The 72,089-nt window shown below is 41.4% G+C and overlaps 2 protein-coding genes across 3 annotated transcripts; one reads left to right on the plus strand and one right to left on the minus strand.

Annotated features, from left to right (window-relative positions):
* Positions 1–4,964: 4,964 nt before the first annotated feature.
* On the minus strand, positions 4,965–26,253 carry LOC124276619 (ubiquitin-conjugating enzyme E2 L3-like). The gene is made up of 4 exons (XM_046712269.1): positions 26,168–26,253; positions 15,102–15,197; positions 11,226–11,412; positions 4,965–7,013 (listed from the first exon to the last, which is right to left on the minus strand). The coding sequence occupies exons 1-4, from the start codon at positions 26,219–26,221 to the stop codon at positions 6,859–6,861; spliced, it is 492 nt and encodes a 163-aa protein (XP_046568225.1). The 5' UTR covers positions 26,222–26,253; the 3' UTR covers positions 4,965–6,858.
* A 3,869-nt stretch (positions 26,254–30,122) lies between these two features.
* On the plus strand, positions 30,123–43,744 carry LOC124276585 (sulfotransferase 1A1-like). Of its 2 annotated transcripts, none has more exons than XM_046712232.1 (6): positions 30,123–30,178; positions 33,146–33,305; positions 39,275–39,592; positions 40,295–40,398; positions 41,969–42,116; positions 43,030–43,744. In XM_046712232.1, exons 2-6 carry the CDS (start codon positions 33,146–33,148, stop codon positions 43,152–43,154), a joined length of 855 nt encoding a protein of 284 aa, XP_046568188.1. In that variant the 5' UTR covers positions 30,123–30,178; the 3' UTR covers positions 43,155–43,744. The 2 variants fall into 2 exon arrangements, with proteins under 2 accessions (XP_046568188.1, XP_046568189.1); XM_046712233.1 differs by having other exon boundaries at positions 30,155–30,185.
* Positions 43,745–72,089: the final 28,345 nt, after the last annotated feature.

Raw genomic sequence — 72,089 nt, forward strand, 5'->3', positions numbered from 1 at the left:
CTGTTTGTATGATCAGACGTCATATCATCACGGTGATCTGTTTGTATCATCAGACGTCATATCATCACGGTGATCTGTTTGTATGATCAGACGCCATATCATCACGGTGATCTGTTTGTATCATCAGACGCCATATCATCACGGTGATCTGTTTGTATGATCAGACGTCATATCATCACGGTGATCTGTTTGTATGATCAGACGCCATATCATCACGGTGATCTGTTTGTATCATCAGACGTCATATCATCATGGTGATCTGTTTGTATCATCAGACGTCATATCATCACGGTGATCTGTTTGTATGATCAGACGTCATATCATCATGTGATCTGTTTGTATCATCAGATGCCATATCATCACGGTGATCTGTTTGTATCATCAGACGCCATATCATCACGGTGATCTGTTTGTATGATCAGACGCCATATCATCACGGTGATCTGTTTGTATCATCAGACGTCATATCATCATGGTGATCTGTTTGTATCATCAGACGTCATCATGATCTGTTTGTATCATCAGTTAGGTATCATCAGATATCAGACGCATCATCACGGTGATCTGTTTGTATCATCAGACGTCATATCATCACGGTGATCTGTTTGTATGATCAGACGTCATATCATCATCACGGTGATCTGTTTGTATCATCAGACGCCATATCATCACGGTGATCTGTTTGTATCATCAGATCATCATCATCACGATCTGTTTGTATCATCAGACGCCATATCATCACGGTGATCTGTTTGTATGATCAGACGTCATATCATCATGGTGATCTGTTTGTATCATCAGATGCCATATCATCATGGTGATCTGTTTGTATCATCAGACGCCATATCATCACGGTGATCTGTTTGTATGATCAGATGCCATATCATCACGTGATCTGTTTGTATCATCAGACGTCATATCATCATGGTGATCTGTTTGTATGATCAGACGTCATATCATCACGGTGATCTGTTTGTATGATCAGACGTCATATCATCACGGTGATCTGTTTGTATGATCAGACGTCATATCATCACGGTGATCTGTTTGTATGATCAGACGTCATATCATCACGGTGATCTGTTTGTATCATCAGATGATCGTCATATCATCACGGTGATCTGTTTGTATGATCAGACGCCATATCATCACGGTGATCTGTTTGTTTCAGATATCACGGTGATCTGTTTGTATCATCAGACGCCATATCATCATGTGATCTGTTTGTATGATCAGACGCCATATCATCATCAGGTGATCTGTTTGTATCATCAGATGCCATATCATCACGGTGATCTGTTTGTATCATCAGACGTCATATCATCACGGTGATCTGTTTGTATGATCAGACGTCATATCATCACGGTGATCTGTTTGTATGATCAGATGCCATATCATCACGGTGATCTGTTTGTATGATCAGACGTCATATCATCACTGTGATCTGTTTGTATGATCAGACGTCATATCATCACGGTGATCTGTTTGTATCATCAGATGCCATATCATCACGGTGATCTGTTTGTATGATCAGACGTCATATCATCACGGTGATCTGTTTGTATCATCAGACGCCATATCATCACGGTGATCTGTTTGTATGATCAGACGTCATATCATCACGGTGATCTGTTTGTATGATCAGACGCCATATCATCACGGTGATCTGTTTGTATCATCAGACGTCATATCATCATGGTGATCTGTTTGTATCATCAGACGCCATATCATCATGGTGATCTGTTTGTATCATCAGACGCCATATCATCACGGTGATCTGTTTGTATCATCAGACGTCATATCATCATGGTGATCTGTTTGTATGATCAGACGCCATATCATCACGGTGATCTGTTTGTATCATCAGACGTCATATCATCATGGTGATCTGTTTGTATCATCAGACGCCATATCATCACGGTGATCTGTTTGTATCATCAGATCATCCGCATATCATCACGGTGATCTGTTTTTGTATGATCAGACGTCATATCATCATGGTGATCTGTTTGTATCATCAGATGCCATATCATCACGGTGATCTGTTTGTATCATCAGATGCCATATCATCACGGTGATCTGTTTGTATGATCAGACGCCATATCATCACGGTGATCTGTTTGTATCATCAGATGCCATATCATCACGGTGATCTGTTTGTATGATCAGACGTCATATCATCACTGTGATCTGTTTGTATGATCAGACGTCATATCATCACGGTGATCTGTTTGTATCATCAGATGCCATATCATCACGGTGATCTGTTTGTATGATCAGACGTCATATCATCACGGTGATCTGTTTGTATCATCAGATGCCATATCATCACGGTGATCTGTTTGTATGATCAGATGCCATATCATCACGGTGATCTGTTTGTATGATCAGATGCCATATCATCATCACGGTGATCTGTTTGTATGATCAGATCGTCATGCCATATCATCACGGTGATCTGTTTGTATCATCAGATGCCATATCATCACGGTGATCTGTTTGTATCATCAGATGCCATATCATCACGGTGATCTGTTTGTATGATCAGACGTCATATCATCACGGTGATCTGTTTGTATGATCAGACGCCATATCATCACGGTGATCTGTTTGTATCATCAGACGCCATATCATCATGGTGATCTGTTTGTATCATCAGGCGCCATCATCATCATCACGGTGATCTGTTTGTATCATCAGATGCCATATCATCACGGTGATCTGTTTGTATGATCAGACGCCATATCATCACGGTGATCTGTTTGTATCATCAGACGCCATATCATCATCTGGTGATCTGGCGTTTGTATCATCCGATCTGTTTGTATGATCAGATGCCATATCATCATGGTGATCTGTTTGTATGATCAGATGCCATATCATCACTGTGATCTGTTTGTATCATCAGACGCCATATCATCATGGTGATCTGTTTGTATCATCAGACGTCATATCATCATGGTGATCTGTTTGTATCATCAGACGCCATATCATCATGGTGATCTGTTTGTATCATCAGACGCCATATCATCATGGTGATCTGTTTGTATGATCAGACGTCATATCATCATGGTGATCTGTTTGTATGATCAGACGTCATATCATCATGTGGTCTGTTTGTATCATCAGACGCCATATCATCATGTGGTCTACTCTGTCACCAGGTCTGACATACCACGTCATATTTTATTAGCATCAGGAAACATAAAATTACCATCTACAACTTTACTTGATAAATATTTATTGCAGAAATGAACAAAACGATGACATAAGATTTGATAAGTGCATCCATTCTTGACAATCTCAATATTTATCACTTAAATATTTGATCTCTCTCTCCAAAGCAGAAATCCTAAATGAATTCAAAGGATCAACATTTTGAAATAGACAAGCTTAGCACTTGTTTTACAAACGCCATGGTACATTTATTACACAGTATGAAGGGAAAACACAACTTTAAATACCTCTATCTTTTTCATCTCAGAGCTGAAGATTTAACCTGTGACATTAATAATTGAGAGAAAATGTCAATAATTGTCAGATGATAGTTCTCATTTAAACTATTACCATAGGAGTCATGCCATGTACCAACTAATACATTACTGATTCATTAAGTGAAAAGTAGGTGTGAAGAAAATGTAACTATTTCCTTGCATCCTTTATTCAACATCAGGACTAAAATAAAGTGAATAGTGACTGATCACCTGTGTATGCATTAACTGATCGGCAAATTTTGTCTATGACGACTGTTACATTTTCAATTAGGTGAAAATTTCCAAGAAAAATTCCCAAAAATATTTTGCAGTAAAATGCCAAGATAAAGATGACCATGAATATCCATCCCATTACCATTTAATCCCTGAAACTGCAGTGAGATCATTAATCCCGCCCTTCTCCCCAACAAACGTTTAAGAAATCCTACTTGGAAATTTTCAAAAGAAGATGACAATACAAAGCTTCAAGAAATATGAAAACAATGTACAAAATATTATACAGAGGACATCCCGTCTTGATATTGTATCGTTCCAATTTTGCAGGATGAGACTGTAGCTGGTCTAATGCGCAAATGCTATGCTCTTGGAGATTCATTCCACCATTGCAAAAAACTGGTCATTCATCAACAAAAGCTTAGAAGAGAAAGAGTTTTATAAGTGAAATATTTCTCATGGACAGTAATGCTCAGGTTCAAGCTCTGGTCATTCATCAACAAAAGCTTAGAAGAGAAATAGTTTTATAAGTGAAATATTTCTCACGGACAGTAATGCTCAGGTTCAAGCTCTGGTCATTCATCAACAAAAGCTTAGAAGAGAAATAGTTTTATAAGTGAAATATTTCTCACGTACAGTAATGCTCAGGTTCAAGCTCTGGTCATTCATCAACAAAAGCTTAGAAGAGAAATAGTTTTATAAGTGAAATATTTCTCATGGACAGTAATGCTCAGGTTCAAACCATGTTGTGGATGTCCAACAGTGTAGGCAAGGCTGCTGCAGATTAAACAGTTATCTATTGATACTGTAGTTTGTATCCAATGCTTATCTTGTCACACACCACCATAATCAGATATCCATTAACACGGATCAACGGTGCCATTTGGTCTTGTTTATGTTGAATTTTTGAATACAGAAAATGAAAATATGTGGAAATTCAGTTAAAGGCAAATTGCAAAAAAATATTGTACAACTTATATTACGGACCATTCAATTCTTTCATATTACTATACAAATCTGTCATGCCATTTCTGAATAATCTAATAACATAAAAGAACATGATGGTCCTTAGCCTTTTAAATAGTATACACTGCCAGTCATGTTTACATGTAGAAAGATCCAAAACACTAACAATCAAGACAAAGTGTCTGATCAGCGATTGTGTGGACTTTGGTGTTTGGAAACCATCAAAAACAATTTTGGATTTCTGTTCTGATACTTAAGACACAAAGCCTTCCTACAACAAATGCATGATAATGTCACTGGTTTCATCTTTATTTGCCATGACCTTTAAATACACAATCCTTTTGATTGGTATCTGTACAGTGCAGTGTAATCCCCTGGCTGCTGGGTACCACTGTCACTGCTCACGGATGTACAATGCACTGAGGAGACTGGGACTAATGGCTACTGTGGTCAATTTCAAACTTGGTAGTGCTAGTGTGTGTACATACATGCATGTGTGTGTGTGTGTGTGTGTGTGTGTGTGAGTGTGTTATCGTGTGTGTGTGAGTTTAGGGTGTACTGCACTGATGTAATGTTTCTGGGAGCTGGTTCGTAAAGAGGGATGGTGTTTGCAAAGAATGGGTAGGCCATATATACAAATCAAAAGAAGTCAAAAGATATCTTGTTCTTTCAGGCTACTATAGTTAAACTGTCATTCCATTCGAGAATATCCATAACAAAATGAAAGAACAAGGTGCTCTTTAATGTCTTTTGAGCATAATTTTCAGCTCGGAATATACCATTAGCGCTGGGCAATGGTTTTATACCACTTTCGACAATATTCCAGCAACATCATAGTAGTGGACACCAGGAATTGGCTTCAAATATTGTATTATTATTATTATTATTATACGATATTTATATAGCGCACATATCCAGGCAACTAGTGCTTGCTCAAGGCGCTGGTATTTTTTCCCCTCGATCATTGGATGTCAATCTGAACGGCACATCGTGTTATCAATATCAACTCCCGGGGGAGTAGCCATGTGCTGGATTGAACCTGGACCTTGATGTGATGAGCAAACACCAATAGGTTACACCACCATCCCAATAAACCTTGGAATAAATGTCTGTGATTTTGTGACAGTGTTGAAAGAGTAATGCTGCTACTCTCTGCATGGTCATGTCTGTCAAGGAGTTTGGACAGAATGCAAGTTGTGGTAACATTAAGGTAAACTGAAGAGCCCCAGACGAGCAATAAGCAAAACCAAGCAGTAAATGAACGGCGCATGTGAATGATGTCTTTTCACAAAAGGGACGCGTGAAGCTATCATTGGTCACCCCATCAGCAGGATCTCTTTCTAAACTGGACATATTGCTCACAGATTATTGATCGACTATTGAGATATGTTGCACTGATGTAATTCAGCTGGTATGAACAAACATTTGTCACCTAAAAAGGAAAGCCATGTACATATTTCACCCCACAGAACACAAAGCCATTCCTAAAATCAAGACATTAACAGTGAGACGAGGGACTATTATGAACTGGAAATATTACCATTATCCATTTACCAAAAGGGAATAAATCTGCAATTGTTTTCATGGGAACAGGAAACAGACAAAAGCAAGATATCAAGCATGGATGTAATCAAAGCGTTAAAACTTATACAGGTGATATATAAGAAGCAAGTTTTTAATATACAATACACAACTCTGAAAAGTGTTCCTTTATATATGCAACAGTGGAAAAGGGAATGACCAAAGCATTTATTGCATATTGCTGTAGTTCATTTGCCATGTAATGACAGATAATCTCAAAACAAATATGAAAGAAATGAATGGTCCTTAATGCAATTGAGTAGTATATCATCCTTATTTCAAAATAAATCGAGGCCTGTCTCACATTTCTAATCTTATATCCTCCATGCACTCAAGCATACACAAATGTTCTTCGAAATTAAAGCCATAAGTATCATCTTAAAACTCCACACCTTGGCATTAAGCTCAATCTGATAACTCAAGTGACAATGTCACAAAGAAATTCTTATTTTCTTAACAAGAGCACAATTAACAAACAAAGGAATATTAACAAGGCATTTTGCAATGATTGTCTCCTAAGGCCGAATTAACACAGTCAAGAGCATAACATCAGCACATGAGCAGCCTCAATGATGATATTAAACATGTCTTAGGAGCACTACGTTTAATCTGATGGCCGTTTTTCTGCGTATTTCTTGGTGAAGTCTTCTGCATTCTTTTGAAAGACTTTCTTGTTGAGCGTAAACTCCTCTGCTATATCAGCCCTCAGTGGGTGCTCTGGTTCTGGTTCCTGGACCATCTTCACCAAGGATTTTAACACTGGAACAATGAACACTGTTTAGTTAGAACATTAAAAACATATATGGATATTTCTTCCCGCTTCAACAGTTTGGCTGAGCAACAGTGATAAAAAGTGTTTTTCAAAAACATGAGAGAATTCAATACTCTCAATAAACAACATTTGGATTCCATCATTGGTAGGAATTGTCCAGTGAAAAGCACTGATTGAGTAGCTTATGAATAACATATTTACAGCATGCAACGGACATATTAGATATATTCCAATATGGCTGCTGCTAATTCTTTAAGCTCATATATGTTTCAGAGAAGATTTAGAAAAATAATATTATGACAGCCTGGCTACCAGTTTCAAATTGCAATTTTGATGCCTTATAGAGTTAGTTAATATTTAAGATATATAGTATGACCAGAAATTATTGAGAATTTTAAGAATATGTTTAATTGGATTTCTAGTACAAACTACCTTGACCAGCTATCAAGTGCTTGGGTTCATTCAAGACAGACAACTCCGTTAAACCTTTTTCATTAGTTTGTGAAGAGTTATCCCCTTTGTTTACTTGCTAGCAGACGACATTTTCAGTGATCCTCAGTATGGATGATTTAGAGAAGAGGAAGTTGATTTTAGAGTATTATAACAAGGACATCAGATCAGCTAAAGTGATTTCAAGTAGAACAGGCACCCATTTGTCCACTGTTTATCATGTTTTGAAAAATATTGCAAATGGATATGGCATTGAGCGCAGGTAAGCTCAGAAACCTGACTGTCGGTGACAGGAGGCGGCTTGGTATTCTTGTTTTCTTAAAACAAACGAAGGAGTTTAGAAAACTTAAGGCTGGATATGATTGATAGAGGAGTGAGTGAGTTAATATTTAACGTCACATCGGCAATATTTCAGCCATATAGTGACGATTGATAGAGGAACTGTGGCTGTCTGTAAGGAGACAATTAGAACTGAGCTGCATGCAATGGGTTGGCAGAAAAGTCGAGGAATTCCATCACCGATCATGATATCTGAACAAAAGGAGTGAAGGTTGAACTGGTGCTTACAGCATAGAAATTTTAACTGGGACAATGTGATTTTCTCAGATGAAAGTTCTGTGTGTCTGTTTCCTAATACACTGAAATTCTGGACCAAACAAACTGAAAAACCTTCGTATCAGCGCCCAAAGTACAGTCCGAAAATTTAACGTGTGGGGTGGCATATCTGTGTTAGGGGCAACGCCCCTCTGTGTATTTGAAGGGAAGATGAACAGTGAGCGGTACACAGATATTCTTGAGGGACATTTACTTCCATCTGCTCACGTGTTCTATGGAAATTGTTTGATTTTCCAGCAGGACAACGACCCAAAACATCGTTCAAAGCATTCACAGGCCTGGTTTCGGACCCATGACATTATTAGATTGGCCAAGCTATAGCCCTGACCTAAATCCAATAGAAAATGTGTGGGGACTTATGAAGGAAAGTGTCAATAAGAAAAATCTGACAAATATTGCTGAAATGAAAGAAGAGGTGGTCGATATTGGGACAGCATGGACCACGACTTTTTAACTTCTTTGATCAGTAGTATGCCCCGCCGCATTGAAGCCTGCATTGCTGCCCATGGTGACTTGACAAAATACTAACTGTTCACCTGTCTTTGAATCTGGAGTTATGTTCTGCTAATATTCACATTTAATACGTGAGTAATGAGTGAAAAAACATATAAAAAATTACAATCTTTAAATTCTCAATAATTTCTGGTTGTACTGTATATTTCAGTTATATAATAACAAGGATGCCTTATAGAAACAAACATCCTCAAAATTTCAGCTGAATTTTCCAAGCCATTTTCAGAGAATTGTATGATGTCTATAGATCATGACAGATGACTTTTCTGAGAAACTATATCTTTCCAAGCCTTTAAAGAATCTACTGGACCATCAAATTCTAAGCCCTAAGATAATCCCAACCATTAAATGATCCATGGGACAATCACGCTCTAACCTCAGTGATCTACCAGAACACCATGTTCAAACCCCAATGATGTTGGACTACCCTTAAATGCGTCACTGGACCTCCACATTCTAAACCTTGAAATGAGTAGCTAGACCACCACATTCTAAACCTTTAGATGATTTGCTGGAGCACCACCAAACCTTTATTAGTGGAGCTGGAACCACATTCTAAACCTTAGATGAGTTGCTGGAGCACCACATTCTAAACCTTTAGATGAGTTGCTGGAGCACCACATTCTAAACCTTTAGATGAGTTGCTGGAGCACCACATTCTAAACCTTTAGATGAGTTGCTGGAGCACCACATTCTAAACCTTTAGATGAGTTGCTGGAGCACCACATTCTAAACCTTTAGATGAGTTGCTGGAGCACCACATTCTAAACCTTTAGATGAGTTGCTGGAGCACCACATTCTAAACCTTTAGATGAGTTGCTGGAGCACCACATTCTAAACCTTTAGATGAGTTGCTGGAGCACCACATTCTAAACCTTTAGATGAGTCGCTGGAGCACCACATTCTAAACCTTTAGATGAGTCACTGGAGTACCACATTCTAAACCTTTAGATGAGTCACTGGAGTACCACATTCTAAACCTTTAGATGAGTCACTGGAGCACCACATTCTAAACCTTTAGATGAGTCACTGGAGCACCACATTCTAAACCTTTAGATGAGTTGCTGGAGCACCACATTCTAAACCTTTAGATGAGTTGCTGGAGCACCACATTCTAAACCTTTAGATGAGTTGCTGGAGCACCACATTCTAAACCTTTAGATGAGTTGCTGGAGCACCACATTCTAAACCTTTAGATGAGTCACTGGAGCACCACATTCTAAACCTTTAGATGAGTCTGGAGCTGGAGCACCACATTCTAAACCTTTAGATGAGTCACTGCTGGAGCACCACATTCTAAACCTTTAGATGAGTCACTGGAGCACCACATTCTAAACCTTTAGATGAGTTGCTGGAGCACCACATTTCCTTTAAACCTTTAGATGAGTCGCTGGAGCTTCTAAACCTTTAGATGAGTTGCTGGAGCACCACATTCTAAACCTTTAGATGAGTCACTGGAGCACCACATTCTAAACCTTTAGATGAGTCACATTCTAAACCTTTAGATGAGTTGGAGCACCACATTCTAAACCTTTAGATGAGTCACTGGAGCACCACATTCTAAACCTTTAGATGAGTTGCTGGTACCACATTCACAGATTCTAAAACCTTTAGATGAGTCACTGGAGCACCACATTCTAAACCTTTAGATGAGTTACTGGAGCACCACATTCTAAACCTTTAGATGAGTTGCTGGAGTACCACATTCTAAACCTTTAGATGAGTCACTGGAGCACCACATTCTAAACCTTTAGATGAGTCACTGGAGCACCACATTCTAAACCTTTAGATGAGTTGCTGGAGCACCACATTCTAAACCTTTAGATGAGTTGCTTTAGATGAGCACACCACATTCTAAACCTTTAGATGAGTTGCTGGAGCACCACATTCTAAACCTTTAGATGAGTTGCTGGAGCACCACATTCTAAACCTTTAGATGAGTTGCTGGAGCACCACATTCTAAACCTTTAGATGAGTCACTGGAGCACCACATTCTAAACCTTTAGATGAGTCACTGGAGCACCACATTCTAAACCTTTAGATGAGTTGCTGGAGTACCACATTCTAAACCTTTAGATGAGTCGCTGGAGCACCACATTCTAAACCTTTAGATGAGTTGTTGATGTACCACATTCTAAACCTTTAGATGAGTTGCTGGAGCACTACATTCTAAACCTTTAGATGAGTCACTGGAGCACCACATTCTAAACCTTTACTGGAGCACCACATTCTAAACCTTTAGATGAGTTGTTGATGAGTCACCACATTCTAAACCTTTAGATGAGTTGCTGGAGCACCACATTCTAAACCTTTAGATGAGTCACTGGAGCACCACATTCGAAACCTTTAGATGAGTTGCTGGAGTACCACATTCTAAACCTTTAGATGAGTTGCTGGAGCACCACATTCTAAACCTTTAGATGAGTCTGGAGCACCACATTCTAAACCTTTAGATGAGTTGCTGGAGCACCACATTCTAAACCTTTAGATGAGTCACTGGAGCACCACATTCTAAACCTTTAGATGAGTCGCTGGAGTACCAAGTTCTAATCCTTTGGATGAGTCACTGGACTACCAAGTTCTTTAGATTTTAAATCTTCCACTAAAGCATGACTACTCACCTTGTTCAGTCTTTGTAGCTGGCTTCCAGTTCTCTGGGCTGATTATAGGTAAACACACCTGACCCTTTTCATCTACATTGGGATGGTAGATTTTGGTTTTAAAAGTCAACTTGGGTGGCTTGAATGGGTACTCTGCAGGGAAATTGATGACGATCTTGAAGGCTCCCTTGCTATATGGAGGTTCATCCTGAAACACAGCCAACACCATGATCATGACACAGTTACAGTAGGCAAGAGTGGTAATTCCTCAAAGGACAGTCAAACACTGCTGTGTCAAACTTTCATGAGTGCAACTTACAGCTGAGTATAGGCTTTGACACCGCCTTTAGAAATTATCCAGCAATATCATGGCTCGGGATAACAGAAATTAGCTTTCCACAATGAAATCATAGGGAGGAATCGAACCTGGGTCTTTGGTGTGCCAAGCAAACACTTTAACCACTAGGCTACCCAACTGTCCCAAAACTTACTGCTGTCCTAAGAAAAAGCTTGGTCCCTTCATATTCTTTAATAACTTTTTCCTGTTGTGTCAAAACCAGGATAAGCATTTATATTGGTCCCTTCATCTTTAACACAACAGTTTGACTATCCTTGCTTGAGTTGTGCTTTCGTAAGGCAACACAAACAAATGAAATGTTTCTCTTGCACGTTTTTCAAAGTTAGATGTCTGTTTCCACTATAATGAGACATGCGACATTTGGTGATCAAATGACAAAGGACATGCTATAGGACAAAGTCACTATTGTCAAACCAATCATCAAGTATACTACTGTGACTTCTCCACAAATTTACAAAGTTTACTTCAACCCACAACCAGCTACAGTGCACTCTGTCTAATTTGGACCAGCTTGGGACCAACTAAAAAGTCCTAATTAGACAGCAGTCCGAGGTACACAGATTTTAATGGAGGATACGCCTCTTTCTTTTCCTCATCTGTCTGTTGACTTGATCTAGCCAATCACTGAATATGTGTGAGGTCATCCACGCCTTCTGATTGGCTCGCCATATTCACATTCTTGAAACAGCGTGGTCTCTCAGCTTTACCGATGGCTTACAAGAGGCTTTACAAGAGGCTTGAGTTTCTCACCTATTGCACTGCAACATAATAGCACGGTCAGTCTTTCTTTGGACACTTTCCCACATTTAGCAGCTGTATTTTTCCCGACAGTGCTTTGTCTGGTAATGCTCGAAAAAACACGCCTGTTTCATCGCAGCTGAAGACATCTTCTAAATTGTAGCCATCAATGATTGACGGGAGGCGGGCTTTGAAATCGTCGACAATGACACTGTTGACGTCAGCACTCTCGCCACCAACTTTGAGCAGCTTGATGTTGTAACGAGACTTCCATGAACTTAGCCAACCATCTGAAGCTTTGAAATCTTCCAAGTTCCGCTGAAAACTGAAGTGCCGTTTCTTTCTACATTGGACCCGACAGTGGTATGAAGACATCTTCTAAATTGTAGCCATCAATGATTGACGGGAGGCGGGCATTGAAATCGTCGACAATGACACTGTTGACGTCAGCACTCTCGCCACCAACTGCTTGATGTTATAATGAGACTTCCATGAACCATCTGAAGCTTTGAAATCTTCCAAGTTCCGCTGAAAACTGAAGTGCCGTTTCTTTCTACATTGGACCCGACAGTGGTATGTTGTTTGTCCATGCACGTATAAGCCAGTCATGCAGAGCTTCATACTTTCCCTTGTGCATTCAGAATCTCAACCAATTACATTTTCTTCAAACTGTGATCTGTAGTCTTCCTTTTACTTCAACATGTCAGATACAGTTTGTTTACTTATCTGGTATTTGTCGGCCAAGTCTTTCTGTAAAATCTTTGGAATAGTTTCAGAATCATAGATTAGATTTATCTTGGTTACAAGTGACAATTCAGTACGTGGGCGTTCAAACATTTTGACCTGCTCAGTCCGGATAATAAAGCAACGTAACTACCTTTTCGGGCCAACACTTTGGTCCGAAATCCGAAATAATGAGAGTCCGAGATACAGAGCTTTTTCATTATGACAACAAAGAAGGATTACGTCGGGAAAGTCCTCAATCCTGTTATACAGCAATCCGAGAAAGACAGAGCCCGAGTTTGACAGAGTGCACTGTAGTTACTGACAACTGACAAAGAATGGGAGTCAGGTAGATTGTCACGTCTCTCTTGCCAGGTCTTCTTCTGTCAGAATGGAGACCATTTTATAAAGATAGTAAGTATGTCCTGTGTCAAATGATTGGCAGCTTTTACAATCGTGAGACCTTGTGAATAGAATTTACTAACCGCCCCAACAAATGTACTCCCAAAATCCGAGAAGATTCAGGTTAGAATTCTTCAGCAACCCAATCATGAGACGTGACAAGCAGGATTGGGTAGTCACATACTGACTTGGTTGATGCATCTTATCGAACCCCAATTGTGCAGACAAAAGTTCCTGTAGTTAATCTCTGGCTTGTTTGGACCATAAACAATTATTTACATTAAAACATATAGTTGCAAGCAACGATGTGGGCTCCTGGGCTTTAGTTCTATCCAGTGTTCACGAATAGCGTCTGACCCTCTGAAAAATCCGGCAGATTCGCCAACGGTCTGATAGAAGTCTACATCCCACCGGCCCCAGTGTCTGGCTGTATATTTCACAGTGACTTTGACTGAAGATGTTATATGTGACATATGACACTTGTTTGCTGTTTATAAATCTTATGTTTGTTAATAATTTCAATGCCAATTATGAGAAATGTTAAATCTGAAATGTTTATTTAGTTTTATTCTATGGGTCCTGTGAATTTTCAGTGGGTCAGACAGACATCTGAAACTTACTGGACCCAATGTCTTGTTACTTTGAAACACCATTCGTGAACACTGTCTATCCATTGTATTTGAGGGCAAGAAATCATCGTCCAAAACGGAGCCAGAACACGTTTTTGACAGGCGTGCGGATCTTCCAAATACAGCCGGGGGAACTTTTAAGAAGTTCTGGAGAAGAAATAGTTCCCTCTTTAAAAGGCTGTGTCTCAGTTGTTCTTGGGTCTACGGTCAAAACAATTAGTGTTCTGGAATCACCAAGACTTCATCTACCATACTGGCACTATTTGTGCAGAATTTGCACAATGGTTACTGGACATCAGTTATGGGAAGTTTGGAATGTCTAGAGCTGATGGTTTGAGCTCAGCACATTTTGGGAGCAAACTACTCAGAAAACTGCTGAAAAACATAACCAAAAACTGAAAACAAAAATAACTGCCAAACGGTACATTTTAGCGACTTGACCCGTCCAGGCAAAATTGTTGGGAATTTGATTGTGCATCTGTACAAGAGATTTGGAAGTGTTGAATTAATTAGTTCTTGAGATATTTGCTGTCAAACTTTGAAATTTTGAATTATCTCCCCTTTGCTATTGAGCCTAGAGATTTTTAAGGGGAATATCTTCACCTCGGTGGGCATCTTCGTGATTTTTTGTAAGCGATTCGGAGTATTGGTTTAGGAGGTATGTTTGGTACAAAAATCAGTGGAATAATAAAAAATAATAATAATCCGAACGATTACAATAGGTCTCCTGCCTAGAGGCAAGGAGCCCTAAAAATGTCAAAGTGCTGTAATGTTGCTAATGTTGGGCGTTAAACAACAAACATGCAAAAAGCGAAAACTACTGACCAAAATACATAACAGGGTATCATGTAGAACTGGAACCAAAACCACTGACACTCAACACAGCCCACATGCAGTGGTACACATTCTCACCTGGACCAACAAGCCACACCATTCATTAACACTCTGCTCATTAAAAACAACAGTAATTTCTTCTCTGGAAATCTGCAATCTCCTGTAAATGGAACGACCAATATGAAGATGGTCGGATACTACAGTGATTCTTACCGGACACAACAGGGCAAACCACTCATTAATGTTCTGTTCATTAACTGTCACTTGTCTAACACAGTCAGGGAATTTCTTCTGCAGATCGTCCATCTCCTGAAAAATATCAAATGTAGCTTTATAGTTTTACAAATTTATGAAAATAATAAACAAATTTTATGATATTTCCATTTAGTAGCTAAAAATGTTCAAGAATGACCATTATCCATTGATATATGTTCCATTCAAAATTATATTTTATACCTTGTAACTAGGGCTGTAACGATGCATCGAACTATCGATGGATTGCAATTGTTGAGTCTCCGATAGCAATTAATCGATGAGTAGAAACAAAAAGCTATTGATGCATCGATAGTATGTGGGACTATTGATTGTTTAATAACTGACTTCCGTTGATAGATGTTCAGCGCAAAATACAGGATGTACCAGATTTGTTCACTTTGATTTATTGTTTTCCGCCCTGTTACCTCTTAAATAAACTTGATCTGGGTAGCAAGTTTCTTGTCAGTTATTTAATAGAGACTGAAACTACTTCAGCTTGTTTTTATTTCATATTTCATATTAACTATACATTCATTCAGGAAATGACTTCAAATGAGACAATACAAGGAAAGAAAAAACTATTGCAATAGCTGGTCGCAATAGTTGAGTCACAATAGACTATCGCTATCGCAATAGTATGTTTCAATAGACTATCGCTATCGCAATAGTTGTTTCCCCCCCAATAGTCACCCCTACTAGTGACTGACTGTTGGGTTTAAGTTACGCTGATCTGAACAGTATTCCAGTTAAACAATATGTCAGCCTGACTTGGGAGAAGAGCATAACGTGATGCAGGTGTCAAACGTTTAGTACTACTGCAATGAAACCCATGAGCACAGGTAACTCCTGTCATATCTTCCTACGTAACCTCTGTTCTAATCGTGCCCTTTCATGGTGTGAGCGTTCAAGACTCGTGATTGGAGGCAATCAGATTTAGTTGTGCAATCAGCGACGTTGTTTCAAAAGTGATCATTCGCAAGGCCTCGGTAATTTCCGTATGCTTCGAGAAAGCTAAACTTCTTCCCCTGCGCGATGCGCAAAAGTTTCTTCTAGACAGAACTCAGTCATGTTATGGCGCATCAGTGGCATCTCCATCGCCCTCGTTGACAACGGACAAGCTAGCCATTAAACGTCTTGTGTGTAACATCAACACAAGTCCCCGGCAGATGGGGGATATTTGTGGCCCCACATTTGCTTGTGTTAGTCAAGTTGAATCTAAGTCGATGTAACACGTGTTCTGATTGGATAGAAAGAAGGGAGATAATTCGTGTTGCGATCTTTTGCCGCTAGGGGATTTTACGAGAGCCGGGAAATATAGCCGTATTAGAACAGAGGTTCGTAGGAAGATATGACAAGTAACCTTTGTGGGAAGAGAATGAGGTATGGCAGGGCTCGATTTAGTTCTTTGCAACTTGCACTGGTGCATCCCAGTATTACAAAATGCAACCTAGTTATTAGTCTAACTTGCACCAGGTGCAGGTCAGTTTTAGAGAAATAAATCAACAATAAATCAAACATTGTGAGCACAATTATGTCAGCTCATTTTTCATCTAAACTTTGAATAGCTATGGCACCGAAACATTGCTATTTATAGACTCCTCTCGGCTGTGACAGCTCTTGTAAACAGGGATCAGCTGTGTAGCGGTGTTGCTATGGTTTCAAGGGTACTTCGTCACAGAAATATGTTTATGTGCACTGATACCTCTGACGTATTAACACACTACGTCATCATTTTAAGTGATAGTTAACAGATTTATCGCACATGGCTGTGTGAAACACTAAGCCTCCTGTCAACTTTACTTATCCAAACCGTGAATGAATATAACCATGACGGATAGCAAAAGTAAACAGACAAGCATTAACGCATTTTTCCTGAAGAAATCAAGTAAAGATGCTGACAAAAGTCGTACCGGTAAACAAAACTTGGAAACTGAGAAACGTGCCGATACTAACATGAGTGATTCCATTAACATTGCCTATGCGTGTGGCAGTTCAGGGTCGGGTGTTAAAACTACAGATGATGAATTGAAACGTAAGTCCAACCACAAGCAATGCAACAAAAATTAAGACTTACAAATTTAAAGAGGAATGGAAAAAAACAGGGACTGGTTACATTATGATGAGAATGAAAATAACATGTCTTGTGCCACATGTCAAAAGTATGATAAAAGTGGAAGAAGTAATTCTTTTAGGAGTGGGTGCAAGTCAATAAGACTAAGTGTGATAGAAATCCACCAAACTAGTGAGGTTCACCTCCGATCTGAGGCCCATGAACTAGCACAAGTGTGCAAAAATAAATCAGTTTTGCCTTTGGAAAAGACAGTTCTTAAAATGCAGGAAAATCAAGTTGACACCATGAAGATTTTATTCATAGTAGCATACTGGATAGCAAAAAATGAAAAACCATTTACAGATTTCTCCAAAATGCTTGAACTTTTAGAAATACTTGGAATTAAATCAGGCCAGACATACCAAATGATAAGAAAGCAAGAGAATTTATTGGCCTACTCAGTGAATCTTTTAGTCAGGAAATTCGGACAGCTGAATTTTTTTCAGTATTATGCAGACTGCAGTGTTTTGGAACAAGAAATCATGTATGTGAGATACATTAAATTTGGACAACCCAAAACTGTGTTTGTGTGTGCATCAAATGTGGAAAGAGGTGATGCTCTTCACATCAAGGAGGCAATCTTGAAAATGTTAGATGAGAAACTTGATTTATCAGAGGATGAATGGAAAAGTGGTCTAGTTGGTTTGTGTTTTGATGGAGCAGCTGTGATGATGGGGTGTAAGTCAGGTGTGGCAAAGAGAATACAAACATTAGCCCCTCATGTAGTTGCAATCCACTGCTGTGTCCACCGACTGGAACTTGCAGTTAAAAATGTCACAAAGCAAATATCCTATTTGGAAGACTTTGACGAAACTCTTGTGAACTTGTACAAGTTCTACAAGTATTCGCCACTGAGGTGGCAAGGACTAAAAGCAGCTGCTGAGGCACTGAATGTAAACCTTCTCAGGCCAGTTAGAATACTTGGTGTGAGGTGACTCCCTCATCACGAGCATGCTGTGAAAGCTGTCTCTCAGTCGTATGAAGCACTGGCTGTTCATCTTCAGAATGAAGCAAGAACTGGCAATAAAGACAATCGAGAAAAATCAAGATGCATACTTCTTTTGCTCCAGTCTCTGAAGTTTGTCATGATTCTTAATTTTCTCACAAGTCTTCTGGGAGTGATGTCAAAACTGAGCAAATCTTTTCAATGTGACAAATCTGGCTTGCACTCTGTACATGAGAATGTAGAAAAGGCAGTTGGACATATTGAAAAGCTGACAGACAGAGAGAGACTTTCTGAAGTCATGATGAAAGGAATTGAAGTGGCTGAAGGTGACAACCCAGAGTACAGGTTTCATGGGATGACACTTAGTGTACCTGAGAGGGGACTACCAAAGAAAAGAGGAAAGCAACCTGTGAAAAAATCTGAAAAAGAAAATGCGATTGAATCGGCAGAAATGATCATACAGAAAATGAAGTCAAATTTGGCATCAAGATATGATGTCACAGATGATGTGTGTGGAGCATCCTACGTGCTCAACCCCAACAACTGGCCCAAGGATCCAGCTGCACTGAACTCTTATGGGGACACAGAGATCCAGCTGTTGGCTCAGCACTTTGACATGCCCTTGACTGCTAAAGGGTATGTTCCCGAAGCAGCAGTAGTGGAATGGCTTACTGTGAAGAAACAGATTGTGAGGATGCTCAGATTTGAAGAAAATCTTGTACAGGTATGGGAAAGGGTTTCGACAACTGAAAGGTGAAAACAAGGACATCTTAGCCCTGGTTCGAATAATCCTTTCACTGCCAGTGAACTCGGCAATATGTGAAAGAGGGGTTTCCCTCATGAAGAGAGTGAAATCTGACTGGAGAGGTTCATTGAAGAGTGAGACTCTGACAGATCTGCTTTCTGTATCAGTGAATGGTCCAGCCACACATGATTACAACCCAGATGCTGCCATTGCACTATGGCTCACGAAGAAGAACAGGAGGATTGCTGCAGCTGGAAAGAGAACACAGACAGAGCAGGCATGGAGCAGTGATGAATCTGAGTAATGACAAGTGGGTAAACTTCGTAATAAAACATCTAAATGATTCAATAGCTTATTTCTTTCATTACATGTTGCAATAAAAGCAGTGCAACTGGAATTTGGCTGGTGCAACTAGGTTTTTATCTTAGGGTGCACCTGGTGCAAGTAGGTTAACATCTCTTAAATCGAGCCCTGTATGGTGCTGATGGTGCAGAAAACCTAGAAACATTGTGAGTGAGTTGAGTTTTACACTGTTTTTAGCTAGGGGTGAAACGGTATACCGCGGTATTAGTAGAACCGCGGTATTTTGCCTTCGGTTTGGTATACCGTAAAGCAATCCAAAAATTAGATATTTTCTGTTTTCCTACCGTCATTTATTAACCTTTTAAAACCATTTCTAAAATGTCTAGAAATGGAATCATTTTGTCAAAATCCATGCATTTCTTTCCCAGACAGCCGCTATTGTCTCGGAAGTAAGTTCTCACATACCGAACCGAAAGCCTTGTACTGCAATACGTACCATACCGCGGTAAGAGCGTACGGTTTCACCCCCACTTTTAGCAATATCCAGTAATATCATGGCGGGGACACTAGAAATGGGCTTCACACATTGTACCCATGTGAGGAATCGAACCTGGGTCTTCGACGTGACGAGCAAACGCTTTAACTACTAGGCTACCCCACCGCCCCCCTAGAAACATGAGGGTGACCTGGGATTCGAACTTATGGTCATAGGTTTCTAGTGTGCCTGACCAATTTAGCCCAGCACAGAAAAATGTGATGCCTTAGATTAGTGGGTCTCCCTTGTCCCTTCTATTGTATCAATGAACTGACAGCATATCATGCTTACAGTGCTACAAACACTATCATGATGACAGAAATATGAGTGAGTGAGTGAGTTTGGTTTTACGCCGCTTTTAGAAATATTCCAGCAATATCACGGCGGGGACACCAGAAATGAGCTTCACACATTGTACCCATGTGGGGAATCGAACCCGGGTCTTCGGCGTGACGAGCGAAAGCTTTAACCATCAGGCTACCCCACCGCCCAGGCAGAAATATGAAGCACAATATTATAGAAAACAGTATGTATGAAGAAAAGCAGAACTAGATTTCATTCATGAATACATTATCAGTGTACAGAATGTTCTAGTTCATTCAACTCTTGGACAAATCAGGCCTGTTTCCAATGAAACCCATATTTGTAGCATTCATTGATACAAAATAACTGAAGCTGGGTGTTCATTTTCAATATACTTCTCAATATTTCCAGGCCAATCATTACAATGTCCACACATTGCCTGCCATTGACAGTGACCTGTTGTGGATCCCATTTATTGATTTAATGTTCAATATGTAGTGTATTATTCAACACATTCATGCACTGAAAATGACTTGGTATGATATAAATATTCTTAGTTATACTGCTTTGATGTTTGATATCAGAGCTATAATGTACTGGTTAAAATTACTGAAGATGCCTTCTTATAGGCTACCAAAGAATGTTACAATATGATGATAAAAAATGGACATACAAATAGGATTTCTTCTGTTAGAGATTTTCTATTCTCAAACAGTTTTGGTTTTTGTGTGGAAAGATCAGTATGTTGAATGGTTTGAAAAGATATCACTTTCCAGTAAATGTTTGCATTATCAGATGTATAAATGTACTTTTGACGCAGAAATTAATCTTTCTTATGTAAACGGAACAAAGTTTATGATAGCGCTAAGCAGATTGAGATGTTCTTCACTAGGGGTGGGTATTGCAGGGAATTTTCATATTGCGATATATTGCGATGCGAAAGCTTGTATTGCGATATGTATTGCAATATATTGCAAGAAATTGTTTTTGACAAAAAATTACTAACAATCGAGTTAATGCTTGATTTATAAAGCAATAACACAACAAAATCACAATGCTTGATTAGGCTTTAATTAAAACTTTTAATCATGACAAATTAAAATGTAAATAACGTTTGGAACAAATGAAACAAGGAAAGGAACAATCTAAAAAACGGAAATATCCGAAGATGTCCGAGTGTTACGAAGTTTTCCGAATACATGTCAAAATACCGGTTTTCGATCAGCGCATCGCAATACGTATCGTTTTCATGTTTGAACCTGTAAACACTGGTAAACCGGTTATATTGCGCAGCCCTATTCTTCACATGATTTATTTATCGAAAGTGGAAGATATAAAACTGTCAAAATAAAGAAAATAGAATTTGCAAACTTTGTGATCCAACCAAATAGAAGATGAATATCATTTTCTTTTAATTTGCCTATGGTGACTACAAAAAATTGTTGACTTAATTTAACATAACAATGGTGTTGGTGTGTGTGTGCATTGGGGAGGGGAAGGGGTGAAGGAAGAAAGGAGGAAATGAATGAGGGAAGGGTTTATGATCATGATGATGCTGTTCTCAGTATTTAAACAATATCACCATGATTGTGGTGGGGGTTGGGGGGTGAGGGGAAGGAAGTGAGGAGGAAATGAATGAGTGAGGGGTTTATGATCATGATGCTGCTGTTGGCATTATCTAATCAATATCACCATGATTGTGGTGGCAGGGCACAAAGGAAATGAATGAGTGAGGGGTTTATGATCATGATGCTGCTGTTGGCATTATCTACCGTAATCAATTAATATCACCATGATTGTGGTGGCAGGGCACAAAGGAAATACACAGTTGTTTTAATCACAATCCAGTCAAGGCTAATCTCTCCACCCCACCATTTTATTTATACCATTAAGATAACATTTCTTAATAATTCCATTAACATTCAATAAACATCTGTTGTGATCACAATAAGCTTGGCTTTGTTTACTTGTTACCATGGTTTCATCGCCACCTCTATGATTTGATTTATTTCTATGGGAGAGCTGCTTAAACAAGTAACATCACAATGACACAGCACTTTCTTTGATGACCAGTATATTTATTCTGTAATATTTAAATATCTGCTGAATAAAACATTATTACCAATGGGTTATAAAACATTTATCCTTATGCAGGGCTACAGATAAGGGACGTACATGCGTAATGTACGCCTCAAAATCAATTAAGTACGACATAATATAAGATTTCAAGCGTATGTGTACTACGCACATAAATACGTACGTCTAACATTTAATTTTCCGTGCTATCGTGCAAATGGAAATCTATTTCGGATAAATACTTGTTCAGTTTCTTTTCCGCGAACGCGATTTGACACATAAGGAAACCCCGACAGTAGGAATCCCTTGCGTTGCCATGCAACGATATGCGTCACTATTTTTCGATTGGCTAAAAAACTACACTGTTCCTATTTATATCCAGTCGGACCTGACATTTCGCGCATCACACGGTCGCTCAGTTATTTCTCACGCATCTTCAAATACAAATACATGGTTGGAAATAGTGATCGATGAATCGTCCAGACAAACCACAACAACTCGCTCACACAAAAACATGTCGGTACTCCTTCAAAATTCTCAGTACACCTTCACTTGCAATATGATGTGTAAGTACACTCACACCCCCAAAAGTTATCTGGAGCCCTGCTTATGGCTATAGATATAGATAATAAAGAACCATATTCGTTAACTAAATATGGATCAATTATTGATAAATATGGGAGACATAACTTCAAGCAAAAATGTGTGAAAGAAATGACTATATTTCACATCACTGGTGAATTGTGACATGTTTTTGCATGGATTATTAACAAAACAGCGTCCAGAACATAATTTAGAAGCAGACCGAGAATATAGCCCTACTTTTTGTATATTGTGAGAGAAAATTAAAAGCTTTATCCATCGCAAAAGTTAATGTACGATATTATCGACAACAATTTTCAAATTAATAATCATTAATGTTGTTTCCTATCGACGATATTTCCAAATATCGATCATCTTAGTCTGCCCTAATACCTCTATATTATATGAACTGGAATATCATATATAATGTTTGGAGTCATTTATTGATGTAAGGTGTATGTTGACTCCGTTATTATGAACTTAATGAGCAGGGGTGGAAATAACTTTAAAATTGCTAGTGTACTCCGGTACAGTGGCACATGTGAAATCACTTGCCCTGAAAAATTGTCCACTATACCGTCCGTTTTCTTGTTGAATTTTTTAAATAAACAACATTATTAACATAGTCAACTGGACGCCGGTACAGTGTGATATACGAATTTGCTTGCCCGACAGAAAAAAACACAGGACGCGGACGTCAGGCCATGGGTTATTTCCACCCCTGATGAATAACAACTGTCTTTGTCTTTGGTGTTAACTGCCCTGAGGACACAAATCAATATTCCACAAAAAACATGTCCACCTGCTCATCCACAACTCCATGTTTCCTATGGATTTCACTGTACATGTTGTGCATGTTTGAAATAAAAAGGTTATATCTGGGTGATAACTGTATCTTGTGAAGGAAATGACTCAACTATTTGTGCACTGTCTTGCTGTTGAATTTGTGTTTTCTGTAACTTGTCAGTGACATATTGAAGTTATAGCATCTTCAATATTTGAAATATGTTGTAACAAGGGTAAATTTTGCAATTAATTTCACATTGATGGTTATCCCTCTAAAGATAGCAAGACAAAAATATAGCAAGTCAACATTATGAGCTTGCAGCCAATACCAGTTTGGTGCTATATAAATGGACACATTATTATTATTATTATTATGTTTTACAGATTAAAGATAATATGCAGCAGGGAGGGTTCGGGTGATCCTGGCACAGTCAGGCTGGTAAGGCTCATCATCAGCTCAGGGCCCTCGCCCCCTCTACACGCAGCCCGGACAGCGAATGGGACTTCTCCCAGGACACGCTGCCTAGTCGACCCCACCAAGAACTTTCCGGAGAATATGAAGGCTCCCCAACACTGCAGCCTTCTGCATTACCCAGAGTGTCAGAAGGGCTGTGCTCCCGGTGGAGAACCCAGGCACTCTCCTGATCTGCGCCAAGCGATCAGGAGGTACCAAACCTAGGGCACCGAGAACAATGGGGAGCCTGACGACAGTGTACTTGGGATGCAAGCGAGACATTTCAAAGGCGAGGTCCGCATACTTAGTATGCTTTTCCTGAATCTTGCCAATCACATTGGTGTCAAAAGGGACAGAAAATTCAATGATATGTATAAATTCATTGGCTTTATCAAAAAGGACAAGATCAGGTTTGTTGGCTGGAATTCTCCTCAGGCTGTATATGGATTATTATTATTATATATGTTTTTTATTTAACCATGAAAGTAGAGTGAACCTAAGTGTTGATTATTCCATGAATATTCTTGACTGACTGACTGAGTTTAGTTTTACGCCGCTTTTAGCAATATTCCAGCAATATCACAGCGGGGGACACCAGAAATGGGCTTAACACATTGTGCCCATGTGGGGAATCGAACCCGGGTCTTCGGCGGGACGATCCAACGCTTTAACCACTAGGCTACCCCACAGCCCCGAATATTCTTGAACAAGTTGCAATGTACACAGTTTACATTATTTCCTGTTAACAATTCCACCAAATCTGATGTGTGATTTGTCTCCCCATGAATGTTATCATGACAAAGTACAAACATGACAAAAATACCCATGCCTTGACCCATGCTCAAGTTCCAGTCCTGACTTGGAATAACATTCATAAATTATCCACATACAATATATAAGATGAGAGTAGATTGACAGCTACACTAGATAAGCTTAGTATTTCAAGAAAATATGCAAACTAAATTGGCATTTTCCTATTAATGTTGAGTTGCTTTCACACACAATCAAACCTGGGTCTTTTGGGTGTTCAGTGAATGCTTTAATAACTGAGCTACCCTGCAAATACAGAATAACCAGAGACAACTATTATCATGATGAATACCCAATGTAAAATTAAAACACACTGGTTCAAAATATTATCTGGAGCCCTTGTGGTTGATAGATTGAAATATGACAAATTTACATCTGTTTATGTTCCAACATTTCCATTTCTGTATACATCACAAATGCTGAAGTCACCAAAACATCATTAGTTATCACTGATACAGGTTTTTCCTTCAAATTTGTCATATATTCCAATTTGATCGAAATGTTAAATGTTGCAACGTGTAGACACCACAAATTCCCTAGTCTCTGTTGTAGTACATCCTCATGTGGAAAGTCATGGGAGTATAAATCATGTTGGCTCTTCTTATGAAACAAACGACAAACATAAATTAGGTACGTGAAAACTGGTTCAGTTCCCATTGTAAAAACCTAGACCCTGATAGTGATAATGGTTAAGTTTCAATTTTACTGAATTGTATTTGTTTAAAAACTACCCCCAAACTGGCCTGTTTAAACTTTTCTGCTAGTAGTAAATACATCCCAGCAGTTTGTTGTACATGCCCAAACTAATCTAAACGAAGCAGCTTACATAGTAAGTGAAGCAACCTTATGTTAACAACTCAAAGTAGGACCCAGATACTAAACTTCACCCAAATGATAAAATTTGTCAGTCCACATCCATCATTTAAGTCCAGAAAATGCCATACCTTCATGAATCATAGAAATATGATTCAACCTACCACTGAATATAGATGGACTGACGAAAGAAAGATCTTTATTCTGGGCTAAACAATACCACCCACAAGAATTAGCGTTCTCTCTATGAATTCGAGCTATCAAACTACAGTGATAAACATGTATATTTTTCACTGTAAACTTCTATTATTTAAAGGTTTGAATCAATAGAGGGTGTATCTATTTAACAATTGATGGTATATTTTCCACCTCTTGTGAAATATTTACCGGCCATTCAACCCGGTAACGGAAGGACTCGATGGATGAAATACACATTGTCCATAAACGGGTTTCAGTCACCACTATAATGGAGGAAACATAAACCACCTTCATCCCAACCTTCTCATTCATTCCTCATCCCCCTGGATCTAAGCCACAGATACAAATGTGTGACAAGTTTACCTTAACCAAGCGTTTGTTCATAGATTGTTTTTCCATCTTGCAGTTTTCAGCCATTAACACTACAGAGAACACTGCCCCCAAGCGGTAGATATGAGCAGGGGAGGTAACTGAAATAACAGGTTAGTTTTGTTGGAACAAGCCACTTTTCAAGTTCGAGTCCAGAAATAAGATATTTTTATTTGTCAGATCCTATGATTAGTGCAGAATTGTTATTATATTTAATCAACATTTTTGTGTGAAATATATACACCGCAAACGAAAATCATGTGTTTCCATGCACACCTAATCCGTTTGAGCCTATTACCATACAAATAAATTCACACCAATTGAGTTATCGCCCCCGATCCTCTTCAGAACAATGAGACTACAGCTGTCAGTCGAGGTGGAACTAAGATAATCCCAACTGTAATGTGTCTGCTGTGTCGGCTATTTCCCAGCATCAATGCCCGGTAGCAACCAATTCTTATCGTATAATTTTACCACACCCTGATTCTGTATATCGGTGCTCATAATGTCTATCACTGGACTTTCAGGTCCAGACTCGATTATTTACAAGCGGCAAGTCATATCTCTAGAATATTGCAGAGTGTGGCTTTAAACAACAAACAGTGCTCCCTATATGACTACTGCTTCTGTAACCACACTGTATGATCCGCTCTGTGCTAATTACCACCTGTCACCCCTGCTTCAATGTGAATTTGGGTTAGGCCCACTGATTGTTGGATGCCATTTGGACGTACATATTAATATATTCAACATTACACGCCTTAATGCAAATATATAATCAGAAATAATTTACGTCATGATCAATCATGTCATTCGATACGAAAAAGTCAATATCTGCTCGTGTGGTTCAGACCACCGCTGGTAATTAAGAAATTGGTATATATTTCGGTCGTTTAATTCATAACAAGATTTACTCCCATTAGTTAGACATCCCAACTGTCAGACACTGGACTAGGGATTAATTTTTGCAACACCCATACATAAATGGGAATGCCCAAATTGGATATTTCAACCAGTTAGTTAAAACTGTTACTGTGTTGTGTTTCCACATGTGTTTCCACATATCCACATATCTCGAAGTTATTTTTGATAGAAAATGTTCTTTCAAATTATCTATATCAAATCTCTGTCAACAAGCTACTAACACCATGTATTTTGTTTTACGCAGAAGTCGAATGTTAAACATCTCAATTCAATGTCAACTATGTCTCTTTGATTCAATGATGAAACCAATCTTGTCGTAAAACTTGGGGATATATTAATTTAAAACAAATTGAAAATGTACATATATATTTTATGAGAACATTATTACCTGTAAAGAAAAGTACCACATTGTATATGGTTTATGGTGAATTAGGTAGAGTCACACTTTCTGCTGATGTTAAAACTCGTGTGTTAACGTTTTGATCTAAATTATTTACAAACAATTCATCTAAGTTATCTTCAAACGTTTATTCTATTGTATATAATCTTCATAATGAAGGTATTCACAGCTGTAGCTGGATTTCATGTATACAGAATGTGTTAATAACATTGGTGTGAGTTATGTATGGTTTTCACAGTCTCCTATTTCACCTGACCCGTGAAGATCCGGTTTAGAATTGGTCGTTAGTAACCCAATCTGGTCGTAAGAGGCGACTAACGGGATCGGGTGGTCAGGCTCGCTGACTTGGTTGACACATGTCATCGGTTCCCAATTGCACAGACCGATGCTCCAGCTGTTGATTACTGGATTGTCTAGTCCAGACTCGATTATATACAGAGCGCTGTCATATAGTTGGAATATTGGTGAGTGCGGTGTAAAACTAAACTCACTCACTCACTCACGTGTTCAACAGCATGAGCATCGATCTACGCAAATGGGATACGATGACACGTGTCAACCAAGTGACCACCCGATCCCGTTAGTCGCCTCTTACAACAAGCATGGGTTACTGAAGACCAGTTCTAACTAGTGTTGGGAATTGGTTAAAATCTCTTAATTGATGATTGGTTCATTACAACCGATCAATCATCGAAAATAATTGGTTAGCATCATTTATCAGATTTTCCTGGTTATGTTTGTTTGCACAAAAACATAAAGAAAAAACATGTAGTTCTTTGGTTTTTTTGGTGTTTTTCTTTTCAAATTGCTCATCTTTAAAGGATGACTATAGTATGTTAGGAACATAAATTTCTTGGGGGTCTTTAAGATAAATTCAATCATGACTTGGAACGAGCTTGTAGTGCTCATGAAATGTAACAGACAAAACCAACCGTGTGAAAGACATTGTTAATGCAATAAGTGTTCCAGAATTGCTTGTGTTCGATTATGAGAAAACATGATCGATTGCTTGGTCGTTTAGTCACTGCGACCAATCTTCGATTATTTCAATTAATCGGACCACCACTAGTTCTAGCCCGGATCTTCGCGGGTCGTTGAATTATACAAGGATCGGTGAGTATGTTGTGTCCAAGTGGGATATCCATGTGACATAAGCTGGTAAAAACCCTCTTTTACCTCACATTGGCGATGAACAATGAACGTAATATATTCGAGTCATTTGCACTGAGAGGGGCGTTGGGGTAGCATGGTGGGTAAAGCGTTCGCTCGTCACGCTGAAGGCCCGGGTTCGATTCCCTACATGGGTACAATGTGTGAAGCCCATTTCTGGTGTCCCCCGCCGTGATATTGCTAAAAGCGGAGTAAAACCCAACTCTCACTCACTCATTTACACTGAGGGATGGTAACATTCAGTCAGATTCTATCATGCAATCTCGTTATTATTGGACCGCCTCCGTGGTGTAGTGGTTAGAGCGTCCGCCCGGAGTGCGGAAGGTCGCGGGTTCGATCCCCGACCGCGTCATACCAAAAGACGTTAAAACATGGTACTTGTTGGTCCCTGCCTGGCGCTCGGCATTAATGGGTACAACAAGGACTGGTCGGCTCGGAGTCAGTATAATGTGTCTGAGTGGGGTATTCATGCTTAACTGCGGCATGGTATCTCAGTGGGCTAGCACTATAAAACCAGCTTCAGTCTGGGCTAGTACAAGCAGCCACACATGCACATACACACGCATGCACGTCGTCATATGAGCGAAATATTCTCAAGCACGACGTTAAACCCAATTCCACCACCACCACCGTTATTATTATTATAGGATAGAGCGCACATATCCAGGCAACTAGTGCATGCTCAAGGCGCTGGTAGTTTTCCCTCGATCATTGGATGTCAATCTCAACGGCACACCGTATTATCAATCTCAACTCCTTGGGGAGTATACATATATGTCTAGCGAGGAACATACTTCACCACTATGACGAAGTCATGTTATTGTTGTTGCAGTTGTTTTGGGGCCAGTAATTCACTTGTCATTCCGAACGAACATTTTAAACAAGATTGTACAAAATAATGAGAAACTGTGTATCACCCATACCACATTATCTGTTTTAGTATACGCACTTGTCTTACATCGACGAAACAATACGTTTTGTACGTTGCATGAGTTGCCTTCGTATATTACACTTTACTACTTCCGTACTGGGGCGGTGGGGTAGCCTAGTGGTTAAAGCGTTGGCTCGTCACGCCGAAGACCCGGGTTCGATTCCCCACATGGGCACAATGTGTTAAGCCCATTTCTGGTGTCCCCCGCCGTGATATTGCTGGAATATTGCTAAAAGCGGCGTAAAACTAAACTCAGTCAGTCAGTCAGTACTTCCTTACTGATGAGATCAACCGAGCGTCTAGCGGGTGTGTTCATAGAGCTTTCTAGTTAGACATACCACAAGAAGATCTAAAGGCAAACCGACACGTTAAAATCACACGTAAATGCAAGAAAGGGGCTTAGTCGTGGAGTAGGGCGCGACGTGGCGTGGGAGCGGCTGGATTGGGAGCGGTTGGAGTGGAGTGAATCCCGTGATTCATACACAACATGCACAAACCAGGTATCAGATTTGGGGTAGGTCAAAGGGCGCAAGATAACAGCAAGCGCAGAAGACATCTGACCCAGACACACAAGCGTAAGGTAAGAGGTCAGTTTAGCTCTGAATCTGGTCGATTGACCTTCGACAGTCACACCCTAATCGTCCGATGTTTTTGTGTCAAGTGTATTTGTGCTGCTTAGCACGATCATTTTCTCATGCTGTTGTTTAGGCTTTCCATATTGTAACAAGAAATCTTGAATGGTTGTCCGATAAAGATAAAGAGCCATCATTTTCTTCGTTTGTTTCTATAGCCCTCCATCTTTAAAAGGGGCGGTGGGGTAGCCTAATGGTTAAAGCGTTGGCTCGTCACGCCGCAGACCCGGGTTCGAATCCCCACATGGGTACAATGTGTGAAGCCCATTTCTGGTGTCCCCCGCCGTGATGTTGCTGGAATATTGCTAAAAGCGGCGTAAAACCAAACTCAGTCAGTCCATCTTTAAACAGGCAGTCTTGAATGAAGGTCAGATGAAGAGCTCGCCCTCGTCATTGAATCGACTGTCATCTCTAGTCAGTTTGGTTTAGCGTCGTTTTCAGGGGCGGATTCAGATGGGTGTGCGCGCGCTTGCGTGTGCGCCCACCCTCTCCCCGTTGTCGAAGGTGACCCAGCTAAGACAGATCCTAACTACATGTAGTTATATTAAGACAGGAGTTAGGACATCCTACCGTCAGGATAAGACTCATTCTCGAAACGATCCTATCTCTGTCCTAACTTGAGCTGCCGATCCTAGCTGGGATAGCCTGCTCTTCTGTAGGGGAGATAGAAAAGATCAATGTTGTGAATAAAAAGGACTAGAATAGGTAAGAATTGAACGAATCTCTTTTGTAGATCTAAAGAATATGTGTATTGCAACAAGCATGTTCATTATCGATAAATTGATAATATAAACTAAAAAAATCTTCTTAACTCATCAAAACTGTGTAGGGGAGACGGGGTCAATTGTAACACGGGGCAATTGTAACAAGGGCGATTACAGTTTTCGCTCAAGCATAGTGTAGGCGAGTTGAGTTATTTCCCTTTGCTTTCCTGCGGTACACATACAGGCGTTGTTCAGCTGCTCGCTCATGGCGAGATACAGTTGACGAAAAATCGTTTTTCACATAGGAAAGTAAAGTTTTCACAAACCGTAATAAAACATTCTTGATGCAGTAAATGTTGCTTGGAATGAAATTAACTTTTCAAACGTAAAATTGAGGTATTACGACATATTTTGAAGTAGAAATATTTGAGAAGCCCTAAGTTGTTAACATGTGATGTGGCATGAAACATGGCTACTGCCATCAGGGGCAATTGTAACACTGTGTTACAATTGTCCCCATTTAATTTTCCCTTGTGTTATGATGATGAAGCAAATTATGCTGTCGGTTTTATGTTAGTTCTTTACTAGTTTCATCATAGTAGAACATTTTCAGTCTTATGTTGATAGTATCAGCCCTCGGGTGAAAGATTTTGGTGTTTTAAACCAAAAACATGTAAAATGTCGGTGGTTACAAAGGTTTAATGTTAATCCATTTCCACCTCAATTAATCAAGATAACATCTTTCCACATTTTATTTTTATTTTATTTGGAAAATAAGCAGATTGTTACATTTGAATCCTTCTTTGTTACAATTGCCCCATCCACCTGTTACAATTGCCCCGTGCTAGGGGTCAATTGTAACACTTGCAGTCATTGCATTTGATACGTAATAACTTTGTAACGACATGATAGTGAACTTTAAATGACACTGAGGTTTAAAACCAAGAAGCCAATGTACTAGTTAGTACCTATTAACTTTGTGAGCGGTCGACTGGTATCAAATTACAAGAAGTTAAGTAAGAAGTTAAGTGTTACAATTGACCCCGGTCCCCCCTACTTTGTAAATTCAAGTGTAATTTAGGCGAGTTATTTTGTTTGACAACGTCAAAATTGGTGACCAAACAAGTACCACACCACGTTGATATCCACTGATAGACTTAGGACAAGTCAGAACCTATCCTAGTATTCGTCCTAAGTTAGGATATCCTAGCGCTAGGATACTTTTCGAGAATAAGGCAGGACACCTATCCTAGACCCTAGGATCAAAGTTATGATATCCTAGGACTTGGATCCTTTGGAGAATACGGGCCCAGGTCTCGGACGTTTACACTTTAGCGAAACCTACAGCACGGGAATGGTGCTGACAAACCAGAAACAATCGGAGCAAACCGAGATTCGAACCCAGGATTCATTCAGTGACTTTAATGAGGTACAGAGGTACGCGCCCCTTTCCTTCAGACCTCATGCCCAGGGGATTCTGGGTGTAGAATAGACCCCAAACTCAGTGTGCGAAATCGTTTCCGAATTTTGCTAGCGAGTCGGGCTAGCTATGCCTGAAAGTTACCAGCCCACAAAATAATTCACTACTTCGAAATTTGAATGTAGACACGGGTTTCATCATTAAGCTGCTAATATGATGTAAATTTTTATCAAACCAAAACCTTGCATGATTTTGAAATTGTATTATAACCTAACAAGTCGGAGTGTTATATTTACAAAATGACCCCATGTTCACTAGCCAGTCGGGCCAGTGACTGTGGAGGTTTACTGGCCCGACTGCATTTTTACTAGCCACAGGCTAGCAGGCCAGTGGTTATTTCGCACACTGCGGCCTAGCAACATACCTTTATACTTGTCGTCGGGGGTGACCATGTGGATCGGATGGTCAGGGTCAATGACCCTGTTGATTGCCAGTCATTTTACCACTTTCAAAGGAGATCGATGCTCATCGCCTCTATTATTAACAGAGCGCCGCCATATTTCTGGAATATTGCTTGCTGAGTGCGGCATTAAACTAACAAACAAACAAAATCTTTCCAGATGGGTTCAGACCGACGTCAGATGGGTTCAGACCGACGTCAGATGGGTGAAATATTGTTAAACAACAAACTAGCATGCGATCATCTGCCTTTGTCCATATCAAGAATACACACCTGAACATGAAATGCAGATTATTTAGCCGTAATTCACTGTGTCCAGTTGGTTCCACAGATGTCCGTTGTTGAAATCCCCGACGAAGGAGGAGATGTTGTTACTGCTGTTGACTACAACGGCGTCATCTTTCCCAACTTCGACCCCGACGTCATCCGCAACATCAGTTCCATAGACATCCGTGATGGCGACATCATCCTCTGTGCCTACCCAAAGTCAGGTACCTTTAAGTGTGTGATGAACATTACGGTGGCGTTTGTTCTCCCGTTATAACGCGGGGTCGGTTGTCTATAGCGAAGCAGCCTCAGTGAAGATCCGCGTAAGAATAGGTCTTCAGCAAACCACGCTTGTCGTAAGAGGGGCGGTTTGGGAGCCTAGTGTTATTTTAAAGCGTTCGCTCGTCACGCCGAAAACTCGGATTTTTGAGTCTCCACATGGGTACAATATGTGAAGCCCCGTGTTCCCCGCCGTGATATTGCTGGAATATTGCTTAAAGCGGCGTACAACCAAACTCACTCACTCACTCTCTCAGGTAAGAGGCGACTAACGGGCTCGCTGACTTGATTGACTCATGTCATCGTATCCCAATTGCATAGATCGATACTCATGCTGTTGATCACTGGATTGTCTGGTCAAGACTCGATTGTTTACAAATCGCCGCCATATAGCTGGAATATAGTCCTGTGTTGTGTTGTGCACATGCTGTACCCCAATACGAGAGGCGTTCATTAAAGATTTCCCCTGACCCACCTCTGGTTTTCACATGTGGCTGAAACGTCATGTAATGACACATATATGTATGGGTCATGTGAAAATTTTCAGCATTGAACTATTAAAGCTATTCATATATTGAAGTATGGTGTGTCAATGGAGCCAGTTGAGTACCGAGCAGTGATCAAGTTTTTTGTACTTGAAAGGTGGCACACCAAAAGAGACCTTTGATGAAAGCAACTTATGGGGAGGATGCCCCATCGTATGACGTAGTTAAACACTGGCACCGCCAGTTTAAATGTGGTCGGAAATCTGTGGAAACTGCTCCCATTCCTGGTCGACCTCATTCAGCCATTGATGAAGACACTGTCCGTCAAGTGGAGACTGCCATTTTGGAAGATCGCCAGTTAGCCCATGATGTCAAGATCAGTGTAGGGTCTGTGGAAAAAATCATTCATGACAATTTGCACATGCATACGGTGTCTGCACGATGGATTCCCAGCCTCTCACACCTTTTCAGAAGCAGGAACGAGCCAGTTGCTCAAAGGCTCTTTTGGACATGTGCCAAGACAACCAGGCAAACCTTTCGACAGACCTATCACACAGGATGAAACATGGATCCATGATCCTGAGACTATAGTTCAGTCGATGCAATGGAAGCACGACCAAAGAAGGCACGAGTTCAGCCATCTGCAAGCAAGGTCATGCTCACGGTCTTTTGGGACGTCCACGGAGTTGTGATGACGGACGTCCTGGCAAAGGGTACCACAATTACACGGACTTACTATGCTTCACTGCTGCGGAAACTGCGAGAAGCTATCAAGCTTAAGAGACGTGGCATGCTGACCAAAGGTGTCCGTCTCTTGCAAGAAAACGGTCCCGTACACAACTCTCACGTTGCCCAGAGGGAAGCACGGTCCTGTGGCTATGCTGACCAAAGGTGTCCGTCTCTTGCAAGACAACGCTCCCGTACACAACTCTTACATTGCCCAGAAGGGGAAGCACGGTCCTGTGGCTATGCTGACCAAAGGTGTCCGTCTCTTGCCAAACAACGCTCCCGTATACAACTCTCACATCACCCTGAGGGAAGCAACTCTCACATCACCCAGAGGGAAGCAACTCTCACATCACCCAGAGGGAAGCAACTCTCACATCACCCAGAGGGAAGCAACTCTCACATCACCCAGAGGGAAGCAACTCTCACATAACCCAGAGGGAAGCAACTCTCACATCACCCAGAGGGAAGCAACTCTCACATCTCCCAGAGGGAAGCAACTCTCACATCACCCACAAGGGAAGCAACTCTCACATCACCCAGAGGGAAGCAACTCCACATCACCCAGAGGGAAGCAACTCCCACATCTCCCAGAGGGAAGCAACTCTCACATTTCCCAGAGGGAAGCAACTCTCACATCACCCAGAGGGAAGCAACTCTCCTCACATTTCTCCCAGAGGGAAGCAACTCTCACATCTCCCAGAGGGAAGCAACTCTCACATTTCCCAGAGGGAAGCAACTCTCACATCACCCAGAGGGAAGCAACTCCCACATTTCCCAGAGGGAAGCAACTCCCACATTTCCCAGAGGGAAGCAACTCTCACATCACCCAGAGGGAAGCAACTCTCACATCACCCAGAGGGAAGCAACTCTCACATTTCCCAGAGGGAAGCAACTCTCACATCACCCAGAGGGAAGCAACTCTCACATTTCCCAGAGGAAAGCAGCTCTCACATTTCCCAGAGGAAGCAACTCTCACATCGCAGAGGGAAGCAACTCTCACATCACCCAGAGGGAAGCAACTCTCACATCACCCAGAGGAAGCAACTCTCACATCACCCAGAGGGAAGCAACTCTCACATCACCCAGAGGGAAGCAACTCTCACATCACCCAGAGGAAGCAGCTCTCACATCACCCAGAGGAAGCAACTCTCATCACCCAGAGGGAAGCACGGTCCTTTCCCAAAAACTCTCACATCACCCAGAGGGAAGCAACTCTCCACATTTCCCAGAGGGAAGCAACTCTCACCCAGAGGGAAGCAACTCACATCACACCAGAGGGAAGCAACTCTCACATCACCCAGAGGAAGCAACTCTCACATCACCCAGAGGCTTTCAACAACTCTCACATCACCCAGAGGGGAAGCAACTCTCTCACATTCCCAGAGGGAAGCAACTCTCACATTTCCCAGAGGGAAGCAACTCTCACATCACCCAGAGGGAAGCAACTCTCACATCACCCAGAGGGAAGCAACTCTCACATCACCCAGAGGGAAGCAACTCCCACATTTCCCAGAGGGAAGCAACTCCCACATTTCCCAGAGGGAAGCAACTCTCACATCACCCAGAGGGAAGCAACTCTCACATCACCCAGAGGGAAGCAACTCTCCACATTTCCCAGAGGGAAGTAACTCTCACATCCTCCCAGAGGGAAGCAACACTCACATCACCCAGAGGGAAGCACGCTCTCACATCACCCAGAGAAGCAACTCTCACATATCCCAGAGGAGGAAGCTCCTCACATTTCCCTCCAGAGGGAAGCAACTCTAACATCACCATCAGGGGAGCTCCCTCAACATTTCCCCAGAGAGCATACTCTCACATCTTCAGAGAGGGAAGCAACTCTCACATCACCCAGAGGGTAAGCTACTCTCACATCACCCAGAGGGAGCAGCTCACAGAGGGAGCAGCTCACATTTCCCAGAGGGAAGCAACTCCCACATTTCCCGGGGAAGCAATCTCACATCGGCCAGGGGGAAGCAATCCTCACATCACCCAGAGGGAAGCAACTCTCACATCCCCAGAGGGAGCTCTCTACATCTCCCAGAGGGAAGCAACTCTCCATCACCCAGAGGGAAGCAACTCTCACATCACCCAGAGGGAAGCAACTCTCACATCACCCAGAGGGAAGCAACTTCACATCACCCAGAGGGAAGCAACTCTCACATTTCCCAGAGGGAAGCAACTCTCACATCACCCAGAGGGAAGCAACTCTCACACATCACCCTAGAGGGGAAGCAACTCTCACATCTCCCAGAGGGAAGCAACTCTCACATCACCCAGAGGGAGGCAACTCCTCACATCACCCAGAGGGTAGCAACTCTCACATCACCCAGAGGGAAAGCACCTCACATTTCCCAGAGGAAGCAACTCTCACATCTCCCCAGAGGGGAAGCAACTTCCCACATCACCCAGAGGGAAGCCAACTCCTGACAGGAGGGAAGCAACTCCCACATCGCCCAGAGGGAAGCAACTCTCACATCACCCAGAGGGAAGAAGCAGAGGGAAGCTCTCACATCACCCAGAGGGAAGCAACTCTCACATTTCCCAGAGGGAAGCAACTCTCACATCACCCAGAGGGAAGCAACTCTCACATCACCCAGAGGGAAGCAACTCTCACATCACCCAGAGGGAAGCAACTCTCACATCACCCAGAGGGAAGCAACTCCACATCACCTCAGAGGGAAGCAACTCTCACATCACCCAGAGGGAAGCAACTCTCACATCACCCAGAGGGAAAGCAACTCTCACATCACCCAGAGGGAAGCAACTCACATCACCCAGAGGGGAAGCAAGAGGGAAGCAACTCTCACATCACCCAGAGGGAAGCTCTCACTCCCTCACATTTCCCAGAGGGAAGCAACTCTCCACATCACCAGAGGGAAGCAACTCTCACATCACCCAGAGGGAAGCAACTCTCACATCACCCAGAGGGAAGCAACTCTCACATCACCCAGAGGGAAGCAACTCTCACATCACCCAGAGGGAAGCTGCTCACTCCCCATTTCCCAGAGGGAAGCAACTCTCACATCGTGAGGGAAGCCAGAGGGAGGCTCACATCCAGGGAAGCAACTCTCACATCTCCCAGAGGGAAGCAACTCTCACATCACCCAGAGGGAAGCAACTCTCACATCACCCAGAGGGAAGCAACTCTCACATCACCCAGAGGGAAGCAACTCTCACATCACCCAGAGGGAAGCAACTCTCACATCACCCAGAGGAAGCAACTCCACATCACCCAGAGGGAAGCAACTCACATCACCCAGAGGGGCAACTCTCAACTCTCACAACTCTCACAGAGGGAAGCAACTCTCACATCACCCAGAGGGAAGCAACTCTCACATCACCCAGGGGAAGCAACTCTCACATCTCCCAGAGGGAAGCTCTTCTCACATCAGAGGGTAGCCTCTCACATCACCCAGGGAAGCAACTTCACTCTTAGTGGGCAATTTCATCACCAAGAAAGCTCTCATCCTGTGGCTATGAAATCCTCCTCATCCTTGCTCTCCTCACCTTGCACCATCTGACTTCCATGTCTTTCCAACTATGAAGTCATTTTTGAAGGGAACACGCTTCCCAGATGATGACACACTGATTTCGGAAGTCACGTCATGGTTTTGATACGCAACCTACTGACGTTTTCAAGCAATTCTCTCACATTTCCCAGAGGGAAGCAACTCTCACATCACCCAGAGGGAAGCAACTCTCACATCACCCAGAGGGAAGCAACTCTCACATCACCCAGAGGGAAGCAACTCTCACATCTCCCAGAGGGAAGCAACTCTCACATCACCCAGAGGGAAGCAACTCTCACATTTCCCAGAGGGAAGCAACTCTCACATCACCCAGAGGGAAGCAACTCTCACATTTCCCAGAGGGAAGCAACTCTAACATCACCCAGAGGGAAGCAACTCTCACATCTCCCAGAGGGAAGCAACTCTCACATCACCCAGAGGGAAGCACGGTCCTGTGGCTATGAAATCCTTCCTCATCCTCCTTACTCTCCTGACCTTGCACCATCTGACTTCCATCTCTTTCCAACTATGAAGTCATTTTTGAAGGGAACACGCTTCCCAGATGATGACACACTGATTTCGGAAGTCACGTCATGGTTTTGATACGCAACCTACTGACGTTTTCAAGCAAGGTCTTTATAGTTGCATGAAACGATGGGAGAAGTGTGTAACTCTTGGTGGTTGCTATGTAGAGACGGACTAATAACTGTGCCAAGTTTCGTTCCACTAAGTCCACTGCAAGTGGGTCAGGGGAAATCGTGAATGAACACCCCTCGTAGTTAAAGTTTAAAACAGAAATTTCTACATTATGAATATGATTAGAGCAAGCTGTCCCAAGAAAGACCATCCTGTTTTGCCTCATTGCCTCACATCCATGGTCTTATCATTCAGTACAGCATTGGAGCAAGACTAACCTAACGTACTCAAACTACCCTTTCAATTCAATTTAACACCAGTAACGTTGAAAGGTTTAATAAAATTGTGTAGTATGAAAAAAAAGAAAGTCTCAAAACCATGAATCGATGGTTATCTGGACGGTACCTTCAGAGGTAAAACAAGTTCGTTACAAGAAGTATTTTGAACACGGAGTTATCTCCCTTTGCATATATGTCAACGTGACCAATGTATCTTCAAATGCGGTTCTGGATTAACTTGATGTCATTGTACATGGTTTTCCTGTTCCTACAGGTAGCCACTGGATGTGGGAGGTCACTCGACTTGTACTGGCCGGTAGACTGGACGCTGAGGACAGAGACAAAATGCTCACAATGTTGGAGAGGTCGCCGGAGTCCGGGTACATCGACCTCCCATCTCCTCGACTCCTGAACACTCACGTGGGAATCAAACATTTACCTCCTGGTCTCTTCAACAAGAAGGTCAAGGTCGTCTATATATTGAGGAACCCGAAGGACGCCGCAGTTTCGTATTATAATTTCAATAAGTCAGCGCGAGTGCCTTACAAAGGAGATTGGGTGAATTACCTCCGTCCATTTGCTGAGGGCAAATGTGAGTACACACTGCTTGTCTAAGAATAAATACCGTCATGAAAGAATGGCGAACGACGTGCATACAAGAGTAAACAGAGCACTTTTATATATTCGGCGCATGTGCGTGTATCTTAGCCAAGAACTAGGCTACCCCATGGACACCGATTGTGCTCCCTTCCTTGGGGATCTGTTTCTTTATGCATGTGAGTTGGAATATCTGCCAGGTTGGCTAATCAAAATATAGTTATTTGACCAAGAACTTTAGGCTAACTTAAGCCCATTTCCTGGCTATTAATAAACATAGAAAAAATAACCCATTTCCCGCCTGCTACTTTAAATTTGACCTACTCGAATTTGAAACATAATAAGACTGCTTTTTGTGGGATGTTTACTTCGACTTTCCAATCGTCAACCGTTGTGACGTAAANCTCTTAATGTCGAGCGGGGCAGTAGGGTAGCCTAGTGGTTAAAGCGTTCGCTCGTCACGCCGAAGACCCTGGTTCGATTACCCACATGGGTACAATGTGTGTTCAAAGACCATTTTTGGTGTCTCCCCGCCGTGATATTGCTGGAATATTGCTAAAAGCAGCGTAAAACTAAACTAAGTCACTCTTAATGTCGAGCAATATTGCAGCAGCTCCAGATACACATTCGGACAGTTACTGCAGCGTCTACATTGTCTCTAGCATGGTGTACATAATATTTCACTTGGACGTTTCAGTCCAGTACGGGTCGTGGTTCGATTCTGTCCGGGAATGGGAGGAGGTGAAAAGGACGCACCCAGAACTTCAGATACACACGCTGTTCTATGAAGACGTCAAGGAGGTAAGGTGATCACCCTTTACATTTACTGACCTAAAACCATCATAGTTGTGTCCCGTAGGTGTAGCAGGATCTGGCTAGCTATTCTCGAAACGTTCGTAGCCCTACGAACTTCTTCAGCACATTGGCTACGATCAAAGTTAAGAATTCTTAGGGCTACGAACGTTTCGAGAATAAGGGCCCTGGTGTCGTTGTTTAGTCCTGTTTTTCAGCTGCATACCCTTACCCAGGGTTTTATAGAAATAAATGGCGTCCATTAGGTTTTCTTATTACTTCTCGCTGACTTGGTTGACACATGTCATCGGTTCCCAATTGCGCAGATCGATGCTCATGCTGTTGATCACTGGATTGTCTGGTCCAGACTCGATTATTTACAGCCCGCCGCCATATAGCTGGAATATTGTTGAGTGTGGCGTAAAATTAAACTCACTCACTCACTCTTATTACTTAATGACGCACTTTGGTCAATCAGAACAAAATGTTCAAAACCAGATTCACAAATCCAGACCCTGTTCCAGCAACGCACACTTCGTAGGCCTAGATCTTTAACAGTAGTCAGGTTGGTTGTGTCATGGATTTTTTCATTCAGGTATGGTAGAACTACCGATGTGACGAGTTGGTGGTCGAGTCCAAATGGGGCTTCACGCACACAAAATGATGGACAGTCATTCCATTACGTCGTCGACGATTTTGACAGTTCTTATACTTCAGATAACAGGTTTTGCTACGTTTCGCAATGGCAGTAGTAGTGTTGGGAATTGGTTCAAATCTCATAATTGATGATTGGTTCATTACTACCGATCAATCATCGAAAATAATTGGCTAGCGTCATTTATGAAGTTTGTTAATGCACATAGAAATAAGGAAAAAACATGTAGTTCTTTTAGTTTTTTGGGGGCAAAATTTCACATCTTTAAAGGATGACTAGTATGTTGGGAACATAAATTTCTTGGAATCTTTAAGATAAATTCAATCATGACTTGAAACGAGCTTGCAGTGCTTGCGAAATGTAACAGACAAAACCAACCATGTGAAAAATATTGTTAATGAAAACAAGTGTTCCAGAATTGTGTTCGATTATGAGAAATAATGATCGATTGCTTGGTCGTTTAGTCACTACGACCAATCTTCGATTATTTCAATTAATCGGACCACCACTAGGCAGTAGTATTACATTACATTGATTTCGCACTATGATAGATTCGAAGGAAATCATCAGGTTTTCTTTTTGTACACTTCTGTACGCCTGTCTATGCCCGCCCGTCTGTTACAAGAAAACTGTGTTAAGAGCCACCCACGCAAATATTGACTCACTCACACATACATTGACTCGATAACAACCTCTATTAATACCAGCAAACATCATATGTAATTATGTATGTCAATTAATTCCGTTTAGAAAATTTATAGTGGCAATATTATTTGAAGTGTTATAAAATCCCTGCACTATATGCAGTACGATGGATGAACTCGGTGAAACAAAAATGAATGTCAGGAAAAGGTCATCCTATGATGGAACTAAGAAAACAGGATCGAGACATGATTAAATGTGTAAATATTTTATTTTACCCAGAATCCACTGCGGGAGGCGAAAAGGCTGGCTGCGTTCCTTGACGTGGAGAGGAGCGAGGACTACCTGGAACAGGTGTGCCGCACGTGCAGCTTTGGCAACATGAAGGCTAACGCTGCATCCGAACGTGCTGCCAAAGCCTACAGGAAAGGTACATGTATATTTTCTCTTTACTCAAGAATACAGTAACTGGTGGTCGTAACACCCTCCATGGAACTGATACAACATGTTGGTCATCGACTGACTGACTATGTTTTACCCGCTTTTAGCAATATTCCAGCAATATCACGGCGGGGGACACCAGAAATGGGCTTCACACATTGTACCCATGTGGGGAATCGAACCCGGGCCTTCTGCGTGATTAGCGAACGCTTTAACCACTAGGCTACCCCACCGCCCCTGTTGGCCATCGAAATGTACTGGTCTTCAGCAACCAATGCTTGCCATAAGAAGTAACTAACGGGGTCGGTGGTCACTGGTTAGGCTGTTTTGTGATGCATTGTCATCGATACTCATGATGTCAATCACTGGATTGTCTGGTCCAGCCTCGATTATTTACAGCCCGCCGTCATATATCTTGAATATTGCTAGTGCAGCGTTAAACAAGTAACAAACAAACAAAATCAGATCACTTTGAGGACAAAACACTTTAACTCACGTACTCAATTTACGATAGGTGAGTGAGTGAGTGAGTTTTACGCCGCTTTTAGCAATATTCCAGCATTATCACGGCGGGAGACACCAGAAATGGGCTTCACACATTGTACCCATGTTGGGAATCGAACCCGGGCCTTCGGCGTGACGAGCCAACGCTTTAACCACTAGGCTACCCCACCGCCCCCTTTACGATAGGTGTAGATCTGGCTTAGGATTTTCTGATTTTCGTGAAAGCACATTATATGCTTTGACAAACTAATTGGTTCCAGAAAAAGCTTGAGGCTATAATAATAATAATAATAATAATAATAATAATCCCTTAACGTGTTTCGTGAAATTTAAAAGCATTGCCCAGCACCTTCTTTCACAGAAAGTCTCACTTCTTGCACTTGTGTTGCACATTGAAGGTGAAGTTGGCGACTGGAAGAACTGGTTCACTGTGGCACAGAACGAGTGGTTTGATCAGCTGTACCAGGAGAAGATGGTCGACTGCAAGCTGCACTTCCGTTATTCGCTGGACACATCCGAATGAGCACAAGCACATTTACCACCATTCGTAACTACTCGCCTCTTTCCGTGAACTGTATAGTACGCCATTATTGTCAAGAATCGTGGCAAACCAATCAAATCGCGCTTAGTCAAATGTGAAATGAGTCAAATGGTTTCTTTGCGATTATCGATTTTCATTATTATAAAATCATCTTGCTACTGGTATTTGTTACCGACATAAGAAAGTTACTTAAAATGCCTTTCGTGTTGTATTATAAATGAATTGGCGTTTGCTAAGAGTAGCCATGTTTGGAAATTCAGAGTTATCTTTCCTTGGAAATAGTCCTAGTCCTTTTTTATCTCCGTACCCGTTTGGGCTTAGACAAGGCCCAGTCGTGAACATGGCCACGAAAGGGGTATGAGTCGCTATCCGGCTTGCCAGAATGACACGAGTAGTTACGAATGATTTGCCACGTATGAAATATGTTCAGAGACTGAGTGAGTTGAACGGTTACCGAGGTATGAGGCCTTGGGCTCGATATACAGACATGTTTATGAGTACGCGTTCACAAACATTTTCAGGTTATTTTCTCATTTTATAAACATTATACATACATAAACCACTGTTCTGGAGGGCTTCGTGATTTTCATTTTGAAAAAGACTAACTATAGTATGTATGGATTTTCTCAGTACATTTTTCATGCCTGTACTCTTGTTGAAAGGTTACTATTTGTACGAGTTCATTCATAGCTTTGATTGTCAGTTGCACAATCGCTATGGCAACGCACGTGCAAATACATCTTCCCATCTAAACAGTGTTGCGGGTAAAATGGTATTATGGATGATGATTTGTGGACCAAATATATAGGCCTAGTTGGGAAAAACATAGTTATTTTAATATGTGTTAAAACTACCTATTTTAATGAAGTAATAAACACATAAACTCCATGCCATGACTTTATAAATTATCATCTAATTTCTGCAAAATAGAGAAAACATACGTTATTTTTCCCAATATCTTGATTATCCAAACACATCCCAAATGATACTGAAACAGGATTTGCCTCACTTTTGATACCTAAGTCATATATGTCCTACATCAACCAAAGATCTTGACATTAGGTAACACTGATGTGGAAGTCTGTTTTGGAGCAAGTGTATAAGTCTACACCAGTATTTAACTACCGGTGGCATATAGACGTATTGTCTGCCACACACACCAAGAACCACACCATTACATATTCTGCCTCCTTCAAAATATTGTGTACAACATTTATGTTGTGTGACCTCTATCAATTTGCAAAGACAAGTTCAAAGACCCTTTCTTAAGACATTCAAATTGAAATTTACTCTCATTCCTGTATCATTACAAGAGGTTTCCAGAACATATGCCTCTTTTGGAATAATTTACAAGAGTCGGAAACAACAGACGGGAAAAATTGAGCCTTGGCGGCTTCCAACAGAAAAAGAAAGTCCACATTTGGTTCTAACAGAGGCTGTTAAACGAGAATACATTGCGACAGTATTATAAAACTTGCCAGAGATCCCAGCTTTATGTAATGCCTGGTGGCGAACATCATGTCTGTGTCAATGCCTTCGAAATATCTATAAAGAGGCAGTAAACTCTCCTAGATGATAACCTGTAGAGTAAACGTGTAGTCAACAGTTGATTTATTTGCTCTTAACTCAGACCGAGCCCTCTAATAGTATTGCTTGCACACAGAGCTTAAAGCCTGTTATTGAAAATGGATGTAAATATTTTGCAGAGTGTCAGTCAGTGATACAACCCTGTAATTGTTTCTATCATATTTGCTGTCAGATTTAAATAGGAGCGTATGATACGGTGGACCCAGCTGTCCAGTGTTAAGAGTGTTATTAAACGGAAGTGTAAACGGTTGGAGAATTGTAAGCTGTGCAGTTTTAAAAAAATCTGCTTTTAGTCCTGAAGTTTAATGGTTTGGGATGCTAGTTCTTATTCTCTAATTTGTCAATAACTATCTGTGTCATCTAAGAAATCATCTGTGTCATCTAAGTAATCATTTGAGTATTCTGTTTCAACTATTAATGAGGTGGGGTGAGGTGCAATTGGGTTTAACGTCGTGCTTGAGAATATTTCGCTCATATGACGACGTGCATGCGTGTGTATGTGTATGTGCGGCTGCTTGTACTAGCCCTAGACTTAAGCTGGTTTTATAGTGCTAGCTCACTGAGGTACCATGCCGCAGTTAAGCATGAATACCCCACTCAGACACAGTATACTGACTCCGAGCCGACCAGTCCTTGTACCCATTAATGCCGAGCGCCAGGCAGGGACCAACAGGTACCATATTTTAACGTCTTTTGGTATGACGTGGTCGGGGATCGAACCCGCGACCTTCCGCTCTCCGGGCGGACGCTCTAACCACAACACCACGGAGGCGGTCTCAACTATTACTGTAGTAGTCTGAGGGACTATCTGAGCAGAGACCATTAACAAAGTGTTACCCACTGTTCATCTGTGATAGTGTCAGGAACTCTGAAGAATTTCCCACGACATCTGGGAAAGATTATACATTCATAGTATCGAGGATGGCAAATAGTAACGGCCAGCAATTGTTTGCAGAAACGTATGAAAGGATCAGACATGACATGTTCATACACACACTGTTAGGTGACAGCGGTGTTCATTGTGTAGCGATGTTCAGAGTGTAATACATTGTACATGTGATTGCTATTTAGACTTGTGCTATATTAAGACAACTTTTGGAAGGTACTACAGAATACTACTCCAGAATTATGGGCTATTCTGGACGAAGGATTTGGAGGATTTTCTAGCATATTTTGGTTAGGTGTATAAGGGCAGATAAGTCTTGCCTCTGATCTCACATTACATCCCAAATTACAAAAAGCCCAGTATTGTGTGTGATGATCAGTAAGTAGATGTGCTTTATGATGGCCCTCTGCCTCTTCTGGGCTGCCTCTAGCTCCTGCTCCTGCTGCTCGCTCTGCTCCGTCTGGAGCCGTTTCACCTCCATCTTCATCTCACTCATCGCCTGCATCAATAGTCACCAATCACTAAAGCAATATTTAGACAGAGTTCTAGAGGTTCAATGGTGTTCTGACCTACATGATACTAGAGAAAGATCTTTCTAGCATTTCTTGTTTATGGAAGACGAGCTGGCTATTGCTGTCATCACAAGTCGTCAGAAGACCAACATAGACTGTGATGATCATACCCTGCCAAGATACAAGTTGGATTGCTGTTGCTCAGATTCGAGCATTACCCTCACTGCTTTATTGCTATAATCACTGCATCACTCTTGTATACTTATACTGCTGTTGAATTGGTACTGTCACTCTAGTTTCTACTGATATGTTTTTACGTGTGCAGGGAGTTGTATTCATTTGTAAACTTATCACGGCGAGGTGGGGTAGCCTAGTGGTTAAGGCGTTCCCGCGTCAAGCTGAAGACTCGGGTTCGATTCCCCTCATGGGCACAATGTGTGAAGCCCATTTCTGGTGTCCCCAGGTCTAAGTAAACTTAGACTCAGTATTATTCGTTACACTGTTATACTGAGTCTGACAAAACCTAGTAGAAGGTCGCGTCAGGTAACCTTTCCAATTAACCAATCAGAACACAGCTTACCAAATCGCGAAAGTGGACATTTGCACATACCTTTTGAACTTTTACCTCGAAAAAGTTTGTACCCGAACGATTCCGAATGCTATTTTCCGTACGATCGGTTCCTTGTGATGCACGCCACAACAGTGAGTAAATATTCGCTGAAAATTCGTTTGTCCGTATTCAAGCATGTCAACTTAGCTAATGATAACCATGTCAACAGAAACCCCAAAGCGTATATACTGCAGGTGTTTTATGCGGATTTTCGTTTGTTGGGAGATCAGTGTTGGCGACCGGGGACGAGAAAATCCATTTTATAAGTCCCGCCGAACCCTAAATAGTAGCCGTTGTCTGATTGGTTAAATCCGTTCGGCCCTCTCGCCTTTGATTGGACGGTCATAGGTTGCTCAAAGGTTACCTGACGCGACCTTCCTCAAGGTTTTGTTAGACTCAGTATAGCAGTGTAACGAATAATACTGAGTCTAAGTTTACTTAGACTGGGTGTCCCCAGCCGTGATATTACTGGAATATTGCTAAAAGTGGCGTAAAACTATACTCACTTACTCACTCACTATAATACCATATGTTCATTAAATCACATTGCTTTGTTGTTTGCTGGTTTCAACGTTTCTTTTACGGACTTATTCCCTGTTAACTCTAATTTCAACTTGGGAATCAAGACGTAAATACAAGGTGAGGTGAGGTGAAATGAGAATATTTCGCTCATATGACGACGTGCATGTATGTGTATGTGTATGTGCGGCTGCTTGTACTTGCCCAGACTGAAGCTGGTTTTATAGTGCTAGCCCACTGAGATACCATGCCGCAGTGAAGCATGAATATCCCACTCAGACACATTATACTGACTCCTAGCCGACCAGTCCTTATTTTACCCATTAATGCCGAGCGCCAGGCAGGGACCAACAAGTACCATATTTTAACGTCTTTTGGTATGACGCAATCGGGGATCGAACCCGCGACCTTCCGCTCTCCGGTCGGACGCTCTAACCACTACACCACGGAGGCGGTACTGTAAATACAGGGATAGATAGGTGTAGTTATTGCACAAAACCGATGTAGTTGCCAAATCACGACATCACTTCGTATTTTAACAGGTCGTTCATTTGCTGCCTCTGAAAATCGCTGCACATGCAAGTACAACTGTTTCGTCTGACAGTAAAATTAAATACGCATTATTTACACTCGTTAGACCCCAAGTCTTGGGAACCCATTAGCATCCAGGTTAGAGTTGGTCTTCAGTAAGCGGGAGTCCGACTCTTCATCAGTATCATCAGAAGCAGGATGTGGACTTCTGGTCTGAGGGAACGTCGTCCGATCTAAAGTTTTGAGTATCGGTTTTGGCTTGCATCATATATATTCAATGGCAATAGTATTTGTAGCGGCACGCCTTTTTGATAGCGCTTCAGAGTTGCCTCCCTTGGCTGGCTTTATTTTGTTGTGACTTCCGGGTCTTTCGTTTACGATGGCTTTCTTGAACGTTCTGAGAGAATAATGATGGAGCCTAGCTTTGCTAGAATGCTCGAGAACTGAGTAAGAGCTGTATAAAGGCTGGTTGTTGCGTTGTGCGATGGGTCTTTTCACATGACTGGATTTATACACATCTGTCTGTCATCATCAAGTTGTTCAACGTGCTTGTCTATTTAACTGCTGTCATTATAAACAACCTTCAATCAGTATATCTGCTCTCACTGTAAATGTCAAGAGTTAATATTTTATATTTGTGACCCAATATTTTAGATTTGTGACTCAATTGCATTGTACTAGAAATCTGTATTGTCATTCATTGTAGCTTGCTCATTGTTTGCTCAATATGTTATTGAATATTTTAGACATGTCTGTGCTCTATCTTGCTGGTTCAAAGGGGACTCTTAAACCTTTTGTCACGGCAATTATTATTTTTGCAATTTTGCAACAAGGTAATTGTGAAACCAGCAAAATGGTGTTTGAACTTGAGAAGTTTCTTGAATCTCCTCACCCGTGAAGATCCGGGTAGAATAGGTCTTCAGCATCCCATGCTTGCCACAAAAGGCGACTATGCTTATCGTAAGAGGCGACTAACGTGATCGGGTGGTCAGGCTCACTGACTTGGTTGACACATGTCATCGGTTCCCAATTGCGCAGATCGATGCTCATGCTGTTGATCACTGGGTTGTCTGGTCCAGACTCGATTATTTACAGACCGCCGCCATATGGCTGGAATATTGCTGAGTGCGGTGTAAAACTAAACTCACTCAGACAGTCGGTAAATTGCGCAGATCACATTTAGTGCAAATTTCTTCACACTTCAAACTTGAGGCGAAACCTGCTATAAGGAAATTTCAGATTTTGAAAATTGTGTTGAATCACTATATTGATGAGGGAGTTTTTGAACATGAGTTTTGGAAATGGTGAAAGAAGAAAATTCAGAAGGTTTTGAGATGAAAAACTTGAAATTCAATTGCAAATTCAGAAAGAAGAAATAGAATATAGAAAAGAAAAAGAGAAAGGGAAATAAAAAAGTTTGAAATGGTGAAAGAAAGGAAATGGAATTGAGGAAATTGATCAAAGAAAACTGGAAATTGGCAGAGACATTGCGCTGAAAAAGCTTGAAAACCCTTCTCACCCCTCAAATTCTTCCTCTTTTAATATTGCAAGGCACGCAAGACTGGTACCCCCTTTTAATGAGAAAGAAGTAGACAAATATTTTCTACATTTTGAAAAAGTTGCTGAAAACCTCAAGTGGCCTAGGGAGTCATGGACTATGCTACTGTAAAACGTTTTGAAGGGTAAAGCTTAAGATGCTTATTCGGCCTTGTCGATACAGCAAAGCGCAGACTACGATCTTGTCAAAAGGACACTTTAAAAGCTTATAATTAGTGCCTGAAGCTTATCGTCAGAAATTCAGAAATGCTCATAAAAGGGACAATGAGACTTTTGTAGAGTTTGCTAGAGAAAAGGAATTTTTGTTTGACAGGTCATGTGGGTCTAAGGAAGTCACAGATTTTGATGGTTTGAGACAGTTAGTTTTGATGGAGGATTTCCAGCAGAGTGTTCATTCTGATCTCAAGACTTATTTGGATGAACATAGGTTGATGACTTACATGAAGCAGTGATGTTGGCAGATGATTATTGTTTGTCTTAGAAGAGTTCTTTTTAGGTCTCCGGGTAATTCTGGCCAAAAGGGCTTTTCCCTGGGTAAGACTTTAGGACATGCAGGTTACACTTGTGTTAGAACAGGCTCAAATTCTTCTGACAAGCAGTCACATTCTTTTCAGTCTAACCCTGAGACTTTCAGTGGTTCTGATCCTGTTTGTGCATATTTTAAGAAGCCAGGTCATTTGATTTCTGCATGTTACAAACTCCAGTTTAAAAATCAGGCTACAGGGTCCCAAAATGCTTTTGTGTCTATCGCACCTATGCCTTTCTTTCCAGGTGGTTTTGAGGAAATCTGTCGTACCAAAGATGTTCGATGGGATGCATATTGGGGCGTCGTGTGGTTATGTGGACGGACATATTGTGAGCAGTCACCTAGTAATCGTGATTATAGCTTTAACATCATTATGCAAGCTGTCGGAACATGGGAAAAAGACAAGTCCCTCAGAGTGGGTCAGTGCGTGATGCAGTATATTATACAGATTGAAAAAAACTACACACTGAATAAACCCAGTCTGTTGAGGTCAGCTGTCATCGGAAGTCATGTCAAAGTTATTACTTGAGATAAGTGGAATTAATATCATGTGGACTCGATGCAAATGCCTCCGGAAGGTTACTGAGAAAACAATAGTTGATCACTGATAAGACTTCTGCAAAGTTAAACTTTACGTATGTCGATGATCTGTTGTGGTTCTAACTAACATAAAGCAGTGAATTCCCTCCCACTGATCAACTAACCGGAACTAGAAACACAGAAGACCTGTGACGCAGCCATGTTTGTTTATACCTATGCATGAAGGTTCAGAGTAGTACAAACTCCACTGTATGACCAGAGTGAGTTTGGTTTTACGCCACTTCTAGCAATATTCCAGCAATATCACGGAGGGGGACACCAGAAATGGGCTTCACACATTGTACCCATGTTGGGAATCGACCCGGGTCTTCCGGGTGACCACCGAACTCTCTGACCAGTAGACTTCTCCACTGCCTCTTCTGTTGAGTGGGCGATGACTTTAGCTTTACGCCGCTTTTAGCAATATTACCGTGGGGGACACAATAAATGGGCTTCACACATTGCACCCTGTGGGGAATTGAACCCTGGTCTTTGGCGTGATGAGCGAACGCTTTAACAACTAGGCTACCCCACCGCCTCCTGTATGACAAGAGGGATGACACCCTCTGGTGTCCACGTTTCACAACTTTCAGAGGTACAAAGAAGCATGCTCTTCCCGTTGCTCATGTGGTTCCTGCTCAAATGTTGTTTAATGAAAGTTACAGCTTTCAAGGCCGCAGTATAAAAGAAATTCGATGGTAGACGTGGAGTATATTTCCAAATGATACATTAGCATCAGACTGAAAGTTCCTCAGTACAGAATTTGGTGATGGTGATGGGGTCATCATTTTTTACAGATGTACTAAAGTACTGTCGGAAATAAAACCCCTGCTTTTTCGCATTTATATCTACAATTTATGTAGTATATATGTGAAAATGTGAAATATCCGTTAAACTAAGTTCGGCCTAACTACAGTCTCAGTGGTAGGGAGATAGGAAACGTAGAAAAAGGACTTTACTGAGGAGAGATTAGTGCAGAAATGAGCAATGCAGTTTTTTTCGAAGTCGAAAGCGACTTATTTGGAAAAGACCATAGCTTTATGCAAATTAATGTGCGACGATATCTTATTACAAAGGAAACTTTTTAAATGCCCATTTTGATATTAAAATTAGCTTCATTATAAACGATAGCTGACGTAAAAAATAATAACTTTAAGACTGAAACTTTAAGGATGAAGCTACCCTGGAGTCTCACTATCACAAAAAAAGAAACAGGTAGGAGGGGGTCGTTGCAAAAGCAAAACCAAAACCAGGACGGGGGTCGGGCTATGGGATAGAGATATCCGCTAGGAGATAATCCTTTAGGGAAATTAAACTGGGGAAGTAAACGGCATGTCATAACAATTTACAAAGAATATCCAGTCTGTCGATCTTCAGGTGTTCATGTCACCTATATATTTTTAGACATTTAATACAATGGCTAATTTAAGCTTTTCTGTGGGTATCATGCTCTTTTACATATCTAAACATAAACTTTCTGTAAGAAAGACACGTAAGATGTTAATCAATATATGAGACATATACAACGCACATGAAAAAGCATAAAATATCTTTGAGATGACCCCTTGTGCCTGTATGCAGCACATGCATTTCATGCCAGGTGAATCGACGGTCCGTCGTCATACCTCGCCTTTGGGATCGTTTCCTGCGGACCAATTCCGCCCAAGATCGCCCGAGCAGCGGCTGTCCAAGAGTTACCACCCAAGCCCAGGATCGCTACATCCGGGTTCCTCCCTTGTGTCATCGTCTTGCCACAGCCGTGGAGACTGCACTGGTTTCAGAAGAATATCCGACTAAGCTGTCAGGAATCGATTGTGTGAAGTGGGGATTCGGCCCAAAAGGCCAGTTGTCGCTCCTGTTTTGAGAGACCTCCTTCGGCGCTATCGCTTGTGGTGGTGTCGTAGAGTCCGGAACTGGAACCTTAGAAACTGGAGGCGAGTCTGGTTCAGTGATGAATCACGATTTCAACTTCATCGGCGAGATGGAAGACAGCGTGTTTTACGTCGGAGAAGCGTTTTGCATTCGACAGGTGTCATGGCGTGGGGTGAGACATCCAGCACTCAAAGATATGACTCAAAGTACACATCAACGAAGTCTTTGCACGTTACATACCCGAGAAGGTCCGGGTTAGAATGAACCTTCAGTAACCCATGCTTGTCGTAAGAGGCGACTAACGGGATCGGGTGGGCAGGCTCGCTAGCTTGGTTGACACATGTCATCGGTTCACAATTGCGCAGGTCGATGCTCATGATGTTGATCACTGGATTGTCTGGTCCAGACTCGATTATTTACAGACCGCCGCCATATGGCTGGAATATTGCTGAGTGCGGTAAAAAACTCACTCACTCACTCACTCACCACTTGCACGTTACATGCTTCCGATTATGGACCGACCGAGTTGTTCCCGCATGGCGACGCTACTTCACATACAGCACGCGTCACGGTCCGCTACCTTGCCAATTCTAACGTCAATGTCTTGCCATGACCTTCCCGATCACCAGATCTAAACCCGACAGAACACCTATGAACTCGATCGACATGTTCGTCAACGTCAACACACGCGTCAGACACTTCCACAACTGGCCATTGCAGGAAGAGTGAGGAAGAATTCCACAAGAGCGACTTCGTCGACTTATCCAGTCTGTACCGAGACCGTGCAGTAATTGCTGCCAATGGTGGCCATACCAAGTCCTGACTTTGACGCCACCTTGTGGACTCAAGTAAACAGAAACACAGCAATAAAGGCTGATGTTGTGTTGGCGAACGCTTTGTCTACAGACGTGTGAATTTACACCTTTTTGCCATTGAAATTACATGAAATAATTGCTTTTAAACTAACGCAATAAATTCTTCTAAAATGGCTTATGCGTATCTCTTTTTGATGAGTATATTTTGTTGATTCCCAAGCTGAAACTAAAGAGTGAATCATTCCATACGTTAACTATATGTTAAACCAACCAACAACAAAGAATGTGTTGTAATTAACACTTGTTTTCTAAGATTAGTAAGAATGTGACTGTGACTGTGAGTTGGTTTTACGCCGCTTTTAGCAATATTCCAGCAACATCACGGCGGGGAACACCAGAAATGGGCTTCACACATTGTACCCATGTGGGGATTCGAACCCAGGTCTTCGGCGTGACAAGCCAACGCTTAAACCACTAGGCTACCCCACCGCCCCTAGTAAGAATAACTAAGTTCTATACAATTCTATACAATTCAATACAAAAACATCACAAGGCAGTACAAAAGTGTGTAACGACAATCATTTTATTGTTGATGGTAATCATGAGACACCCACTTGCAACTAGGGCTAGGCTGGGTGTGATCACACAATTCTGAGACTTCTTAAGAGTTATATACACAAGAATAAAATGCTAGCAAATTCTACACTAAGGGAGATCTTTCTATAACACAGTAGAAGCATCTAGAACTCGGACATATAGACACTTGAATAGGCTGACAACGCCTTAAAATACCATCACTCACTCACAATGTATACACCCGTTTCATCTCTTTATTGTCCAGAAGGGGCGATGGGGTAGCTAAGTGGGTAAAGCGTTCGCCCGTCACGGGGAAGACCTGGTTCGATTACCCACATGGGTACAATGTGTGAAGCTCATTTCTGGTGTCATCAGCCGTGATATTGCTGGAATGTTGCTAAAAGCGGCTTTAAACTAAACCTACTCATTACTAGAGTGAGTGAGTGAGTTTGGTTTTACGCCGCTTTTAGCAATATTCCAGCAATATCACGGCGGGGGACACCAGAAATGAGCTTCACACATTGTACCCATGTGGGGAATCGAACCCGGGTCTTCGGAGTGACGAGCGAACGCTTTAACCATCAGGCTACCCCACCGCCCCTCATTACTAGAGGGTTATATGTTATTTAATTACACATGTGTTTACTCTTATTGTAGATCACCATCATTTATGATCGATCGTGAATAATAAACCATCATCTGTAAAAAGTATTGCCTACTTATTCACGATGGATACATTCCAGAAGATGGGCGTAGTTCGAATCCTTGACGATGGTGGAGACGGGGCGTCGTTCCTGGGGGTAGACGGAGAGGTGCTTCCCAATGGCAACATCAACGTTTTCCGTAACCTCACTGGTGTCAACGTCCGCAGCGACGACATCATGGTATCAGCGTACCCAAAGTCAGGTGAGGACAGCAAACTGAAACATGAGTCTCATGAACCAATTCAGACAATGACCTACTTTTCAGCCGATCGGAATTTTCTCGTGTGAAAGTGAAAAGAGACACTACAAACAACTATGGTTAGACAAAATTCCAATATATACCTTGTTTTTCATAAGAAAATGGTATTTACAAATGAATTTGAATTTTAAGAGACAAGATGACAACACTGTCATGTTGTGCAACAGTATGTACAGAATCCCTTCATGCAGGCATCCGAAACAGATGCCAGACAGTGGGAACACACGGAAGACCAATCAGTACGCCGACGTCTTAACAGCGGGAATCTCCCCTCGAAATCGGCGTGAACGTCTACAGTTTGCCCTACACCACCAAAACTGGCGATGCAGGCAATGGAGAACTGTTCTGTTCACAGATGAGAGTCGGTACTGCGAATCAACAGCACATGGCAGAACAAGAATATGGCGACGACGTGGCCAGCGTTACTCAGACCGATGTGTTATGGAAAGAAACTCACGGGGAGGTGCAAGCATCATGGTATGGGATGGAATAGGCCTGAACCAGGGAGTGGGTCCTGTGGTGTTCCAGGACCTTGGTCCATGGAGAGGAGGCGGCGGCATCACAGCGGTGCACTACATCGACCAAGCTCTCAGACCCCACGTCATACCATATTTCGCACGTCACCAGAACAACATTTTCCAGCATGATAACGCATGGGCCCATACTGCCAGAGCTACACGGAACTTCCTACAGCAAAACGGTGTCAACATTATGCAGTGGCCAGCCCTGATTTAAACCCTAATGAACATCTCTAGGATGAAATTCAGGGGATTTATTGCGCCAGGCCTTTCTCAGAGTGTGGTTCCAGGTGCCAATGGCCTTCATCAATCGATTGGTGCACTCCATGCATAGACGCTGTGCTGCAGTTATTGATCACACTAGATACTGAAGTCAAGAGTCTGAATGGACTGCAAACGTTCACGTAATGTCTTGAAAAATGTGCTGATTTATTCATTGATGTGTCAAGATATTGTACGCAAAAAATGGTTTTGATCCGCTTATTATGTCCATTTCTGTAATTATTTGATTACAGTGCCTGTCTAATTTTGAATTCGTACTGACGTTCTTTTTGCTGCTGAGTATAATATCAAGTTCGTACAGGACCGCCAAACGTTTCTAGCGGCCGAGCCTCGCGTTGAGATTTCCAGGTTTCCGTTTGTCAGAGCTCGCTGTACGACAGACACGCTGCACGACGTGTTTGCAAGGATTAGAAGGAGCGTAGTGTTGCAATATACAAGTCATTAGATGTATCAAATGATACTGATTAAATGTCTCAAATAATACTGATGAATGAGTTGGTCTAAAAATTCTGGACTGGTTATTGTACTAACATGCGCAGTAGGACGGAACCCAGTCAGCAGGAAACGAGACGGTTGTGTAATCAATGTTTTGACTTGACCGTGAGCGTAACCCTGTTTGACCAGAGAGGTGTACATGTCCTAATTAAAGACCACTATACATGGACAGTATGAACATTGGTTAATGAAATGGACATAAAGATATCTGCTTCTGCTGGTGTGAAAAGACTTTTGTATGTGAGGTTTCTTCCCCGTACTCGACCCCGTAAAGGACATAGCTCATCGACGCCATCTTGTTCGTTACAAGGTTACAATATAATATATTTATCTCTACATAGAAAAAGAATAAGTTACAATACAGCTGCGGTGCGACTATCTATCTCACTACATTAAAATGTCCCATTTTCTGATATCATTACATTGTCTATGAGTATAGTAGTTTTACGCCGCTTTCTGCAATATTGCACAATATCACAGGTACACCAGAAAAGAGCTTCTTACATAGAACACGTTTTGGGGATCGAACTCAGACGTTCGTCGTGACGAGTGAACGCATTAACCGCTGAGCCAAATCAGCGACTTTATTGTATGTTACTCGCCTTAGCATTGTATGCTGAGGGTATTTCAAATAGTTTCTGTGCTGGATCTTATACAATAGCTGAGTGCGGTGTTGAACAACAAGCAAACAAACAGTTAACTGATTTGAGTGAGTGAGTGAGTGAGTGAGTGAGTGAGTGAGCGAGCGAGTTTTGTTTAACCACTAGGCTACCCCACTGCCCCGACCTATGAAAGTGGATCTTGGCATACATATGTCAGTAATGGGGAAAGGTGTGTTCAAATTTGTCATAAGAATTTTCCAAATGAACGCCATGCTGACTACGTCCAAATAGCAGCTGCTATTGCACATATTGAAGTCAAATATTAAGATTGGTACATTGCTCCGAATATATCTACCAGGTGGCGTAACACTATTGTCTGCACATAACCAGGTGAGTTACTGTGACGTGGCTCTATTGTCTGCACATTACCAGGCGGGTTACTGTGACGTGACACTACTGTCTACACATTAGCAGGTGAGCTATAGTGACGTGGCTCTATTGTCTGCACATTACCAGGCGAGTTACTGTGACCTGACACTATTGTCTACACATGACCAGGTGAGCTATAGTGACGTGATACTATTGTCTGCACATTACCAGGTGAGCTACTGTAACGTGGCACTATTTTCTACACATTACCAGGTGAGCTATTGTGACGTGGCTCTATTGTCTGCACATTACCAAGTGAGCTACTGTGTGGCGTGGCACTATTTTCTACACATAACCAGGGAGAGCTATAGTGACGTAACACTATTGGCTGCACATTACCAGGTGAGCTACTGTGACGTGACACTGTTGTCTACACATTACCAGGTGAGCTATTGTTACGTGGCACTATTGTCTGCACATTACCAAGTGAGCTACTGTGACGTGGCACTGTTGTCTACACGTAACCAGGTGAGCTACTGTGACGTGGCACTATTTTCTACACATTACCAGGGGAGCTATAGTGACGTGACACTATTGGCTGCACATTACCAGGTGAGCTACTGTGACGTGGCACTGTTGTCTACACATTACCGGGTGAGCTATTGTTACGTGGCACTATTGTCTGCACATTACCAGGTGAGCTACTGTGACGTGACACTGACACTACCAGGGAGCTACTGTCGTGGCACTATTACCAGGTGAGCTACTGTGACGTGGCACTGTTGTCTACACGTTACCAGGTGAGCTATTGTGACGTGGCTCTATTGTCTGCACATTACCAGGTGAGCTACTGTGACGTGGCACTATTTTCTAAACATTACCAGGGGAGCTATAGTGACGTGACACTATTGGCTGCACATTACCAGGTGAGCTACTGTGACGCTGTTGTCTACACATTACCGTGAGCTATTGTTACGTGGCACTGCACATTACCAGGTGAGCTGTGACACTATTGTCTACACATTACCAGGGGAGCTACTGTGACGTGGCACTATTGGCTGCACATTACCAGTTGAGCTACTGTGGCGTGGCACTGTTGTCTACACGTTACCAGGTGAGCTATTGTGACGTGGCTCTATTGTCTGCACATTACCAGGTGAGCTACTGTGACGTGGCACTATTTTCTAAACATTACCAGGGGAGCTATAGTGACGTGACACTGTTGGCTGCACATTTCCAGGTGAGCTACTGTGACGTGGCACTGTTGTCTACACATTACCGGGTGAGCTATTGTTACGTGGCACTATTGTCTGCACATTACCAGGTGCGCTACTGTGACGTGACACTATTGTCTACACATTACCAGGTGAGCTACTGTGACGTGACACTATTTTCTACACATTACCAGGGGAGCTATAGTGACGTGACACTAATGGCTGCACATTACCAGGTGAGCTACTGTGACGTGGCACTGTTGTCTACACATTACCAGGTGAGCTATTGTTACGTGGCACTATTGTCTGCACATTACCAGGTGAGCTACTGTGACGTGACACTATCGTCTGCACATTACCAGGTGAGCTACTGTGACGTGGCACTATTGTCTACACATTACCAGGTGAGCTATTGTGACGTGGCACAATCATATTTTCAGGTTAAGTGGGCGTCTGGAAGAACTGGTTCACTGTGGCACAGAAAGAATGGTTTGATCAGCTCTACCAGGAGAAGATGGCGGATCTTCCAATAAAACATTACCAGGTGAGCTACTGTGACGTGGCACTGTTGTCTACACGTTACCCGGTGAGCTATTGTGACGTGGCACTATTGTCTGCACATTACCAGGTGAGGTACTGTGACGTGACACTATTGTCTACACTTTACCAGGTGAGCTACTGTGACGTGGCACTATCGTCTGCACATTCCCAGGTGAGCTACTGTGACGTGGCACTATTGTCTACACATTACCAGGTGAGCTATTGTGACGTGGCACAATCATATTTTCAGGTTAAGTGGGCGTCTGGAAGAACTGGTTCACTGTGGCACAGAAAGAATGGTTTGATCAGCTCTACCAGGAGAAGATGGCGGATCTTCCAATAAAATTCAGATTCACGCTAGATGACTGAAGTACCGGTCAAAAGATCAACATGTTATGAAGAGGAAATGAATTAAAATGAACTTTGTGAACAGTTTATAAAAGGATTTGTAAACAATTCTGGTATAACATACATTTTCTTGGTGGTAAGACAGATTCTATCACTGTTCCTGTATGGCTTGAATCTGCTGTACATTCGTTGAATTCGAACCGGAATAATCGAACCGGAATGGACCAGACAACCCAGTGATCAACACCATGAGCATCGCTCTACGCAATTGAGATACGTTTAGATGTGTCATCCAAATCAGCGAGCCTGACCACCCAATCCTGTTAGTCGCCTCTTACGACAAGCTCAATTCTAACCCGGATGTTCACGGGTTTAGTGGTAACAAGAAGCCCACCATAGCCCTAAAGCAAAGAAAAGAGAAGTACTGACCTTTCAGTAGAGAAGTTAAATTTGTACTGTCAAAGTAAGTCTTGTATTTGAAAAGGGTGTGAAAAACTGTAAAAATATTATAATATCATAATTTATTACTCACCCGTTGAAGATATCACTGTTTAATAATTTTACAGTGTTATTACACATTGTGTAATAACATCACGTGGTGCCGTATGTATGACGTAAAACTGGTTATGACAGTTATGACGTCACAATGCTAATACCTCTGTCACAATAGTATTTGACCTTGCTTGACTCGCGGAAAGCTGAGAGTCATCACACTCGTTGAATTCTTAGGAAAGAAGTACTTTGCTCGATATTATTTTGCTAATGTCGGATGAGTAATAAATAAAATACTAAACTATGTCCCGTGTAATACCATAATATATAATATACTGAGGAATATTCCTTGGATGCCATACTTTCACTTTCAAACCCTTTCTACATCCACGAAAAATATTTGCTATAAACAGTGAGTGAGTTTAGTTTTACGCCGCAATATTCCAGCTATATGACGGCGGTCTGTAAATAATCGGATCTGGACCAGACAATCCAGGGATCAAGAGCGTGAACATACGATGACATGTGGGATACTACTCAGTCAGCGAGCCTAACCACCTGATCCCGTTAGTCGCCTCTTACGACAAGCTGCTAAAAACAGCATCGAATGTGTTATTCATACTTTATCATAAGCATATGTTTATGAAACACTGTCAAATACTGATGATACATGGTATTCGCCATTGGTGTCATTAGTCATGAACGCATGCAAAGGCAAGGCAAGTCAAAATAGGGAATTGCATTGGATATCATGTTTATCATTGATGCTCCATTTTTAGTAATAGTTGAGATATTTCTAAGGCTTTCATTACAGTCATTCGTCATATGAGCGAAATATTCTCAAGCACGACGTCAAACCCAATTTAACCTCATTGCAGTCACTCGACAACTTGTGGGCATTCGTGACTGCACAGGCACTTGTTGAAAAAAACAATGATTTCATGTGAATCTGATTTCGTTGCGTTTGTTTCAATATATTACGTTTGTTGTTCTTTGAGCTTGTGGTTCTTTACTGATAACTTTGAATTTGCTTTTCAACTTGGGCGAGTGAGTGAGTGGGTTTCATTTTACGCCGCACTCAGCAATATTTCAGCTATATAGTGGCGGTCTGTACATAATCGAGTCTGGACCAGACAATCCAGTGATCGTTTCAACAGCCCAGTCAGATCGAGTGTTCTCATTGGCGACTGGAGACGGGCAAGCTGTTTTAATACTACCATAAACTACCCTTGTCACGAATTTACACATAAAACGACCTGTCAGTTTTGTATATATGTTGTAACTTTTATCATTACCGACTGATGGATAAACTGAAGGCTCATATAACGAACTGGGTGATATAGAGAACTCCCTTTGCAGTCGCGTGTCTTGTATCAACAACAATACATTTGTACATAGTGAAGGAGTTTTACGCCGCTTTTAGCAAATATTCCAGCAGTATCTAACCTGAAGTGTGATTCTCACTATATATTAAGCATCTCTTTTTTCCCGGAATAACAGCTTTTGAGGTTTTTGTTTGCTCTCAAGTTTTACTTTTTGTAAGTAAGATCTCTTCCCAGGTTCTATTTTTTTCCTAACTCTATATGAACATCAACATTCAAATGATATATGAGTGTTTGAAATCAATTGAAAAATATCGCCCCAGATCAATTTCAAAGAGCAAATGTTTTCCCAAGCAGGATTAGAACAGCATTTATCAGATTAATAAGCGGACGCTCTACCTCACGTCCACCGGAATTCCACAGCTATTTTAAGCGTACCAAGGTTGTAGGACAGAACCTGAAATTTGAGGTTGATTTTGTTGATGACGATGTACTGTTGGACGGTACAGCGAAGGGAATAAACCAGGTCAAGTCCTTCACCAAGTCTGCCCAGAGTCGGTCATTTGTGGAGAAGCTTTCTGAGAAACCATTGCATCGTGTGTACATGCAGTGTGTGGAACAGAACAGTAATCCAACCGACCCCTTCGCCTTGATGAAGTCGGCTGGTCTTAAATGTGAAACTGAGGGCTTTCTTTTTGCTGCCCAAGACCAGTCACTTCCGACTCGCAGTCGCCTAAATGTGATTCTAAAAGAAAACATTTGCATGAAAGGTCGATTGTGCAATGAATTTACAGGGACTGTCCAACACATTGTCAGTAGATGCCCTTCCTTGGCACAAACAGCATATCTGAAAAGACATGACAGCATGGCTCGTTGCTTTTACTACCGTCTCTGCCATACCTCTGGCGTCATGGAAAATGCTGCATTCAAACTTCTGTGGAACAGGCCCATATAGAGCCTCAGAAGAATTCCAGCCAACAAACCTGATCTTGTCCTTTTTGATCGAGCCAATGAATTTATTTATATCATTGAATTTTCTGTCCCTTTTGACAGCAACGTGATTGGCAAGATACAGGAAAAGCATGCTAAATATGCAGACCTCGCATTTGAAATGTCTCGCTTGCATCCCGATCGTGAGTACGCTGTCGTCAGACTCACCATTGTTCTCGGTGTCCTTGTTTTGGTACCTCCTGATCTTTTGGCGCAGATCAGGTGAGTGCCCGGGTTCTCCACCGGGAGCACAGCCCTTCTGACACTCTGGGTAATGCAGAAGACTGCAGTGTTGGGGAGCCTACATATTCTCCAGAAAGTTCTTGGTTGGTTTGACTAGGCAGCGTTTCGAGGGAGAAGTCCCATTCGCTGCCTGGGCTGCGTGTAGAGGGGGCAAGGGTTCTGAGCTGATGATGAGCCTTACCAGCCTGACTGTGCCAGGAGAACCCGAACCGGCTCTGCTGCATACTATCTTTAATCTGTAAAGCATAATAATACATCGAACAATTCCAGTAGGTCCCCAGCCTTTTAGGCATGGAACCCTAAATATTTTACTGCATTCATTTCACCAGTTGTTTGCAACGATGTGAGGCGAATGGGATTACTTTGGCGATGTCTTCGCCACTTAATATACAGTTTCTGAAGCTACAAATGAAATTGACATTAATGCAGACTTTGAGGAACTTTTAAATGGAAGTATTTCAAGTATCAATATTAAATATTTTGACATTACTCTGCAAGGAAAACCATGTAGATACAGATTGAAATAGTTCTTCGGATGATTCACAAAACCTAGAATGGGGATTTGACCAAATGAATAGTTAAGCAGATGATATACTGATGCCTGCTTCTCAGCAGATGGAATAAGAAATTCACGGGATTCTTATCTCGGTGCAGAGATTCATGCACCAAAGTGGTCAGGATGTTAACTGAACCAACAATTTTGCTGTTAGGGGTTTGAGAACCACGCTTAAATGAAATCACTGGCACGTGCTGGTATTGACATGCATAGACGGCGAGCTAACGTCATCACACCACAAGAGGAGGATGCGTTGTGGGAGAGGGGGTTACTTGGGAATGACACTAATGTCAAATTGCTTGAAACTGTGTTTTAGCATTCTTTTCCCACAGAGGTTACTTGTCATATCTTCCTGCGAACCTCTGTTCTAATACAGCCATATTTCCCGGTTCTCGTAAAATCCCCCTATCGGCAAAAAACAACAACACGAATTATCGCCCTTCTTTCTATTCAATCAGAACACGTGTTACATCGACTTAGATCCAACATGTCTAATGCAATCACATGTGGGGCCACAAGTATCCCTCCTCTGCCGGGGACTTGAGTTGATGTGACTCGCAAGACATTTAATGGCTAGCTTGTCCGTTGTCAACGAGGGTGATGGAGACGCCATTGTGTTCTGTCTTGAAGAAACGTTTGCACATCGCGCAGGGGAAGAGGTTCTAGTTTTCCCGAAGCATACGGAAATTACCGAGGCCTTGCAAATAAACACTTTTGAAACAACGTCGCTGATTGCACAACTAAATCTGATTGCAACCAATCACGAATCCTGAACACTCGCACCATGAAAGGGCCGTATTAGAACAGAGGTTTGCAAGAAGATATGACTAGTAACCTCTGTGGGAAGAGAATGTGTTTCAGTTGAATGGGATAAACTTTTGTTTACAAGTTGGAGAGAATCATCGTGCTCTTAAGGCAGGTGATTTGTCAACCTTCTATGTTGTTACAACAAACAACAAACAACTTAATGTATTACTATACCGTGAGTGCTTTCAAAAACAATTTTTGGAGGGTTGAAACATAAAAGGTCGTCTGTTGAGGTCCACTTAGGTAGATGACAATGATGAGAACCCTGCCGGTTGTCCAGTGAGACTTCACCAAAAGTGAGTAAGTGAGTTTGGTTTTACGCCGCTTTTTAGAAATATTCCAGCAATATCACGGGGGCGCCAGAAAATGGCTACACACATTGTACCATACATGTGGAGAATCTAACCCGGGAATTTAACTACTGGGCTACGTCACCACCCCTTCACCAAAAGTACATTGAAGTGTAATTGTGTAATTACTCTCATTGTAATTACTTAAAATCTTGATGACTAAATTTGAAATTGATAATGCCTTTAAAACCTCAGCAACTGTTACACCGGCAGCTAGATCAGTACAACCTCACGTCTCCCACACGGCTGACCTCTAGACAGCCAATGTTCAGATGCTACAACTGTGCACCTCGTTATGGACCGCGACGGTGCTAGAGTGACATTTGACATGCAATAAATAGATGAACACGCTGTGAGTTATTGTCACAGTATTTCATTACTACTATTTGGATTCAGCGTCAGGAACTGGTCTCATATAGGACGCCTGTTTTTTTGTTTTTTTAAATAGTTCGCGAATACACGAAAAAAGCCTGCCAATATTGCAAACTAGGTCGCCAATGAACGAATCATACATGCTTCCAATTTAAACGGATTGGGGCCATTTTAGAATTAAGGATGACATTATTATTCTGCGGTTGAGTATTGTATGATTACAACTGAAGCGCACCGAATCAGCTAATTTCGAAAACAAGCAAGTGAAAGGAAGTTTATTGTAACCCCAGCTGTTGGTGTTTACAAAGATATATCTCATTAGTATTCTTTTCAAAGGTAATAGACACGCTTTCACGCCAGCTCAGTATACCATAGTCATAATCCATGGCCGACATTTAACGGTATGCAAATGTATAACTCATTCCCATGGACTGATGGTATTTTAGTAACTCATTCTGCACGTACCTGCCACTGCATTTCATCAACTTGGCTTACACAAGAGCGATAGGTAAGTGCTATCCTTAAGTTTCTTTTTTCGAATGGCAAAAAGAAAACAAATTATTTGCTGACACGTTTAACCTAAGGTTCGGGTAATTCGGTTTTCTGACATTGTTCAAAATTGTCATTTAGCAACATTGAGCTAAATGGCTTTCTTGGCCCGTTTTTTAGGTTTGATTGAAACATATTTTATTTAATTAAGAAACGGATTGGGCACAAGTTATCCAACTTAAATAAGCCCCCTCCACATAGTTACAAGTGTATATTACAAAAATGTTCAACAAGAGGCAGACAAAGGGTATAGATATGTATAGTACAGACAGAGTTATTTAAATCGTTTAGTGTTCGGGATGTAGATATGTATACTTTTAAAAACATTCTGATTTTCACTAAGCGAGAGACCTGCATTGCCATTTAAGATGAGATTAATATCAATACATGCTCTATTATTCACTATATTTTCTAAAGAGGTTAACATTTGTTCTCTTTGAATTATATATAATGGACATTCAAGAAAATAATGAAAAACATTTTTACAATTATGGCCACACTGACAAAGTGCATCATTTCTAACATTAATTCTGAATAAATCATAATTAAGTGTACTTGTCATATATCTTAATCTTGTATGCAAAACATTTAGTTTCCTTTTCCCATATGAGAAATATACGGGTGCACATTTTTGTTTCACATGAACTGCAGTTTTAAAAGACACAACAGATTTACAGTTTCTGATAGCTAAGGGGATGTTATTCCACAGTTTAATTGTTGATGGAAAAAAGGATAGAGTCGAATATCGTAGTCTTGTACAGGGTTGAGTGTAATGTCTGGAGTTTCTTAATTCATAATTTGTTCGACTACCTACTACAGGAGGGAGTAAATCATAAAGAAAACTTGGAGCAAGGCCTGTATGTATCTTATAAAATAACGATAATTTCACCCTTCTTCTCTCAGATAGTAAATCCCATCCCGTTTCAAAGTATAATGATCTAGAAGAAGCATATCTCTGCAGACCAGTAACTATACGAGCCGCTTCAAGTTGTAACTTTTCTAATCTATTAGATTCTTCAATAGAACACCCGTCCCATACTTCAGATGCGTACTCGAAATGTGGTCTTATGAATACAGTATATATGCTTGACAATGTTGTTCTATTCAGGAGAAACTTTAACTTTCGAAATCATTTTAGAAGTCTTTTTAACAATACTTTCAATATGATGGTGCCAACCCCCCATTACATGAAAATGTTAGTTCCAAATGTTTATGAAATTCAACTGGTTTTACATGACAATTGTCAAATTTCAAATTAATGTCTGTATGGCCATCTTTCGTCGTAAATAGCATAGCTTCCGTTTTGTCCAGATTATAAGAAATTAGCCAGTCCTTTGCCCAGTTACATAATATTTGTAGATTTTCATTCATTATTCTTTCCATCAACTATCAGTGACGTGTCGTCAGCGAAAAGCCGTGTTATACAATGTAGTTTATCTGCTATCTCATTTACATACACAATGAAAAGAAAGGGACCTAAAACTGATCCCTGTGGATCTCCTGCTTTTAAAACCAAAGGCTTAGATAACGAGCCATGAACAGAAACTGATTGATTGCGACCACTTACATAACTATCAAACCAATCAAGTAACTTTCCACTTACTCCGTACCTCTCCAATTTAAGCATAAGCCCTCTGTGCCAAACTCTATCAAAGGCCTTAGATACATCGCAAAAGACCATACAATAGTGTTCTTTGTTATCGAGTGATATACAGATTTGGTTATAAATTTCAACAAGTTGTTGTACAGTAGAGTGGCCTCTCCGGAATCCACATAGGTATTTATATAACAAATCATTTGACACGAAGTAATTGTAAATATGTTAAAATACAACTCTTTCAAACAGCTTCTCAACACAACTTATAAGTGAAATAGGGCGATAATTTGATACAATTGAGTGATCACCCTTCTTGAATAGGGGCATAACATTTGCATATTTCCATTGGCTAGGATATACTGATAAAGTAAGTGACATGTTAAATAATATGCACAGTACTGGGCTTATAGACTCGACCGTTTTTCTAAGTAACTGATGACTAATCTGGTCTGGTCCAGCAGCTTTCTTGAGAGGTAGACATTTAATTATGTCGGAGATCTCATTAACTTCTATTATAATGTTATCTATATAACGGCATCCCTGCGCCTGTCAAAATGTGGTATAGATTGGTTATCTGCACCAGTCAGATTAGCTACAGATTCGAAATGTTGATTTAACATATTGGCTTTATCTACATCTGAATAAGCTGATGGACTTTCCTCAATAACACTTCTTTTTAGAGCGGGAATAGTAGAAGCGGAACCTGACGTCTTGATCAAACTGCGTAATATTTTCCAATATGATGATTTAGTTTCTCCATAAAGTTCGAATAAAAACTCATCAAGATTAGAATAAAAATGTTCTTTTGCATAACATTTCATGTTATTAACTTTATTTCGTTGTTTTTGTACTTCAAAATATCAGACTCTTTCTGTGTTCTGATGGCTCTTTTCCGTAGTCGATGCCGCTTCCTACTTTCACGTCTAATATTTGAATCATACCATGGTTTGTCATTAGGTCTTATCATCACAATTCTAGAAGGAATACATTGTTTGGTATAATCATTAAAATGTTCATAAAATGTACAGCAAGTATCATCAACATTAGAACAGTCACTAAACAATGACAACCAATCAGTATTGCTAATAAGTGCGTTCAGCTTCTCATAGTCACCATCTTTGTAACACCAGACCTTTCTAGGATATGCAATCTTAGTTAACACATGCACATCTAGGCTGACAAACGTGCCTTTGTGATCACTTATAGTTCTGTCAAAATCGATAACACCACTTTCTACAACCTCAACATCATCACCATTCTCTTCCCACAGAGGTTACTCCTGTCATATCTTCCTACGTACGTAGGAAGATATGACAGGAGTAACCACTGTGGGAAGAGAATGCATCATCACTGACTATAATTGGATCTAGTAGTGTGCTGGTTGTCCTCGTCACCCTAGTAGGTTCTGTTATAACGTTACATAAGTTATTTCTGTTTAGGATATCTGTTAAATTAAGTTTAGATACAGAAAGTAGATTTTCATTCAAATCACCAACAATAGTAACTTTACTTGAAATATCTAAAGCACCTTCGATACTATTATCGAATCTTCCCCCAAAATTAGATGTATTACTTTCTGGTCTATAAACGGTACATAAGATGAGTGGTTTTTGTGGAAGCGATAATTTAACCTAAATGGACTCATCAAATATGTTTTCTAGATTGTAAATTCTATCAAAGCTTAGATTCTTAGGGATATACATCATTACACCACCCCCGAAAGAATTTCTGTCTCTTCGTATCGGGTCGTGAAATTTTCCCAAGCTAAAGTTTCATTATCAACACTTATATCTAGATGGGTCTCAGAGAAACATACTATGTCATATTCAGATAGAAATTCGGACAGATAAGATTGCTTATTACGTATACTTCGTGCATTCAAGTGAAAAATCGACAACATGTTGTCTTTCTGAACAATAGGACCTGGGTTAGGCTCTACGTCACCAGCAAGCTGAAGTAACAATAGAATAATCAAGGTTATGTTGAGATTTGTAACTTGTGATTGAAGCAGACACAGAAACGTAAGCGCACAGCAAGCTTTCAATTCTAACAATAGTAAATTGCACATAGCCTCTGCTTCAACACGTAGTAAACTGAAAAGTACATTTTTGTAGGATACTGATTTTGAAACATTTCTTGAGATTTCTAGAGCATTTGAGATGTCTGAACAACCCGATCGCCGCACGGTATTGCGTTACGTCATTACCCATATGGCTTGTTTACTTCGTGTTGATAGATGGTACATGTCCGGATACTAGATCGGGTTATTTGAAGGCATGTCAATGAATATAGTTGTACATGATGGCATGGCAATGCAGGATCTCTCAAAGGTTCTAAAGAAGATAGATGAACATAGAATATATACAGTGATTCAGTGATGGATACAGATGTACACGGAGATATAGTTTGTGGAATATAAAAACCAAAGGTGAGATAAAGAATAGTATATACAAGCAATAATGCAAACATAAACAAGTAGTGAGATAAACTATTGTGTGTTGATATACTAGATACAATTCATAAATAGAAATATTTTACATACTTACATACGTCTGAATTTCTACACACATACAATCCAAACATGAATGTGAGAACACAAGATATTCGCTAGTGTCGCCTGAACTTGTCCAGGTCCGACTCACGCTGAATCACACGAATAGCTCCTTCACACTGTTCACAGATATACACTCTCCCATCATATGTCCAGGTGGAATATATCTTCTGATCCTTCCTCAGGTCTCTGGCCAACTTGAACAAGTGATTCCTGTGCTTAGTCAGATCCTTCGTTGATATAGATACCGTCTCGTTTACCTTTGAGTTTGGACTTGTTCTTGATCACCTTGTTGCGGTCCCAGTACCTCACAAACTTCACCACTACACTCCTGTTCTGACCTCGCTGTCTCTTCCCCACTCTATGGCATCTGTCGATGTCTGATGGTGAGATATCCGGGTTTATTACCCACGTGGTCAACGTATGGGTAGTTGCATACTAATCTCGTACGTCACACGAGTGTCGTATCGCGTTGACCTACGTCGTAACGACTTGACCTGAGATTCTAACGATTTGATTGGATAACCGATGACCTCTCAATTAGGTCACATTCTGACGTAACTATTTTTTCATTCATAACAAACACGTGAATCCATTCATTCTACAACTTAAATGCATTGTGGGAATGTAAACATCGCGAACGTTGCCGTGTCGCTGTTTAATTGTGAGTCGAACTGAGACATTATACCCGTCGAAAAACGTAAACGCAATGTTTCCACCAGTGATGTTAGCCGAATGCAGCAACTGCAAACCAAGAAACGGGGTGCTACGGAGTAGTTTACTGTAGGAGGCTGTACGAGGCGATGACAACTGACATGCATCGTGACGTCGGTTACCAAGGTAGTGACGTCATTACAGTGACATCATGCAAATATTGTACTACAGTACAAAACTCTTCCGCAACCTCTTTATGAAACCGGTTTCGGTTTGAAACCAAAATATTAACCAAAATACGCTATTTTGTCAATTTAATGCTTGTAAGACGTGGGTAATAAATAAAATACCACACTCGGTCTCATTACATACGAATTATACGAAACTCGTGACCTTCCTATGTTATCTGACCTCGCTTTCGCTCGACCATAGGAAGGACACTCGTTTCGTATAATTCGTATGTAATGAGACCGAGTGTAGTATTCTCCATGTACATGTACATCCTTCAGCACATCTAGTACAACCTGGTCAATGTCCTCTTCCTCCCGTCCCCAGTCAGACTCCTTGAGTCCTGCGATCCTCCGACTATACTGCTCTAACTCGTCGGTCTTGAGCTGCAGTGCGTCTCTCAACTCCTGTATCTCCTGCTTGAGGGGGGCTACAACATCCTGAATGATGTCCTTCAGCGCTTCCTTTGCAACACTCACAAACGACTCCCTGATTTTCTGCTGTAGAGCTGGTAACATGAGGGCACTACTCAGCTTCGTCGTGATCACATCCATTGAGGCCTCGTTGATGAAGTTAAATAGCGTAGACGGGTAGGAGTGATCTTGGTTCTGGACGCCTTGACCTGTCCCGCTCTGTTGTTGTGTGGGGGTCGCCATCTTGGCTTGCGTTGTCGATATTGGCGTACAGCAGGATCCAAAGGTAAATACTTCAGGTAAATCCAACTGCAGTGTCGACTGGACTAGCGGCTTCAGTGTTTTCGATGGTAGAGGATCTAGTGGAGAACCTGAGGGCTTCCTCTTCTCACTGCTACTCCTCTGTGGCTCGGTCTGGTTCTTGGTGTTGGCGCTCTTTCTTCCTCGTCTCTCTCGTGAAGACATTTCAGTAGATTTCTGTAGAAAGTGCCTCACACAGTTCTTTACACACTCACAAATGCTTATGTGATCTTTCTGGTAGTCACAAGTCACTCACAGTTCACATCAGACTCACTATATGATCAATTACAACACACAACCGGAGAGCGATCTCACACACGTCCTACCCCTGTCGCCTATTGCAATAGAAAGTATATACTTTGATATTCTTTTATAATATGCATTCCTTTGATAAGAGATCATTTATCAATTTTACGAAGATTTCTACATCCATGTAATATAAGACATGTAGAAAATAAATGTTAAACTTAACTAGAAAATAACGAAGTACAATGTCTGAAGCCCATTTCTGGTGTTCCCTGCCGTGATATTGCTGGAATATTGCTAAAAGCGGCGTAAAACCTAGACTGTCGTACAGACCCTCAAGTAAATATATCCAAGAAAGCCCACGCAAGTCTAGAAAATGTGGCAAGTCTAGATTTCCTCAGCTTCTGAAAATGAAGAAAGTCTCAGGGCTCCTTTTCATTTTATTTTATTTTTTTACTATGAACTTTTTTTCAGTAAAATATGTTCATTTCAGAGACTTGTTGTTAGTCTACGTAAAACCTTACTCACTCACTAGAGTTGTTTCATGAGACATTTAGCCAGTACTTTCATAACCCGCGAAATTTTCTTTTTGAGACTACAGAAAGTTTTTATGCTTAGCACGTTGTGCTTTTCTGTATGCCTTGCGTAATTTAAATGCTTGGCAAAATCCACACGAACCCGTTGTCGCTATGTAGGTTAAACATAGACTATGTCGCTATGTAGGTTAACATAGACCATAGACAACATCCAGCAACATCACGGCGGGGATACCAGAAATGGGCTTCGCACATTGTACCCATGTGGGTATTCGAACCCGGGTCTTCGGCGTGACGAGCCAACGATTTAACCACTAGGCTACCCCACCGCCCCCATAGACCATAGATCTACACACGTCATATATAAACATTGTTTTTATATATATGACGTGTGTGTAGATCTATGGTATATGTTTAACCTACATAGCGAAAACGGGTTCCTGTGGCAAAATCTACTCGTTAAACAGATACGAGTTTCAATTAGGGTGTCCATATGCAATTCGCCTGTCGAATGCGTTCGCCTGCATCTTTGACTCTTTCTTCTATGTAAATTAGATTTAGATGAAACAGATTGTACGAGAGTAATTCGACAAATGCTCACCACTGGCAATGAAATAAGAGCCTTATCATCACATATAATGAATTACGCATAATATGATATATTTTTGTTGGACATCCTGACGTCTTTGCTGACGTCGGAGGAAGAAGACTCGCACATTGGAACGTATCTCACCTAATTTGTATCCATTTGGCCCTTCACCACGCAACACTGACTGACTGAGTTTGGTTTTACGCCGCTTTTAGCAATAT

Source organism: Haliotis rubra, unplaced genomic scaffold (genome assembly GCF_003918875.1).
Source record: "Haliotis rubra isolate DU_JTF1 unplaced genomic scaffold, ASM391887v1 Scf210, whole genome shotgun sequence".
Taxonomy (NCBI): Eukaryota; Metazoa; Mollusca; class Gastropoda; order Lepetellida; family Haliotidae; genus Haliotis; species Haliotis rubra.

Excerpts from the sequence above, each read along its gene's own strand:
- LOC124276585 (XM_046712232.1), top strand. The coding sequence starts at position 33,146 with ATGTCCGTTGTTGAAATCCCCGACGAAGGAGGAGATGTTGTTACTGCT. Across the intron at positions 33,306-39,274 it reads CTGTGCCTACCCAAAGTCAG|GTAGCCACTGGATGTGGGAG; the intron begins GTACCTTTAAGT and ends CTGTTCCTACAG. Across the intron at positions 39,593-40,294 it reads TCCATTTGCTGAGGGCAAAT|TCCAGTACGGGTCGTGGTTC; the intron begins GTGAGTACACAC and ends TGGACGTTTCAG.
- LOC124276619 (XM_046712269.1), bottom strand. The coding sequence starts at position 26,221 with ATGGCTGAAAACTGCAAGATGGAAAAACAATCTATGAACAAACGCTTG. Across the intron at positions 15,198-26,167 it reads TGAACAAACGCTTGGTTAAG|GAGATGGACGATCTGCAGAA; the intron begins GTAAACTTGTCA and ends GATATTTTTCAG. Across the intron at positions 7,014-11,225 it reads AGCTACAAAGACTGAACAAG|TGTTAAAATCCTTGGTGAAG; the intron begins GTGAGTAGTCAT and ends TCATTGTTCCAG.